At 43.0% G+C, this 60,948-nt stretch overlaps 8 protein-coding genes across 18 annotated transcripts in view; 4 read left to right on the top strand and 4 right to left on the bottom strand.

Annotated features, from left to right (window-relative positions):
• Positions 1–899: 899 nt before the first annotated feature.
• Positions 900–9,287, bottom strand: LOC311009652 (inositol 1,4,5-trisphosphate receptor-interacting protein; the record flags this gene model as incomplete). 5 transcript variants are annotated; one of them, XM_084003971.1, is made up of 2 exons in its annotated part: positions 900–2,767; positions 9,151–9,287. In XM_084003971.1, one exon carries the CDS (start codon positions 2,753–2,755, stop codon positions 947–949), a length of 1,809 nt encoding a protein of 602 aa, XP_083860097.1. In that variant the 3' UTR covers positions 900–946. The 5 variants fall into 5 exon arrangements, with proteins under 5 accessions (XP_083860097.1, XP_083860095.1, XP_083860096.1 ...); XM_084003969.1 differs by having other exon boundaries at positions 900–2,763; positions 9,151–9,238; XM_084003970.1 differs by lacking the exon at positions 9,151–9,287 and adding an exon at positions 3,104–3,163.
• On the top strand, positions 3,908–6,996 carry calhm1b (calcium homeostasis modulator 1b). Of its 2 annotated transcripts, XM_084004050.1 has the most exons (3): positions 3,908–3,995; positions 4,682–5,269; positions 6,316–6,996. In XM_084004050.1, exons 2-3 carry the CDS (start codon positions 4,724–4,726, stop codon positions 6,838–6,840), a joined length of 1,071 nt encoding a protein of 356 aa, XP_083860176.1. In that variant the 5' UTR covers positions 3,908–3,995; positions 4,682–4,723; the 3' UTR covers positions 6,841–6,996. The 2 variants fall into 2 exon arrangements, with proteins under 2 accessions (XP_083860176.1, XP_083860175.1); XM_084004049.1 differs by lacking the exon at positions 3,908–3,995 and having other exon boundaries at positions 4,678–5,269; positions 6,316–6,994.
• LOC311009772 (RING finger protein 122) lies at positions 8,850–16,696 on the top strand. 2 transcript variants are annotated; one of them, XM_084004141.1, is made up of 7 exons: positions 9,236–9,514; positions 9,698–10,075; positions 11,916–12,069; positions 13,102–13,144; positions 13,632–13,673; positions 14,292–14,374; positions 15,806–16,696. In XM_084004141.1, the coding sequence occupies exons 2-7, from the start codon at positions 10,051–10,053 to the stop codon at positions 15,924–15,926; spliced, it is 468 nt and encodes a 155-aa protein (XP_083860267.1). In that variant the 5' UTR covers positions 9,236–9,514; positions 9,698–10,050; the 3' UTR covers positions 15,927–16,696. The 2 variants fall into 2 exon arrangements, with proteins under 2 accessions (XP_083860268.1, XP_083860267.1); XM_084004142.1 differs by lacking the exons at positions 9,236–9,514; positions 9,698–10,075 and adding an exon at positions 8,850–8,969.
• A 109-nt stretch (positions 16,697–16,805) lies between these two features.
• On the bottom strand, positions 16,806–28,602 carry pdcd11 (programmed cell death 11). Of its 3 annotated transcripts, none has more exons than XM_084003826.1 (36): positions 28,582–28,602; positions 27,951–28,073; positions 27,528–27,668; positions 27,225–27,389; positions 26,830–26,991; positions 26,618–26,738; positions 26,343–26,518; positions 26,113–26,220; positions 25,757–25,969; positions 25,504–25,628; positions 25,357–25,417; positions 25,089–25,235; positions 24,742–24,993; positions 24,487–24,612; positions 24,202–24,396; positions 23,879–24,049; positions 23,556–23,769; positions 23,330–23,479; positions 22,782–22,894; positions 22,073–22,572; positions 21,890–21,952; positions 21,648–21,744; positions 21,401–21,490; positions 21,177–21,279; positions 20,903–21,080; positions 20,498–20,554; positions 20,126–20,248; positions 19,866–19,988; positions 19,480–19,645; positions 19,095–19,238; positions 18,846–18,992; positions 18,379–18,629; positions 18,011–18,179; positions 17,743–17,896; positions 17,452–17,617; positions 16,806–17,217 (listed from the first exon to the last, which is right to left on the bottom strand). In XM_084003826.1, exons 2-36 carry the CDS (start codon positions 28,050–28,052, stop codon positions 17,046–17,048), a joined length of 5,445 nt encoding a protein of 1,814 aa, XP_083859952.1. In that variant the 5' UTR covers positions 28,053–28,073; positions 28,582–28,602; the 3' UTR covers positions 16,806–17,045. The 3 variants fall into 3 exon arrangements, with proteins under 3 accessions (XP_083859952.1, XP_083859954.1, XP_083859953.1); XM_084003828.1 differs by having other exon boundaries at positions 18,846–18,989; XM_084003827.1 differs by lacking the exon at positions 28,582–28,602 and adding an exon at positions 28,420–28,438.
• Positions 28,603–28,758: 156 nt separating this feature from the next.
• On the top strand, positions 28,759–30,264 carry atp5md (ATP synthase membrane subunit k). Of its 2 annotated transcripts, none has more exons than XM_084004174.1 (4): positions 28,759–28,861; positions 29,729–29,833; positions 29,947–30,040; positions 30,135–30,264. In XM_084004174.1, exons 2-3 carry the CDS (start codon positions 29,747–29,749, stop codon positions 30,034–30,036), a joined length of 177 nt encoding a protein of 58 aa, XP_083860300.1. In that variant the 5' UTR covers positions 28,759–28,861; positions 29,729–29,746; the 3' UTR covers positions 30,037–30,040; positions 30,135–30,264. The 2 variants fall into 2 exon arrangements, with proteins under 2 accessions (XP_083860300.1, XP_083860301.1); XM_084004175.1 differs by having other exon boundaries at positions 30,114–30,264.
• A 114-nt stretch (positions 30,265–30,378) lies between these two features.
• Positions 30,379–35,849, bottom strand: taf5 (TAF5 RNA polymerase II, TATA box binding protein (TBP)-associated factor). The gene is made up of 11 exons (XM_084003954.1): positions 35,413–35,849; positions 34,750–34,978; positions 34,334–34,649; positions 34,075–34,238; positions 33,547–33,682; positions 33,342–33,462; positions 33,104–33,233; positions 32,196–32,360; positions 31,930–32,107; positions 31,089–31,266; positions 30,379–30,890 (listed from the first exon to the last, which is right to left on the bottom strand). The coding sequence occupies exons 1-11, from the start codon at positions 35,825–35,827 to the stop codon at positions 30,676–30,678; spliced, it is 2,247 nt and encodes a 748-aa protein (XP_083860080.1). The 5' UTR covers positions 35,828–35,849; the 3' UTR covers positions 30,379–30,675.
• Positions 35,850–49,849: 14,000 nt separating this feature from the next.
• inab (internexin neuronal intermediate filament protein, alpha b) lies at positions 49,850–54,170 on the bottom strand. The gene is made up of 3 exons (XM_084004013.1): positions 53,121–54,170; positions 52,551–52,675; positions 49,850–52,384 (listed from the first exon to the last, which is right to left on the bottom strand). The coding sequence occupies exons 1-3, from the start codon at positions 54,153–54,155 to the stop codon at positions 52,105–52,107; spliced, it is 1,440 nt and encodes a 479-aa protein (XP_083860139.1). The 5' UTR covers positions 54,156–54,170; the 3' UTR covers positions 49,850–52,104.
• Positions 54,171–56,795: 2,625 nt separating this feature from the next.
• nt5c2b (5'-nucleotidase, cytosolic IIb) overlaps positions 56,796–60,948 on the top strand; it is a 19,634-nt gene continuing 15,481 nt past the window's right edge. The window contains exons 1-2 of one of the 2 annotated variants that reach the window (XM_084006661.1): positions 56,796–57,022; positions 60,264–60,383. In XM_084006661.1, the coding sequence (XP_083862787.1) occupies positions 60,283–60,383 (101 nt within the window). In that variant the 5' untranslated portion in view covers positions 56,796–57,022; positions 60,264–60,282. Of the gene's footprint in view, positions 57,023–60,263; positions 60,384–60,948 lie in introns of those variants that run through there. The other variant, XM_084006662.1, reaches the window with a different exon arrangement.

Raw genomic sequence — 60,948 nt, 5'->3', positions numbered from 1 at the left:
AGAGCTCTAGTGTCAAATAAACATTACTATAAACTAATTTGAAATCTGTCTTTCAGCAAATCTACATGCACTGCGACATCTCTATAGGGAACCGTACTCCAACTCGGAGTTCCAAGGCTTGCACTTATGATTCAACTACCAGAAAGTGAGTAGAGTCCGGCTGAAGTAAAACCTCTACAGGTGGAGTTGGCTTGTGTCTGGTCTTGTAGGATGACGTCATGTCTAATGTGCGCTTGATGGCCAAAATGAAGCTTTTCAACAACTGTATTGTATATTGTCTGCCCTCAAAATTGCTAGCTGGCATAACTTGGTTTCTGGTTTAGGTGGAGGGAGCTGTATGGTAACGATGATGTGTGCGCCTGCTGCGACTCAACCTGTGCGGCCACTGCAAGGGGTAAGTTTCAACTTGCGTCTTAATGGCTTTTATGAAAAGGGAATCCCCCAGCAGGATAAACTGTATAAAACCTTTCTAACCCATTTATTTTATTCAATAAATTCATGAAGGTATTGTTGCAATATTGCTGCAAATCCAAAGTACTTATCCCTTGACAATGAGACACTCTTAAGACAAATGACTTTCTACATTAATGCTACTCTTTCAAGAATTGGAGTTTAATTCAATGTTTTCAACAGCTTCAAAGAAGATGATCGCCAGTCACTCTTGGAAGGTCGACTTGAGCAACAAGGACGGATATGACAAGATTGACAACTGGATGAAACACTTGGTGGATGAGCCGTCCAGTCTGGAGGATCCAGCCAAAACGGACGCAAATACTTCCTAGCAGGCTCTGTGCAGGATGACTTTGTCTTAATAAACTTGTGTATATTGCAATGTGGTCTTGAGGCATAATTCATATTGATGGTAAATTAAAACACTAAATGGAAGACATGAGGCAACAGCTGGCTTTAAATTTTACTTAATTGCTGGGACATTAAAATGGTGCTATTAGCAGTTTTCAACATAATCATGGATCAGCATATCTGCATTTGTAAGAATTTCCTTGAAATGTATCACAGCATTTCTGTAGATGCAGTCATGTACCACAAGGGGATAGAAGAGATTCACTCTCTCTGCATGAGTAAATTCAACAGGAAGTTCAATAACCCTCTGCCTTAAAGGGTTCCCTATAAGAACATGGTTCAGCAGCTTTTTCTTCAGGCTTCTCTCCATGAAGGCCAATAAGTCTCGTAGCCTCAAAGCCACAGATTTGGGTTCCCACTCCGATGGGTTTTTGGTCAAAAGCAGATGCATCAGTGCAATTTTGAAATGGAAATCCTTGAGAGCACTACTTCCCGACAACGCTGTCTGTCTCTTGTGAAGAAACACTGCAATTTCAAGTGTTTGGATGTGGCATGAGTTGTCAGGCAGGTGTTTAGAGATGTGATCTAGGAAAAGTTCTTCATAGTTGGTCAGGCAGAGCGTCCAGGAAGTATCAAAGTTGTCAGGGGAGCAATGAGTAATGAAGAAATGGGCATCAGTGTTGACTTTAACCACGGGATTAAAATTGAAGCAAATCTTCTTCCCTGATCTGAAACGAACTATCAGAGCACCCGGAGCGCCGATGCAGCGAATGTTCAGCTCAAACTCGTACTTGTGTGAAATCTGTTCCCACGCTCGTCTGATGGTGCCCTGAAACCATCTGGTAACCTGCGTTTTTGACAGGAAGGGCGAGTTCTTCATACACAGAAGGCCATCGCAAACGTCTTTCGTTTCCCTCTTTACTTTCTCAGTCTTGATATGCAGCAAGCACACCATATCATCTGAATCAGGAGACTGACAGTGGCAGCCATTTTGGATTTTCTGGTTCTCCACCAGTCTGATTTGACCACGGACTTGCATATCTGGCAGCAGGTCACTTGCCTGATTGTCCATGAGCTCGCAACGGAAACTATAGGGATCAGGTGGGGTGAAGGGGACGATGATATTGCACACATCCACTATCTGAAAGTGCCCAATCACCATACCGCCGTTACTGTTGCAAACATTCCTCATGGCCTCCATCAGATCATTTGCAAAGCCCTCCAAAAACTCCTTCCACCTCTTACCGGATGGGACTTTAATACATTTAGAATGAAATCGATGCAGAGTATCGCTGTCTGGTAACCGCACATCAGCAGCGGCGACGGCCTTGGTTTCTTCTCGTTTCATTTCGGATTCTTTCCCAAAGTACTTCCTAAAGAAGCGGATCACGGAAATGATGGAGAGTGTATTCCATATGAACAGGAGGCAGTCCCCCTCCCAGTCAGCTATGGCCTCTGAAGTCTCATTTTCTGATGTCATGGTGTGTTTTCCCTCTTTACTCTTCTTGTCCAGATGTAAATATGCATTTTGCTCATGGTCAGTTTGTAAAGTCTTTAGAGCAGAGTCACTTTGGGAGTTTTGTGGCCAACTTGGATCCAAATGTGCTATAAAACGTCCCCCTCCCGGTGAGTTGTCATCAGTGACGTCTTCCTCTGAATCCTGATGGATGACAGTCACATCTTCTAAAACGGACACATCTTTTTCAGGAACATGTTGATCAGACTGAATGTTTTTGACATCCTCCTGAGATCCTCTATTGTCAGCATGTGTCATTTCCTCACTGACAGGTGCCGTTTCGTGGTCCAGTCTCTCTTCCGTTAACAGCCTCTCATTGTGCTTTAGCACGGCCACTGAGGCGACCTCATCATATTCCTCAACACCGGGGTCATCCTTCCTCGGACATGTTAAGAGACCCAGAGCCACCACAAACACTCGTAGCAGAGTATCCTGCATGGTCGATGCTGTCTGTGAATGAGTCAGACAACATAAATAATTGTTAATAACTTGGAAATATGTTAATTTTTTTTTTTTAAAAGATTAGAATCCTTGTAATTACATGAAAAAAAAACTTGATCAAACTCCATAATGATGCACAGCAACAAAGAAGCTACTTCCTCGATGGCCTGGAAACATCCTCTGTGTTCATTACTGTGATTACACTGTATATCACACACCATTTGTTACTGCACTTAACATTAAAGGAGAAGAAAAACAATACGCACCAAAACAAGTGATTAATAATTATCTCAGCTTTGCTACGCTCTAGTATAATCGGTACAAAGGAGGAAGAAAGAGACTAACCCCGCACGGCAACAGCCTCAGTGATCTCTTCCTATTTTAGACGTCGTTTTTACGTTGTCTTTCGTGACTTATTTCCTGCACACCCTGCCCACGTACTCTGTGGTGACATGTTCCTGTGCAACATGCAGAAGAAAACAGACAGCACAGACTTCCTGTATATCTGCATGTTTAAAATAATCTCAAGTGAACCATTCATACTCTGAGTCATTGAACTAATCAAACTTTTACAATATGTTAGATCACGTTGTGAAGGACCAAGCATTGGGCCACATGCTGTTGTTAAAATGAAAACTGTGTGATAAATTGTTTGCATCTATGAACAGGAGAGCAAGCCCCCTGCCTTTTATCCTCCAACTGGTTTGTTGAGCTCTGCCTCATTCAGTGGGTGCAGTTGATTTGATATTTTGTCCAAGATAAACTTTCGTCTCCTGATTTATTTGACCCTGGTTAAACAAGTGGACATAGATTCACCATCATATTTGAATGGATTGTGGCCTTGTTTGCATGTCTGGATCTTTCCTACAGCTGAACAACGCTGTATCCCAGAGCTTCAGGCAACTTGAGTTAAAAACTACAATGTTCTACATACATATAAGCAAGGAAAACCTTTGTAAATTTAACTGGCTGGACGTGTGTTTCTGGGAACAGTAACAGGCTTCCTTTCAGAAAATGAGCTCTGAATAAGAATCTTTTGTTACATCACACTGAACACCTGTGGAGGGAGGGGCATGGTGACCGACGATTTGAACAACACCACAGAGAATTTGAAAAGCAACTTTCAGTCAGAGCTACGATGTCTATATTGAGTTCTGCAAGGTATTTACCATAGACTTTAGTGGTACGATATGATTTTTTCCCCTTCGGATTTGTTCATCCAATCTTAAGAAAATAGGTAAGTATGTGTGTGTGTGTGTGTGTGTGTGTTTGGGATATTTCTTTCTGATCAATATTTGTATGAGATGCCTGATGCCTTTGTATTATTATTTTATCAAACTGATGAATTCCGATTCTGCATGAAAGATGGTTTAAGAGAAAAGTCATAGTTCACTATAAGAATTTAAGATCCTTGTTCCACTCAATAGTCAACCTTTATAAGGGGTTTATAATAGCTGTATTAATAGTAAATCAATCATATACAAATGTTTTCTATGAAACCACTATTAATAAGAACAACATTTGGACTGCCTGGTAATGAGAAGTATCTATTCTGGAAAAGGATGGATCTTTACAAAAATGTATTGACAAATTATTTTTAACAAATTTGCATTATTGTAAGGATCCTTTATTAATGAGTTATTAACATGAATAATTAATGAGTTACTAACCACTGTTGTTGGATTATTAGGAAGTGGTCCTTTGTTGGTGATTTATTGTCGAACATTTATAATGGCAGACTTCCTTGTTGTTGTTACTGTTATAAAGTAAACTATTTATTAACCATTAATAAAGCCATTAGTTGCAATTTATAATCCCTGTATGAAGAGGTAAAACCGTAATTCAGAAAACCCTTTAATAGCACATGGTTCTCAAGCAAATGTATACTGATTGATTTAAACTTATACGCACTTCCTTTTACAGATTTAATTCCATCCGAGCCAAAGATCCACCAAATCTCCGAAAATGGATAAGTTTCGTATGATGTTTCAGTTCCTCCAATCCAACCAGGAATCTTTCATGAATGGGATCTGTGGTATCATGGCACTCGCTAGTGCACAGATGTACTCTGCCTTTGAGTTCAGCTGCCCCTGCATGCCCGAATACAACTACATCTATGGGATCGGACTGCTCATTATTCCATCTATATGGTTCTTTCTGTTAGGCTTTGTGTTGAACAACAATGTGTCGGTACTCACGGAGGAATGGAAAAGACCCACCGGGAAACGGAACAAGGATCCAACCATCCTCCGCTACATGTTATGCTCAATCACACAGAGGTCCCTAATAGCACCTGCAGTGTGGGTGTCTGTCACTCTCATGGACGGGAAGAGCTTCCTCTGCGCTTTCAGCATCAACTTGGATATTGACAAGTTTGGGAATTTCAGTCTGGTGACGGGGATGTCAGAGGCGGAGAGGATCAAACTGCTGGCAAGGATTCCATGCAAAGACCTCTTTGAGCATCAGGAAATAAGAGTAGCAGCATCACGATACATCAAGTGTATATCACAGGTGGCCGTCTGATTTTCTATCTCCACTTTTCTGAGAATGCTTATTAGCTGGCATGATTTTGACAGTCAAGACCTGACCAATCATCCTTTAAATGGCAGATTTGAATTAATATAACAGATAAATACACAGGTATAAATTAACTGAACTGGTATTCATTAAAATAATGGTATCTGATATCAGATCGCACCACCGTCACAGATACCCGATCCAGCTAATTGAGTCAGTAGCCTATCGGACAGAAATCCCATATCAGTTTTGGTGCATCTCTAATTTGAATAACTGGAGGAATTCTGGACTAAATCTGAAAAATAAATCTCGACTACTAACTGTTGGTTATAAGCTAGCATGGTTGTCTGGAGTTCTGGGGTCAGCGAGGCTAGCTAGCTAACCCTGACAACAGGGCACGGCTTTAAGACGATAACATGTTTTTATTTATTTTTTATTTGATAGACAGATCAATCATTCAATATTAAGTAAAAAGACAGCAATTGTGTCCAACGGTGGGTACACGTTCAGCGGGCAGTTTTCCAAAAGGTTATGGTGACTTAGCAAATTCAATTTCCATGCTTTACTCCACAAAAGTGTAGTTAACTTAAATCTCCCCACCCACTAAGTCCAGCCTTGCACTTTGAGCTCACTGAAGCTTTGCCGTTTGCCCATTAGAGGCACAGATAAGCCTCTAAATGTATTATTCATAGAAATGGTACCTATTTCATTCCATCCAAAAACACCCCCACTGTTATTTAGGTCTTTGATCAGCCGAAGGGTATTTATGCAGATTTAAATGTAGCATGTCTCTGAAAAGTCTATTGATATACAGATTCTGTTAATGAGTAATGAAACTGTCAGGAAGTTGCTCGATAAGCTTCTTCAGCCATACCTTTTACTTTAACCTCCACGATCTTTAGTATCAGTAAGAACACAAACAGGGCACTTGTCAAAATTAGCCAGATTCTCAACCAAAGTCCATCTTTCTTATATACTGTATGTTTGAGTGCTTAGAATGGTGCCTAACCAATACGTTTAATAATGTCTATATTTTACAGGCATGTGGATGGATATTTCTGCTCATGATGACGTTCATGGCCTTCCTGATCCGAGCTATTCGGCCATGCTTCTCTCAAGCCGCCTTCCTCAAGACTAAGTACTGGTCCCATTATATCGACATTGAGCGCAAGATGTTCGACGAGACCTGTAAGGAACACGCCAAGAGCTTCGCCAAGGTTTGCATCCACCAGTACTTTGAGAACATCAGTGGGGAGATGCGCAGCTTCCACCAGCATCGCTCCAGCAAGGGCGACAGTGATGATGAGGATGAGGATAAACAGAGAAGTGATGAAGACAGGCTTCTGGGTATAAGGGCCAAGGATGATATGAATAAAGTTTTATTGAACTGGCACACCTGTAAGCCACCCCTGGCTCTAAGAAAAGACCAAATGGAGGGTGAAATCAAAGGCAGGCTGAATGGAGAGGCCAACGGAGAGGCGAATGGAGCGGCGAATGGATTTGTAAAGGGACACACCCATGACGTGCAGAAAAGGGAATGGGCAGTGTATTACAGTAAGGTCTGAGTTCAAACAGACAAAGAAATGATTACATGGGCTCTTCTTTAACTGTCAGATAGTTATATTGTTTCAGGAATCTTTTAGTTTCTATTAGCTAGTAATTTATTGTACTTAGAAATATAATTTGATTTTGATTTTCAATTCAATGCATCGAACGCAAACTGTTTGCAGAAGAAATAACATGTTTTGTCTTACAAAAATTAAGTTGAATTCATAAACAATAAACACACTCTTTTGAAATACCCTATTAATACTTAATACCCTGATACATTTTGTTGCTACAACCATGGCTTGGTTTGGTATGACCAGTAGCTTACGGTGGCTAATCTGGCTAATTCTAGCTAGCTAGATATTGCTGTGTAGCTAACATAACCAGAGTCACTTTTAGGACTTTGTGACTCTATATTTATGCCACGGTTACACTACATTTCAGCATTTATAAACTGTCCCGCAACAGTTGCTTTAAAACCATATTCAAGCAGAAAAAGTTTGATAAATGTCAAGGACACAATGAAATCCAAACTGCCTGGGTCAGTTGGTGAGGGAGTCTAACAAGCAGTTGCAGAGTGAGGTACTCAAGCCCAGGGTGCTAAGTTTACTGGTCACTTTCATGGGGGAGATAGTATTGAATGCTGAGCTGAAGTCCACAGACAACATTCTGATGTTGGTGTTGTTATTTTTGTGTGAGGGCTTTACCTGTACATGGCCCATGTGACGAGAGTTCATCAGTGTCATTAGAATCATGTAAAAAATACAACTTTTCCATTCCAGGCCAACTTGTTTTATGCTAAAACAAAAAGCTTGGCACATCCAAAACTATTTACATGCCACAAAGGAAAAACAAGGCCAACATTTGCATCTCTCTTGCTCCCTGATTTTCTCGCTCAGTTTCGCCAGTCACTCCCTGGTAAAAAGAAATGATTGAGGAATTGTCTTCTACGCTTGAAAAAGCACATTACATTACAGCTTTCTCATTACATTTGAATAGGTCTAACCTTCCTATCTTCAGGAAGCTGTTTCATCATATTTCACAAGAGGGCGTGCTGTTAACAAAACCACCATCCTACACATGCCATCAATGACGACGCGCGGCCTTGTGGCTGCAACACACATCTCAAGTGATTCTGAAACCTGTGAACACCCGGCAGTGCATGCAGTGTGTTAAGTGTGTTTATGCTCATGCATCTCATGGGCAATCCAGCTGTTCCTGTATTCGGCAGTAATGTCATTGCTAGAGCAGGAGGGGGAGGAGGAGGGGAGGGTGAATGAACATGGCATGAATCCCATTGAAGCCTCTCCCTCCCCCCCCTGGGGATTTGGTGAAGCAGCACTCCCCTTGACCGTCTCGCAGCTCGCCCGGTAGCCCAGCAGCTGTTCTCTCCCTCAGCGAATTGGCAGCCAAGGCCGCTGGTGTGGGGGTGGAGGTGCAAGAAAACGTCTTTGTCCAGGCTGTGACTTTTCTCTCCGTGTCTCCCTCGATATATTATTTCTGTTCATGTCTTGCTTCCTGCCTTGTTTCCTCTGTCGACAGAGATACCTCTCCCCTGCTCTGCTTCCTTTGCAAAAGAGTGACGTGACGTTCAAACACAGATCTAAAGGAGTGAACGTAAACACGAGCTGTGAAAAGCCCTGAAAATGAAATCTGCGTATGTGCGAAGGGGAGGAAACGGTGACTGGGATTGCATCATCTCTTCTTTTGCTGACCTACGCTCCACACAAATGGCTTTGTTTTGGTTGTCTGGACATCAGCCACGCGCACGCCACCGACCGTGGCCTTCCTCAACTGCGCTGCAAATGTCTCTCTCCTCTCCCTCTCACATATACATGCACAGGGGTGTGCGCACACAGACACATGCACATTAGCATGCTCGCAGGCGTCCTATTCGTCAGTGTCGGGCTCATTCTGCCTTCCTTCTGCCTACAGATTGGAGGACCGAGATAGCGAGGGAGGGCTGAGGGAGAGGAGAGTTGCGAGGCAAAACGGCTGGTCACATGAGCAGAGATCTGTTTACAAACCCAAGGCAGAGCAGAGCGAGGGGAGGAAGGGACAGGCACATTTGCAGACTCTCTCTCCGAGTACCATTATGGATTGAACGAGGAAGAGGGGAAGCCTGCCATGACAAAGCCAGCTGGAGGTGGGACAGTCTGAATACGACACACGCTGACACACTCGTGCACACACACCGCCTTTGTCTCTGATTTTTTTTTTTTTTTCCTTCTCAACTGAAGGAGCAGATGGTTAGAGGGAGAGTAGGACCCCCCCTACCCCGACCCCACGCACACACACACTAACTGACACACAAAACACATGCTCACCAGCAAAACACCAAACCCAGCTAGAGGACTGTTGTTGACTGCATGGAGCTGTCCTCATTCTGTTTGTGCTTTGAGGGAAGCAACACATCTTTGCCTCCTATACTGAGGACGAATACCCACTGCAAGATCAGAGGACTGGAGGAGGAGACAACAGAGGAGAGGGGGATGAGACTTGTGAAAATCCTCTGTTAAAAAAAAAAAAAAAGCAGCTTTGGGAGGAAGACAAAGCACAGACTAATGCCAGATAATTACCTTCATTGGACGAGGACTGTCATTTTGAGCGGCGGATGTCATTGAATTTGGCGAGGGGGGACGACACCGCAGACGCAAAGTGAAGACACAGAGGCCCCTTTCTGCTGGAAATGTAAGTATTTCCTGTTACCAAGCAGGCTGCGTTGTTTATGACATTGTGACTGAGCGAGACTTTTCACAATAACAAATCCTGAATAACACATGGTGTGAGGCATCTGAGAAACAATCAGTTCTTGTCAACAAGATTTCTTTGTTTCTTCTCTCCTGTGATGACATCATTCTCACTGGAATCTAGGAGCAGATGAGGTCTTCAGTCCAAACCCCCAGTCCCCAAATCTCCCAATCCTTACACGGAGTGGTTAATCTAGATTTGGGAATGCTGGGCAGCGCAGACTGCTGAGCCAACAAACAAAAACAACAACAAAAAACGCACCTCCTGAGGATTTGTGGCAAATCTGAAAATCTCGATGGTTGTTTTTCCGAGGAGCTGACACAACCAAACAAAAGAGCCAACCAGCTCAGAGGGACCGACTCCAGGCTCCAAACAGATTCAGTGTCCGGGAGCTCTGGCCCACGAGCTTGGCTCCCCTCCAGCCTTCTCCTGACGGGACCTGAAGTTACTGCTTGTTGCCCTGGGAGTCAAATTTCATGCAACCATTCCAATGGTGTAACGGTGAGTGAGTTGGATTTTTCTGCCGTCTACACAAGAGGAAGTGGTGCGTGTACTTACTTGTAGCTCATAAACTCAGTTGTCAGTTGCTGGCTTATGTGATCCAGGTAATGGGGCATACTTGTGAAATGGTACGCATTCCTGAGAGTGGAGGCGTCAGTGAAAATACAAAAAAATGATTCAAGGTCATGTTTGTTTGACAGGCATGACAACTGAAACCTAAGATATTTTATATTTATTTCCTATTCTTGTTATACTATTGATTGATTCGGCAGTGCATTCATGCCTGGTTGCCGATTGTATCACTCATTATACTACCATCGAACTTAAACCCCCCCCCCCCACAGCCACATCAAATTATCCAACCCAGACCCCCCACAGTGTGCAAGCTGTACCCATTCATTCACTCTAAAGAGAGACACATGGGCATTTGAGGCAGGCAAAGAACATCCTCGCTGCAAATTAATAGGAACACATGTGGCCCGTGGAAGTGGGGCTTCCTCTGCTATTGTTTTACCAAATGGTCCTTTAGTCCCCAGAGTTTGATATACCCAACCCAGCCCCCCACCCACCCACACACACCACCAGTCACCTCTATAGAGTCTGTGGAACAGATGGTGCTGTGGCGGAAGTGGTGTCTGTCCTCCATGTTTGTCTTGTTCACAGCCAATTAAAACGTAGTCCTATGATCGTCACAGATCCCTGGAACCCCTGAATCGAAACAAACACCAACAATTATGTTAAGATTCTTTACCAAATGGTTTCTAAAACTCCAGATTGTTTGGAGATGAGCCGGAGTGCCGCATACTCATCGTCAGGCAAAGATTCTGTGACGTTTTTGTGTCTGTTGGACCCAATAAACTTAATAGCTGTGATGGCACTGTAGATTCATGTTGTAGTTAAATATCAACAGTCTGCTACTTCTCTGCCATGAATCCGCCTCTCACTGTAGAGCAGAGATCTTCAACAGGAGGTCCGGGAGCCCTAAGGGGTCTGCAGAGTTACTGCAGAGGGTCCCAGAAATGATTTGATCTCAAACATTTTTTCAAAAATGTAAATATGTCCAAAAATACACCTTAACATGAAAAATGTAATAAGCAAATATAAATCTTCCTGTTTTTTTAATATAATGACAAATTGTGATGTAGAAATACCAAAATAGAATTAAAATATGAATCTGTCAACAATTATTATTTTATGGTCTTAGCATTGTATAAATACATCATTACAAAGTACTGTTATACCCGGCACTATAGGCTGCACTACACATTATTATTGGCCCGGTTTAATAAACAACACAGTTTTATACGATATGAAATAGGGGGTCCCTCCACCGGGTCCCTATAAGCCTTGGGGGTCCTTGGCCTGAACACATTGATTGCTGTAGAGTTTTAAATAGAATTTTCACCGCTTGTAAATAACAATCATCCTTTGACCAAAGAAAATGACTTCCACATATCTCGAGAGCTTAACTGCTCACTAAACTCATAACTGTCTCATAAAAGTGTCTAAAGTCTATGCTGCCAATTCAGACTCGCGCTGTCAACGTTAACAACTGTAGATCACGGGGGAGCTTTTGTGTTTGTTATGGGAAAGAAAACAATTAAGTTGCCAGACTCTTTCTTTCCAGCAGCTATATTTTGAGAAGTAAAATGCAGGTCAAAGACGGAGGCTGTAAACAAACTTCAAATACCGAAACCTATAAATAAAAATGGTATTGTATAAATGTAACCACATATGAAATGAAAGAGGAAGAAGAAACATTGAAGTTGGACTCTTAACCCTAGTAGGTAACAGTTACATGTGTGTTAAGTAATCTGCATCTGCAAACTCTTCCTGCCAGGATGCCTGTGTGGTTTGGGTTCTCAGCGCTCTGAACACTACTGCAGCATGACGTCTGACATCTATCACCTCCCACTCAATGTGTATGTCATTGTGCTGGGCATCGGCCTCTTCGTCTTCATGCTCAGCCTCATCTTCTGCTGCTACCTTTTCAGGTAGGCGGGGGAGGTTCGGGGAAAGGTTTGGGCTATCCTGTTAGCAGCAGTTTGAAATTAATTCAAAACTAGCTTGGTAATAAGATCTTTATATGTGCTGAGAGCAACAATCGTGATATAAATATATGGAGAGGTGCACTGTAGAGGTTACTACATGTAGTCTTCAACTGTTTGAATAGAAAAATGATCAATCCATGCTAGTGTTCTTTTGCATATGTGCATATTAAAGCAAATGCAAAGCTATTAAATTAGATTAAGTATACGCTAGATCAGTCTGCAGGTTCAGTATATGCTACTACCTGCAGTACCAAACAGTAGACAAAGTCAGTGACAAAGTAGCTGATGAGCTCATCATAATTGTAATGTTGCTCCATAACTTCTGGATGTGTAAATAAACAATTGTTTGCTAACATGGCCCCCTTATCAAAATCAAGTAAAAGGGTGATACAAAATAAATCATATATTTAAGGACATTTAAAGAACATTTTTCTAAAAATGTCACAATGATACAAGTATATCATAAACAGTTTTTCCCTCATATATTTTTGATAATGGACCTCAAAGATCCAGCATCAGTCGGGTTGTGAATAGAAATGTAATCAACACAGTTCTGTATGCTGGTGCCAATTTATCCATGTAGACTGTAGTCTGGTGCTGGTTGATATGACTGAATATATGCTGAGTTTTGATGAATAACATGGATGTCTTAAGTCAGTGGTCCCGAATATACATTTTGCCTAATATGAACCAATATCGTCAATGTGACCGTTCATAACGTTGTATGTCTGCAGTTCAGTTAAAGTGAATTTTCTCAGACTTCTCCCTTCGAATAAACCCGAGACTATAAAACAATTCACAAGAAAGAAGTTGGAGAAACGCGTACAAATAAAAGAGTTGCGCATCGGCCTGCATAATATATTCCACCTGCTCACTCCTGACCCCCAGGGTGGGAACAACTCCCTGATGTTAAAGTCGTCATGACAGTCACTTCAACCATACAGATGCTATTCTCTCTCTCTCTGCCTCTCTCAGATTGAAACAACAAGGAACAAGGGAGCAGTTCAGCTACAATGAGGTATGTAGTCACTGAAGTATATGGTTACTCTGGGTGAAAATGTAACACCGGCTTGTGAGGCAGGTTGTAAATAGGCTCCTAATATAGCATTTTGCAGTCATCGTCAACAGCGAGACCTAACACCAACGTTTATAGATGACCTTGACCTAGCCTGGTGTCCTTACCCGCCCTCTGATTCCAAACTGGCCTGATGTGGTGAGCAGGTAGCAGCACAGTGTCACGATGGAGCGTGGTGACAGTTAATGAGAATGTTTACAGCTTTGGGGAAGGTTAAACTCTGACTGTATTATATGCATTCATGGTTACTTCTAAAACGACGCAACCGACAAGTAAACACCTCCCTTGCAGTATACGCCAGTCACATCAGGACATTCAAGCCTTCTGAAGCGTTTGTTTTACACATGGATTTCCTGCCAACATAACAGTGATGACGCATCAATCACATTAACACAGCATGTCTCTCCTTCTCCCTTTTTGCCGACTGTAGGTGGTGCTAAAGGGAGCCAGCAAGAAACTGAGCCTTCTAGGAGTAAGTCATTCTCTCTGCAAAAAGCTTTTAAACATGTTTGTGCAACATATACAGCCCATGTTATGACCTGGCAGCTGTGCACACATTTCACGAGGTTACCCACACTGCTTCCAGCAGAGCTGCCAGCTCGGATGAGCCATTATGCGTTGGGAGAGTTCGGTTGGATGTGATTAACATGCTGCACACACTCAGAGATGTCCTGAAAATACCTTGTATCTCAAATGCAGCCTTTCAAAAAATGTCAGTTCCTGCTCGGCTCTCTACTTGAAGCAGAATTGGGACTCCAAGAATAACTACACTCATCCAAAATGCATTAAAAAAAGATCTCCTCTCTGAGCCTTGTGTTTTTTTTTTTCTTTTAAGAAGCATTTCAAAGTTTTTTATTTTTTTTTTCATTTTCCATTCAATGTCTCAATCTCTATTTTTGCACAAGGGGAGGTTGAAATAATACATTTAAAATGACAGCACCTTTTCAAAATACAAGTTAACTTGTATTTTTAATGCTTAATGCTCAAAATCTATGTAAGATTGAATTAATGTATTGCTCGAATTTATAGAATGTACCACGTTACCACACAAACTGACCTTACTGTTATTTTTTTTTTTTTTTTCTTGCAGCAAACCTGTGCGGTGTGTCTGGAAGAATTCAGGACCAGAGATGAACTGGGAGTGTGCCCGTGCTCACACGCATTTCACAAGAAGTGAGTGCTACTAAACTAGTAACGCCTACGGCTTTAGCAACTTTTCTTTTGTTTTTTCTAGATTGGACAAAGTGGTAGTTTCTTTTCTTTTTACATTTTCTTTCAAATACACGACAACATTTTCATCAAGAATTGTCAGGTTGAAAACAAATATAGTTATTTAGTTGCAAATCGTTATTTGAACAAGTGATTATTAAGTAGGGCTGTCCATAACAAATATATTCTTAGTCGGCTAACACACTTTGTTGTCTAAACAATTAGTTTATATAATCGATAGATCTGTAAAACAGTTTTAAAACTCACCGCGTTGATAAAATCCTCCTTCTAGCTCAAATTGGAGTTTGAAATTCAGTTCTTGTAAGAAACTCTTACAGGCGTCATAACGCTCGGCTCTGTTGTGATTGACAGCTCAGAGGGGGCGGAACCAAAGTATAAAAACTGAAAGTTAGACCTCGTGTTTGCGTGAATTTCAGACTCGTACTGATAGACACAACAGCTGTACCATAAATTAATAATATCCAACCTCTCACAGTACATCTTCCTCGTATTCATACTGGGACATGTTGTTTAGTTGTTCTCTGACCAGTATCTTCTTCACTAGGTATCTCATACAAGCTCGTTGGTCCAGATCATTTTAGCCAATGGGATGCAGCCAAGGGAACACGTGTTTCTTTGTGCCGAGAGAGTGTGCTTGTTATTGAGGTCGGCGTACGCCGAAAAGAGACTCTCTTGAACTTGATATCAGCGGCTACCTGCAACCGGCAGTGGAGCCGGATATTAACAACAAGTGCACCCAGAACCTGATTCTAGCTGCGGACGCAGAGGTCAATCCGCAAATTTTAACCGATTTTATTAGAGAAATACTGTAATTTTAGAGAAAAATAATAATAGTAAAAAAAAAAAACACGATAAGTTTCACAAGGTTGAATTACCTAAACCCAACGATATCTTTAAAGGGTTAACAGTCTCGTTAAAGGGTTGAGTGTTTTTAAACCGTTTCAACACGAATGGCAGTGAACTGCGGTTAAAACTACTAAACACTGCAGACACACAATATGTGTTAAAGACAGGAGAAATGTCTGCTAATGGAGAGAAATCGGCTTTAGACTGAAGAAACCAAAGCCACCGATTTGTCGACTAATCTACTTAGAAGCCAGCCCTACTCTACTAAGTATATGTAAATTGATCTTTGTTGATAATTTGATTGCACACAAAATGTTTTCTCGTAATTGCATGCCAATCTAAAAAAACATGACAGCAAAACCCCACAAACCACCAGAGTCCATTATCTCATTTTGGACCCAGCAATCTCTTCCTTCTTGATCAGTGCTGTAAAAAACCATTGTGGTTTCAGACGTTAGTATCAAGCAGAGTTGCTCATGTAAACTAGATTCTGTGGTCATTGTTTCTAAACTGGATTTGTCCCACCAGGTGCCTGCTGAAGTGGCTGGAGATCCGCAGCGTGTGCCCCATGTGCAACAAACCCATCCTCCGGCTCCACACAGACGCTCCCCAGGGTGCCGAGGGTCCAATGGATCCAGAGGAGGTGTGAGGAAAGAGGAAACCGGACTCCCCTTACAGAAGACACACACATTAAAAAAAAAAAAACTAGGGATGATGGACAGCGGTCATCTTAAAGACATCTCACAGGAAATGTTGAAAATGATTCCAAGTGGCCGTCCTGCTGCTGACCTTTGAGCAATATGCTTCGATGGGAATTGGATATTGACGGCACCAAAAGTGATCTGGTCACACCGGTTAGGGTGTGGGTGGATGAATAGGATCTTTTCATTAAAAAAAATGCTCCTAGTTCTACTTCCATATTGCACTGTTCACCAAACTAACATTAAAGGAAAAAGGAGCCACATTAGAGAACAGGATATCATCGCCACCGTCACTGGACGACTAGTGCAGCACTGCCGGAGACCAACAACACTGCAGGCATTGGGCAGGATATCAGAGTACAGGATCAGTATGGATACCTCTAATATCTCAGGGGTGTTACAAATACAGCCAGCACAAACCATGTCAGTCACCCTATAACCCCCGTGCCACACATGCATCTTCAATACTGCCAATGTAGGTGAAATGTTCCAGCAGTCAGAGGTAGCCACAACCTCCAGCTGAAACCCAGACCAGCGGAATATCAACCATGACGAGTTAAGTAGACAATATTATTACCCATCGTGTCCCATGCCCTTTCCTTTTTAAAAAGAGACTTGATAGAATACTAGTCCTTCCGGTATGTATTGTATGTAAACATGTCCCTATATATTGTTATTTTGTATTTGTTGCTTTTAAATAAAACGTCACGTAATGTATTGTAATGGTGTTGGATTTATTAAAAGGCCGGCCCGATTAATAGAAAATGTTCCCACAAATGTGTGAAGGAATAAAAATAAGAGTAAATATTACATAAATTATATTTCTGCATAGCCTGTTCTCATGCAAAAATAGGCAAAAATGAAACATACATTTTTTTAAAAACATTTATGGATTGTTACAACCCTCTTGATAAAGGTTTGACTTTCAGGCTCAGTAGTCCTCAGTCCACAAAAATAAAAAATTACCAGCTAAGAAGTTGATATTTATGAGGCGGAGCCTGTACGAGTGTGAGGCTCAGACCAGGTTCAGTCCACACATACACAATGTGAGTATTATTGCTTGGTCATTAGTTGGCAGCCTCGGTGCCTTTGGCTTCCACAAACTCCATGGCCTTCTCTTTGACTGCCTGGATGCTCTGAGGGGTGCCGTGCTTCTTCTCATACTCCAAGTAGCGCTTGAAGAAGAACTTGATCTTTTTCACTGAAACACTCAGGTGGATCACCCGATCGAAGAGCGCCCTGCAGGAGACAGGTCGTTGAAAAACACCATAAACCACTATTTCCTTTTTTTCCATAACTAGTCTTTATACACTTAACCAGCTCACTAACATGAGATTTCCCGACACTGTTTAGTTTACACTGGATTGCATATTTTATATATATAAATATATATGAAAGGGAAAGCTACGAGGAATTAAAAAAAAGATGTCTTAAATGTGACAGTCAGAAAGCAACGAAAGGGCCTTTGCTCACCTGACTTCCTTCTGTGATCCATGCTTGACCATGAGGTCAATGAAGACGGACCAGAGGTCTGTACGTTTCGGGTAGCTCGTCAGGACTTTGTCAAACATGGTGCGACCTTTCTCCGAATCACCGTAACGGAACTCCAGCTGAGCAAACTTGGCGATCAAATCCACACCTTGGAGGAAGCATAAAAAGCACAGTCAGACACGCTGGTTTCAGTCAGAGAGGATAGATGCACAGCCAACAATATAAACTTTTTTTATGACATCACAACTTCAGTATTTGGGTGGGCCATCATACTTTCTTTGGAAGGCAGACTCTTCAGTGCCCTCTGCAGGAGAGCGCTGGCAGCGTCACTCTGCCCCTGCTGGAGCAGGAAGGTCCCGTAGCTCAGCCACACCGCCTTATTCTGACGGAAACGCTTCACCATAGTCTTATACAGGCCCTCTGCCTCCTGGACAACGAGCAGATCAAACACAGGAAGAGAGAGACACACACACAGACGTTAGTTGCTCTAAATAACAGTATCTTAGCATCAGTCTCAGCGACTGCGCTCCGTAGATCGCACCTTGGTCTTGTCGGACTTTGCGTAGATGTCAGCCAGCTGCTGGTACACAGGCGTGGGCTCGCAGAACTGCAGCGCCCGCTCAAACACTTTCTTCAGGCTCTCCTCTGTGCCGTACATGTTCTCCAGGTTCAGTAGGGCCACCCACACGTTCAGCTTCTCCTGCTCCTCCCTGGACAGACGCAGGTTTTGCACAAAAATGAGTAATCTCAACGCAGCGTTTGTAACAAAAAGGTGAACACACTTCCTCACCCCAACAAATACTATTACTGCTATTAATAATTAACCACAAAATTACATTGAGTGAGCAGTCCACCAATTTATTTATTATTTTTATCAAGGTTCAACGGCTACAAAATATGTATTGTCACCTGAAGGAGATGGTTTTTAAGGCCCGCTCGGCCACAGCACGGGCCTGCTCAATCTGGGTGGCCTGTAGATGGTGAGCCATGTACTGGAGCCAGAGCAGTGAGCTGTTGGGTGAAGCGAGGAGCAAGCGCTCGAAGGCGGCGGCATCGTGGGGCCGTAGGCTCGGATCCATCAGCTCAATCTCCCGCTGTACCAGGGCCTTCTCTGCTGCCTTTTTCTCTTGCTCAAGCTCATGGCGAGACTTCTTCTGGGGCTGGTAGAGGTGAGCGGTGCACCCCAGGGCGAAAGACAGGAAGGAAAATGAGTTTGATGGTGGAAGATGCAAAGATACAGAGGAGGAAACAGGAGGAAGTCCCAAACTGCATAGACTTCTAGAAGTAATGTTTAGGCTGCATACAAAAAAAATGACAAAGTTGTATTCTTTTAATGTTAATGATTACTCATGTATACATATTTATGGTGAGCTCACCTTGCTGCTTCCATCTTGGTCCTCTCCATCACTGAAGTCGCCCTCCTGCGCTGCAGAGGCAGGCTTCAGGGAGCTCAGTCCCACATCCCAGGAGAAACCTGATGCCACCTGCAGTCTGGATGGACCCACTGAGCTGGGCATCGCCTGCTGAGTGAGACGAGGAGGACATTTATTTAAACATTACCCTACCAAATCTATGGAGTTTTGTACGAACATAGAAAAAGACAAAACTGAGCAGCAGTGGCTTACTTTCCCAGAATCCAATTTAAGTTCTTCTTGTTCTTCCTTATCCTCGTCTTCTCTGAAGTACACCTCCACTCCGCTGTCATTGTCATCGCTCTTTGCTTTCTTTGTTTTCTTCTTCTTCTTCGGGACCTGAGACTCTGCTTGTTTCTGCCAAATTAAACCACACATGAACCTCGACTCCGAGTTTTAACTTGAGGCTAAGATCAAGTATTACGGTCAATAATAAATGAGTGATAACTGAAGATGAAGATCTATGTGGAAGCAGGACCCCAGCACACTTGAAAAGGCCGAGTAGTGAGTCATCTATGGTGTGTCTACTATTCAATGCAAAAAGCAGGGAGTAAGAAAGACAAGGTTGACATGAGAGGAGACGGAGGCCATTTGTTACCTCGCTCTCAGACGCCGTGCGTTTCTTCTTCTTCTTAGAGTCATGCTCCGCCTTCTCCTCTCCGGTCAGACGCAGCGGCAGGGCGAGAGACTCTGGAAGGACGTCTGGCTTCCCGGTGTCCACTGGGAGCAGAGAGAGGTGGACCAACTCCTCCTCTTTGTCAATACTGAGGACAAGAATAGAAAGAGCTGACTGACGAGACTGAAAATGGCACGATGACAGCATTGATTCTATGAATGTCACCTAAAGCTGCACAAGGCAAGTTATGGAAAGACACACCATCAGTATTAGGGCATGCGATTCTTCCAGTGTGACCAAATACATTTCTGATTTCTGGCATGACTTATTCCTTTCTTTCCTTTTCAAACACTCTATGACCTTCGTACCTGTGAATCTTGGTCGTGAGTAGGGTGTTGGAAGTCAAATGCTCAGCCAGGACCTTGTGGCTGCGGACAAAGTACTTGGTGGACTGCTGAAGTTGGGCTCTTCCTGTGATGCTCCTCGACAACCTGAAAAGCAAACATGAAATAAGGATGATAATGAAATACCTACCGTGGAGCAACAGAAAGAAGGAGCACTGTGCCTTTAAGATTCTGTACGTTTCTATGGACTTTAAAATGAATGTACTGGACGAATTTCCATTTACCTGATGAAGACCCCCTGCTCTCCCACACACTTGACGTAACCTCTGATGATCTGGCCCGCCTTCAGTTCGTCTATAGACATAACTTCTGAGTCCTTTGCTGGCTTGGCCGGCTGTGGGTTCATTCTGAAAGAGCGGAGTCACAGTCAACCACAAGTAATAGACAAGTGCAGTGGCGGGTAGAGTAGAATAGCCAAAACATGTGCTGTAACTTTGCAAAAACAAAAAGTACTCAAGTAGAAGGAAAATTTGTTTTTTTCTCTAATAATCTACTCAAGACTAAGAAGTATGCTGCATTAAAAAGACTCTGACAAATACAATTTAGTGGAAAAGGTTACTTGAGGACATGTAACAGAGTAAATGTGTGGCTCATACCTTGATGGACGTAGAGACAACTGCCACTTTCCCTTTTCCTCCCCGAGAAGGAAACACCTGAAGCAAAAGAAGAGGCAAAAAAAATCAACTCTACACTTCAAGAGAATCAGAACGGGGTTTAAAGTTTAAAATTGTAGCTGCTGATAGTCGATAGTGTGCCAGCAGTTGCCCAGAATGCATTCAGGACAATAAAAGCGCTAATGATGAACGGTTCATTTTGTTTGACCTGTTTAAGTAACTTTTGTTTTCTTTAAGGTTTCACAGAAAGAAAGAAAAAAGTTAACCACAGTTTTTTATTGACAAATTACCACAAAATGATCGCATAATATCATCTCGGGCAATGTGCAGCACATATTAGGCTTTTCAGCCAAAGGTCAGCCAATGGTCACTGCTGCATCTACTGACCTCAGAAGCTGATCCTTGCTGTACCCGTCCAGGGGGTTCTGCCTGTAGGCATCGGCCAGGTCAGTGACAGCAACAGTCCCCATGTTGCCAAAGGGAAGTTTGACCAGGAGGCCGACTTGTGGCTGAATATTCGTCACCATCCCCAAAGTAAGGCTGCCTTGCTCCAGCTTATGGACACCTGAAAACAGAAGAAACCAATCAAATTCACTTGATAAATAACTTTAGATCACATAAGTACAACACGCATATGAAACGTGAGTCTGAGCTCTCCTACCTGTGAGTGACAACATGAAGCGGTGAGGTTTGGAATTCACTTCTACCACTTTGGCATGAACTGCTTGGCCCAGCTTGTACAGTTTTTCTGGGTGGTTGGCACCCTGAAAATAAGCAGAATGTCAATACAGCTGTTTATAAAGGAGTTTCTCTTAAGCTATAACAGTCTGTTAAATATTATCCGACATGTGCTCTTCCAATAAACATGAAAAACGTTCTACTTACTTTTGTATCAGTGATTGCTGCCAGCAGTTCAACTGTCCCAGTAACACAGGGATCAGTGGTGACCTCCAAAGCCTTCCTTTCTGGATGAAACTGGAGACGGAAGCATGGACACACTGAAAACCTCTACAGCAGTTTTGCTCCTTTAAAGTTATTTTTCGATTTGTAAATTTATGATAAAATAAAAAGTACATTTGGTGGAAACAGTGAGGAAGAAATAAAGCAATCCACTATGATTTCCTGAACGTACCTTTGATACAAAGCATGTGATTTCTTGCCCGACCTCGTAGCTCTTTAGTTTTTCTTTTGCTACAACTGCTTTTAAACTTTTCTGCTCATCCAGTTTGCTGCAGAGAGAAAAAGAAACAGAAACGGATGAAAAACTGACAAACCACACTGAGAACAGATTAAGAAAAAACACATTCTGACAGAAATAAGAACATTTGAACTGCCACAGGTTCCTATTATAGATTAATTTAATCATACAGTTACCTGGGTATAAGTGTGAGCTCAGGAATGGGGTATGTAAATTTGGGATGGGAGAAGGGCAAGAATCTGAAATAACACAGGTGAGATTCAAAGTTCAATACAATTTAACAAATAATACATCACATCACAGGAACTTACAATAAGAAATAAGTCTTCCAACATGTAAAACCCTCCAGCAATCTTTACCTGTGACTAGAAGCTTCTCGTCCACCGATGACCCTGGCGGTGACATCACTGCCCACTTTAACCGAGGACGTGGGGAAGGATCCCTGACGCACTTCTGCGAGCTCCATCACCTCAGACACGTGCACGCTGCCCGTGCTTCCGTCCTCTAGCGTGACCTGAATGGTTGTGGGCTTCACCGCCCGCACTTTACCCCGCACGATTTCCCCGAAGCGGTGGCCCTTACTGCTCGTCTGGTTCTCCGAGACGGTGCGCAGTCCTTTTGGTGCAGTGCGCGCCCACGACACCAGGGGGAGCCCCTGCAGTTCCTGGCAGCTGGCTTCAATGACCTCGACGGCCAAACACATCCCCGCCTTGAGCTTCTCCGACTCGGACAGGAAAATCTCATTCAGGTGGCTGCTGGTTTGGATCACGGTCAGCTGTGCCGTGTCATCCAGTGAGAGGACGGCAAAGTCTTTGTCGACGTGCTGCACCATCGCTGTGTACTTTGAGCCTTCAACTAACTGTAAGAATACAGATGCAAACACATAGAAATGGTCAGTAACAACATGAAATCATACATACATATTTTAATATATACGTCTATTATCTACATGTGCCGCTGCTGCTCCAGATTAAGAAAGCACTGTTTACTCAAACTTTCCACATAATTTAAAAAGTCAACACATTGTCATTGAACCACCAATAAGGCATGAAGAGAAGTAAGACTCACAGATTTCTTCTTCGCCACCAGCTTGGAGAGGATGGACACGTGGACACATGTGGACAGTATGTCAACATGGAGGAGGACCGCAGTAGCTTTCTGTCCTGGGGTCAGGTTGACACCTGGAAACAGATGTAAAACTTACCTCATGTGATTTTGCAAAAACGTGCAACTCAATACATTTAGGGCATTTAGTAGATGCTTTTATCCAAAGCAACTTCCAAGTCAATAATATGCTAAAGGTAATGATGCAACGACTAAAGGGTTAAAGGGCCACTCCTGATTTTACACACGGAGATCCATGGGAAATGTAGGTTCCACTGTTTTTGGAGTTTGACCCATGCTAGAGAGCTGCATCAATTCTCACCGTTCTGTTCTTGCAAACCCCTCCTACTTAATGAAAGTACTGATGTGTCTCCTTTAAGACACAGACCATGAACTACAATGTCATGTAAAGACAATGGAAGGCATATCTGTGATGGCAAAGACTATTAGCAGAAAGGTGTGAAACATCTTTCTACCAGATTTCAAAAACATGTTTCCAGTGAAATACACACCCATGACATGGTGCTTGGTGGCCAGTATGGTAGCACCGGTCAAACTGTCAGACTTAAAGGTGGCACCGCCGTCCTGCGCGGTATCCACGGTCAGCTTCATCTTCTGACCCACCGAGAGAGCAGCCAGCTGCTGGCGAAGATCACTGTTGTCTGAGAGTTAAGACGGAGACGGTGAGACACTGAAGACATGCATCACATTAAGAATTAAAGACCAACGCAATCGTACCTCTGGTCGTTAACATTTCGGTCACAGCTCTTCTCTCCTGCAGCCCGTTAATGAGTCTGGTCTGAGCGTCGCCCTCTGGAGATATGGCCTCCGACATCTTCAGCGTGACCAGGAAACGCTGTTTCTCCACGTCCAGGTTGGTGACTTTAGCCAACACCGTCTGACCCAGCTGGAAGGTAGCTGCCGTATCTCTCACGAACTTGTCCGACATCGCCTTAAAAAAAGCAAAGCAGAGGGAGCGTTTTTTATATTGAAAACAGATAAATGGCTTAGGAGGTAGAGATAAGGAAGATAGGAGTTAGAAGACAAAGCCCTTTGCTCACCGACTTGGGTGCAAGACCAACGAGGCCGTATGCAAACTCTACAAAGACGCCATAAGACATGATGTTCTTGATCCAGCCAATCAGCTGCATTCCAACCGTGACCTCAGAAAAGTCCTTGGCAACCACTCCTTCTTCCAGTGACCATCTCACTGTTGGTTTCTTGGTGAGGGTCTTTAACAGAGGAGCAGCTAAGGAAAAGGGAAACAGCTTTCCTGCCTTTCATAATTACGCAATAAGCATCAACATATTTCAGAGTTGCTGTTAAATTTTCAGTTATTATAAAGAATCAAACAAAGTCTACAGACTATTAAGAAAAGGGATACAAAATGCTGTTTGTTCTTGCTGGAGCAGATGAGGTTTGAGATGTTGTCTCCCTCCTGCAGGCTCTCCCACAGCAGAGGGCCATTAGAGATGTGATCAGAAAGGTGCATTGTGGGTAGCACGGCACGGATCTCCTCGGGGAGGATGGCCACCTCCAGACCAGTAAGTGACTTTTTCAGCACCTTGGCCTCCAGTCTCTACATCACACATAAATACACGCGTTGAGGTCAAACATTTGATTAATTGAGATGAAAATAATAAAAAGAGACACAAAGTCCTGAACTCACCTTCCCCACCTCACAGTCAAACTGGGGCTTGGTAACTTCCTCGGAGTCTCCCTCCACCGCCGCCTTAAATGACAGCACCATCTTCGCCTTCTCAGGGTCACACTGAAGAACTTTAGTCTTTAATACCTGGATAATTCATGGGAAACATATCAGACACTGAATAATATACACTCAAAACATAGTTAATAATGGTTCCCAAACGGCAGACAATTAAAAAACAGACGTGAGCCTCTGTGTCGATGCTGTTGGACACACCTGCCCCACATAGAAGATCTCCTCGGGGTTGACGATGGGCTGGGAGCTGAGCTCCCTGAGCGGCACCAGGCCCTTGATGCTGTTGTAGAAACGAACGATGCAGCCGAAGTCTTTGATGCAGACGATGAAACCGTGGGACACGCGGCCGGGGCGAGCATCGGAATAGCTGAGGAACAATGGCAGAGTGCTGTCGACCAGAGCCTTCTTTCTGGTCAGGTAGAGCCTCTTATTGTCTGCATCTACCGAGAGCACCTGGAGGGACATGATCACACAAAAGCATGAAAACTGCATGTTACAGAATGTATTCTTGTGGTCTTCTCACTGGCTTTAAAACAAACTGCACTGACCCGACATTTGATCTTCATGCCCTCCGTGTACTTCTTCTCTGGGTTCTTAAGGAGGATATCAGACAGGTGTGTCCGGGGCACCAGGCCTTTAATGTGGTCCGACAGACGCACCACCATGCCGTGTTTCAGCAGGGCCGACACTGTCCCCTGGGAGGGAGACACAGAGAAGGAAGACACGGTGAGACGGGCTGATTTCAGCCGTTTCTTCTTTTGAAGTTATGCCTTTTGTTGCTTTAAGCGATTCTTAATGTTGATGTTTTATTCTTACCTCCACAACCTGACCGGCTGCAATATCATGATATCTATAAAAACGCTTGTCGATCACACTCCTGAAATCAGATAAAGGTTGGTCAGTACATCACTTTAGAATAGTGTAGTTCATTGCTGCGATACACATTATCGAAGCGCCACGTACTTTCGGAGACTGACAAAATGAATTTGGTCCATAGCGCTGAAGTCCAGGATCCTGCAGGTGTGCTCAGTCAGGGCCAGCACTCGGTTTTCATTCGCCTTCTCACTAGGCTCCTTCAGGTGGTTCCTCTGTCAAGAAAGATACATTCAGGTTACCACCAACGCCGAGTCGGTAGAATATTTAGCCTTTATTCTTCTGTTATTTATTCCGATAGTCAAAGGGAGGCTTAAATACTTCAAGTGGAATTACGACTCACATGTGCAAAGACCAACGTTTTGTCGGGCAATTCCAACACGGCTCCAGACTTGTGGTGCATACTGGTCATCTTGCAGTCCTTCACCACCTCACCAATGCGGTCACCTCCAGCAGGACAGGGGTCAACTGTGGCGCCGGGCTGAACCAGGTAGATGCGCAGGCTCAGGCCCACCAGGCGGGTGGACGGCTCCACGTACAGCACACGGGCTCGCACCTGGGAGGATTAGCGCAAAACGGGGTGAGTCTCCCAAGAAAAGCATCAACTGGAACAATTAGCTCATTTTAAATCAGTTTCATTTCAATCCAAAATATAAATGACTGAGCGGATCAGAAGGCTCGAGTGCCGTGCAGTTTTACCTCGGCTCCCTCAGTGTAACTGGATGTCTGTTCGGGCTCCATGTGGAGAAAATCCACCTGGCCAGTAAAAGAGGACAGGAAGTCCAGGATCAGACCATGTTTGGTCACCTGCAAAAACAAAACGGAGACTTTATTCAAATGAAACATAGCTACAATTAAAGTCACTGAATTTTCCTCTCATCCTTGGAGAGACAATGTACTCATTAGCGAAATGAAACACGCGTCTTTACCTTTTTGATCGTAGCTTTGACCAGAAGCCCAGGCAGCAGGTTGGCGAGGTTCCAGCCGTGCTCCGGTTTAGCACAGGCCTGGGCGACGGTCAGGGTGCTGACAGCCAGGCGGACCACACGCCCATCATTCTTTACTTCCTCCACTTGGGAACTCACATACTGACCCACTTGCAACTCTGGACACAAAATAAATGCACATGACTGTGAAGCCGATGCAGCCGATTGAGATTATTCCCTCAGTAAATAACAGACCATCCAAAAAAACGTTGCCATACCTTCTGGGTTGTTGTGTTTGTCTTTTACGGCGTTCTTGGGCAGGAAGGCTTTAGTTCCATTGATGCCAATGTCAACTATGTAGCCATGATCCTCCACACTGTCCACACATCCACTCAAGGCCTTCGTGGTCACAAAATAACATGACAATTAATTGTGGGATTTAAAGCAATATTTTAAGCAAATATTTAACTGAAGATCACAAATGACTCACCATGCCAGCTTTGAGAGAGCTTGTGGTGAGAGCCTTGTTGACGAGCTTTGGATTGATTGACAGCTGGATGCTAAGAGAGCCTCCTTTGGTTACATCCATCTTTGCAACCACACACCTGAACACCATGCCGGGGTGGAAGAGGCGCGGCAGAGAGGAGATTTCCTATGAAGTAAGAAAAACATGGGATCTGAGTAAACCAATGAATAAACCTTTGTCTAATGTAGGTTACTATCTGATTCTAGACAGATCCAACAAAACCAAAAAGACAGCTCACAAAAAAACATTTAAATTGACATAAATTAAGATTTTTCATAAGAAGAAAGAAAGAGGGGGCTTGAGCACTGTATATCACTGATGATATTGCCCACTATATTTCAATCACTCCGCAGGCCTACCTCTGTATCAGCGGAATCCAGTTGCTCGCTGAGCAGCTTGGTGTAGGAATCACAGATGTTCATAATGCTGAGGAAGCCTTGCAGGCCACAGGGCAGGCTGACCATCACCTCAAAGTCCGTGACCTCCTTCACACAGCCCAGCATCAGGATTCCCTCCTTCACATTCTGGGAAACGCAGAAAAAAAACGCACACAACATCACAGTCAGATACTGTGCTGAATACGCTGCTTTTACTGGGAAATTAACCTACTTAAGACATTTAACAAACTATGAAGACACGTTTATTCTCGACAAATGTATTACCTTGATGTGTAGGATTTCCACACACTTGGCTGCTGCATTCAGCGTCAGACCATCTTCTTTGCCCGTCTTTGGCTTCTTGAGCTTCTTGCCGTCATCTTTGGAAGCCCCTTTTCTTTTCTTGGTTTCCGCTTTTTCATTGGACTGTGAGAGAAAAAGCAATCTATCATTTTTACCACGGAGGAGATTTTGCTGAGATATCATAAAGCAAGGCTAAGCACACAGAACACAATTACAGGAAAGCGCTATGATGGCAGAACAGCTGATGTGAAAGAATGCATTGCCCTTCTGGGGTTAGTGCTTTACACTTAGACACAGTTCTATTAATTATTTGCCCCAAACTTCAGTAATATGCACAGACAGAGTCAAGGATTATTATTATTACAGTAGTATTGACAGACAAAATGGAAAAGACAGGAACTCCACCTGGAATAAGTTGTCCACTTCCGTCCGCTGCACGACTATTTTACTCTCAGTGGGCTTCTTTGCCGTCCCTCCTCGGGGGAAGTCTTCCTCTACTGATGCCATGTTTGATGCTTTTTAGGACCTCTGAAGAAATTGAAGACACACAATGAAAATATAATTTTATAACCTATAACCCGAGCTGATGATACACGACGTGATGTGATGTATTGTGCAGGAAAGCACAATAAGAACCAGCTTGTGCCTCTCATGTAAATGAGAGTCAGTTACTATGAACGATGTAAAGTGTTACTTATGCAGAATGATTGGGCCACAAATAACAGCGTGGCTCTATAACCAGACTTTGTTTGATTAGTCACGTATACATCTAACAATGTTGACCGGGAGGTTAGTAAACAAGTCCATAAGGATCACCTGCAACACTGCTGCGCATAAAGTTACAACGCAAACGGTACGCGACAACATTAGCTACCTGTATCGTATTTTAGCACTCAGGCTAAACTCAAGGAAAAGTTCGCCAGCCGACACAATACTGCCGGTAAACGAACCCGGTCAAAAAAAGCCTATATAAACCGGTTATTTTCGTATTTATCATGAAATGCTTCCCATTCGTTAAATCTCCAGCAAAACTCACATGTTGTTCAGAAACACGCCATGATCACAACCCGGAAACACAAACTATTAGGGGCGTTCCAGTCTCTCCAATCACAGACGAGGACTAGTGATGGACACCCTCCTGAACCAATCATCGGTCGCGTTAGACCCCATCTGCGAGTGACCCGATTTTTAGACCAATACGAAAACGCTTTAGGTTTTCTAACAGAAGGCGGGACTTCCGACGGGATCTACAGCATTGCGGCCTCTGCTGAAGGACACTTGTCTCATTCTGTTTGCATAGGGGTCGAGTCTTAAAGGTAAGTCCCAATGCATTTAGTGACAATTAGCAGTTTATATTTTTATTTTGACAATGGCAAGTAGTGACTTACACATGTTTTCTTTAAAACGCCTCTGAGACAGTGTATTATTTAGTTAACGGTCAGAAAAATGAACTAGCTAACGTTAGCGGGCTAACATAGCAAGCTTGGTAGCTCTTGAGCTATGCAGTAACTAACCGACAAAAGTCAGTATGAATAAAATGTGGGGTTTTGAAATGAAAAATAGATGAAATGTTGTACGGGAGTTAAAGCATGTTGTGTTTTGCGTCTTGAGATATCGACTCGGTTTAAATGTGGTCATGCTAAGGTTAGAAATTCACTCTAGCCAACGTTAGCTTACAATTGCGACAAAGTTGTTTTGGTAAAATGCTGCTTTCATTATTTTTGCTAACTTTGACATGCTTGAGTTTTTCCCCACACTCCTTTCTGTCAAGTTGTTGTCAACGCAGTGCATTACATTCAATTCTAATGCTGTGTGAAAACTATGAATTCTAAGATGTTAACTGGATTTAACTAAAACGAACACTTTTCATTGTCGTTTTAATTTGATGATTATTTCTAGGGTTATTAATATCATAGTTAAAAACATCAGCTTTCCAGGCCCCAAGGTGACGTCTTAAAATGACTTTGTGGGACCAGCAGTCCAAAAACTGACTTAAGATACTTTAAAAAATGTAATTATGATCATTTTTGACATTTCATTTTCAGTCATTTAACTCATCAGTATTACATAAAGGATTCCAATCGTATTACTTTCACCTCCAGATTTCTTTACATTATTTTTTTAAGGAACTTCGCTCATACGTTCTATTATTAATTAATTCACCTTTATTCTCCTTGTTAAAGGACCATTAACAATCCATCATGGGAGGACACGACGCCGGAACCCAGCACCAGTTCACTGGGTTTGCAAAGTACTTCAATGCATACACGATGACGGGAAGGAGGAATGTGAGTTGTGTGCAACTGAACAAAATAAAATGTCATTGTCAGTGGTAAACGTGAAGCTGTAAAGCAGTTTGAAAATGTCTCTGAAATTCTCATCATGCCGTCTCTCTTCTCAGTGCGTTTTGGCCACATATGCCAGTCTACTAGCCATTGGACTTTTCTTCAAATTGAAGCCCAAGAAGCAGGCTGCTATCACAGAAAAGTGATCATGTAAGTCTCCATCCTGTTAGTTTTCAAATCATTTGTACTCAAGGAAAGTATTATTTCATTCAATTAACTCGAGGCCCATATTGTCTTCTTACAGGTGTCCATTTTCACCATCATTTATAACACCTGGCAGTGGAGAAAGCATCTGGACATGCTTGTAATAAAATATGACTGTTTGGTTTCCTTATGTTAAAAATAAAGAACATTTATGTCCAAAATGTAGAAAACATGTTTTTTTTTATTTACAGTGTACACCAATATAAAATACTATGATACAGAAATGTAAGCCATGTGTTTAACAAAGCTATACTCATGGCAGTGATTTAAAAAAAAAAAAAATAGAAAAACAATGGCCCTCAATCAACAATGGCACTTTTCTTGGTGAAGGGAAATCTGGAATAGATCAGCTGGATTTCTAACCTGAATCTCAAAACCGAGGGGCAGAACAGGAGTCTGCTAACCTTATTTCTTTATCTTAATTCACAGCTAGATTCTCACCAGAGGTGATTTGTTGATAATACCGTTATGTTTTACTCCAACTGCACCACAAACCTCTTTAGTTGGTTGTGGAGCGTGCAGATCAGATGTTTGCTTCAGTTCAAGCCTCTTATAGATTTTTCTCGTAATTCAATAATGTCTCATGGGTTGTAAGCTCCAGCGGCCAGCAGCAGGTTCCTACGGGTGAAGTGAAGGTGAACAACGGGTGTGGATTTCGACATGTAGGTGCCCAGCAGAAGCTCCTGGGAGTTATCTTGTAGATGGATGTGTCCGGTAGCTGCCGTGAAGTCATCGGTCTCTAAATCATCAAACGCTTTCGTAGCGTTCCACAGACGAACCGTGTTGTCCATGGAGCCTAGAATAACAACATGAAACATTGTCTCTGCAAGCATAATTGAAGATACTCCACTCAAATGAAACCAACAGATTAATAAAGACTACAGGGGTATTGTGTGTAATAGCTTCATCTTACTCTTGATCCAATTTAAAACAAATACAATACTGGTGAGATATTCAACTGATGTCAAATTTAAGGATGTTGTAGGTCACCCACCGGAGGCAAGTATCTCCCCGTCTCTGCTGAACCGGAGAGAGTAGATGGCATCTGTGTGGCCTTTAAGCTCTCCAATCATCAGACCGTGACCGATGTCCCACAGAAGAACTCTGCTATCAGTGGCTCCCGAAGCCAAGAACTTCCCATTGGGAGAGAAGGCCAGCGCATGGATAGGACCCTGGAAAAGAAGAGTTCAAATACTAGCTCAGTAGTGGTCTCTGCTAGCTGTGCTGCAATACAAACCTATGACTCTTAGGGGGCACTCACACTACACCAACTGTACCATGCCCAGGCACGATTGAGCCTAAAGTCTGGATTGTTTGACCAGTGGGAGCCCAACCCAGAATCCTGCTGTGTCCTCCACAGTCATCAACAGTACTTTCAGTCATAAATCGGCTCGATAGCGGGGGAGATCCGAGTAGAACACCGAGCGATAATCAAAGGGACAGCCTATCGATTAAAGCCTACGTCATGTGCTCGTGCATGAATCGTACCATACTCAAATCCACCACTTCGTGCCGGGGCCAAGGAAGCGTACCGTTCTTAAGTACGGAACAGAGCGCTCCCACTGGCCAAACGATCCGGACTTCAGGCTCAATCGTGCCTGGGCGTGGTACAGTTGGTGTAGTGCGAGTGCGCCCTTAAGCATCTGTAACTGTGGGTGTAGAGAAAATTCTCTGAGAAATTATAGAGGCGTTGCTCCCAGTAAACAGATGGGTATAGACCGTGCATTTGATGTTCATTTCATTACTTTAGACAACAGATTTGGTCATCACGATATGGCCCTACGGCTGAATGAGATACCACAGATCAGGGGCACTGCCCGCCGTGAGACGCTGACCTTGTGACCGGTGAAGATGCGGACACAGTTTCCGTTCAGGACATCCCAAAGCCGGATGGTGCGATCAGAAGACCCCGTGGCCACATAATTGGAGTTGGGGTGGAAGCGGGTGCAAGTGATATCCGCTAGGTGACCAGAAAACATCCGCAGAGGCTGGTAGTGATCTGTTGCCCAGAGACTGTTGGAGAAAGCACAACATAGAACAATGACAAACATCTGTAGACAGGGCTGCTGTTACAGTACAATACTGGAGGACCATTTCTTACCGGGCAACTCTGTCATGTCCCCCGGAGATAAAATAGTACCCATGGGGGGAAAACTGAGTGTCCCACACTGGGTAGTTGTGGCCTTTGTAGCCGACCAGGCAAGTAAATGTTTGGAGACTCCACAGCCGGACTGTACCATCTTCAGAACTTGACAACAGGTAGTTTCTGAAAGGCAAAATAATAACCTCAGTCAGTCAAGTCACGTTAGACAGGTTTCTCCACTACAAGTCCGAAATCACAAACAATCAAATACTGCCATCTGTTGGGTGCCTTTCTGAATACATTAAGCTTGTTGCTAGAAATCTTGGTATCTTGCTTTGACTGTAACTGATCTTCAAGCAGCACATAAACACACAAAAACATTGCCAAAATTCAACCTATGTTAAGTACTTGCTTTCATCTCATGGTGCCTGGATTACTGTAGACCGCCTATAGCCAGTACAGAACTCAGCTGCCAGGCTTTTAACCAGAGTAAGCAGCTTTGAACACCTCAGTTTGAGCTTCTTCGAGAAATTGATTGAAGGCCCTTTTAATTACTTACAAGACACTAAACAGTCTGACTCTTCCGTATATCTCAGATCTTTTATCTCTGTACGACCCTGCTCGTACTTTGACCGGCTGAAGACTAAAGGGGGGTCAGAGCTTTTGAAAGCCCTGAGACTCTGGAACACCCTGAACGATGGCTGAGTCAGCGGCTTCTTTTAATTCATACTTAAAACATACTTTTATTTCAATGCCTTCTCTTAATTTCTGACTAGTTTTTATTCTGTTTATGGGATCTGCCATTTTATACGTTATTGCTGTGTTATTATGTGTTGCTTTGTTATGTTTTCTGTTTTCTGTAGGCACTTTGTAAGTGTATTTTCATAAGGGCTATATAAATACAGATATTATTGTTATTATTATACCTGTCTGGGCTGAAGCTGATGCCATACACCGGGCCACTGTGTCCGTAGAGAATCTTTGACTCACTGGCCGTCTTCTCATCCATGATCCTCTCCAGCACATCGTCTGACTCTTTGTCGATCAGATTCAAGTCTTGGGAGAGAACGAGAGGAGAGAGAAGGAGAAAAAAAAATGACTTGTGTTATAGAAAGTCAAACCGACATCAAGCCGGGTTGCGCTGGTCACAGTCACGCGCCGTACCTGCTGCAGACTTGACCTTGCGAAGCTTTTTCGGCGTGACGCTCCACACTCGTACTGTGGAATCGGCGAAGCCTCCTGCGATCAGGCTGGAGTCGTCTGTGAAGTCCACTGCAGTCAGACCCTGTGAGAATAATTGGAGATTATTCACCTGCAGTTTGCAATGAACTGACCCGTCCCTACCGCTCGCTTGGTTCTGACTTTTTACCTGGTAAGCATTGAGAAAAGAGTAGAAGCAGATGGAGGGCAGGTTATCTGGTCCCAGGCGGATCCTCTTGGTGGCCTCCTTCATGTACATGATCTTGTCCAGCTTGTCTGAATCCTTTAGTTCTGGAAGAGGTATCCTGAACAACAAAAATTAATGTCACAAACTGGTGGGTCCACAACAATTACAGCATTTTTAATTCATAAAAATAAATGTATAAAAATAAAATGTAGAGGCTTGGCCATTTGGCAAATTAAATGTCTTATACTGTATGTGCATAAGTCATTACCTTCAAATTAAAAGGTTGAATTAAATGCAATAATGTTCAACTGAAATGTTCTTATTAATCATACTGTTCTGGTCGTACAACATTAGATGATGGAGACCATGAATGGACCAGCTATAAATGTCTTTCTAAGGGAACCGCATTACTAGGCAACAGCGTGGGTCCATTTTTACTTCCTGTCAGCTTATGGCATTCACATACACTGCAACAGGAAATAAACTGGAATGTTCTGTAAAAATCTCTACCTAGTCTGTGAAGGTGCATTGGGATCCTGCTTCTTGCTCTTGTTGCCCATGCTGTCCTTTTTGGGTTTCTTCTTCTTTGGTTTCCCCTCCTCATTCTCTGCCTCCTCATCCTCATCATCAAGAGGCAGCTCGATTTCTGGTTCCTTCAGCAGTCCGTAGTAAACCTGATTGAATGATAATAAAACAAGTGTTAAGAAGAAAAAAAAGAGAGAAGACAATGAAAACACATCGTATGTGCGTGTCGGTGTATAAGTCCAACCTTAGCTTTATTGGCCTCCCGCTTGCCCTCTCCTGCCAAGCTGCCAGACATGGCGTCAATCTGGCTCTTGCTGCGCGGCATGCCATCAAAGATGTCAATGTAGAGGTGCTCCTGTATGATGTTCCAGATCTGGTTGTTCTGACGCTCTTGCAGGTGCCTCTTCAGCAGCTGATAAGAGTCGCGGGAGATGCGCAGGACAAACTTGCTGGTGCGGAAATCCATGAGGGTCTCGTTGCCCCTCATGTGCTCCCTCTTGGACAGGCTGGACAAGACCCGCAAGTCGTCTTCGTAGTAACATTCTTGATCACCGGTGAACCTGAGATGGCGAGAAACAAAAAGGTGCGGGATTTAACACCGCTAAAAACAATATCAGGTTCATAGTTGAAAGGGGCGTACAACGTGGGAAGGAAACTCACTTGTCGAAGAACGCCTTGGCCTCAATCTCGTGATTGTTGTACACCAGCTCCAGATACATGTGCACAAACAGCGGATAGAAGACCTGGGACAGCTCCGCTCGGTGACAGTCCAGAACCGATTCTATGAACCTCTTCAGGCCGCTGTAGTAAACCGGGTACAGCTTCGGGTCTCCCTGCTGGCTGTAAGCTGACAGCACCACGTTGACGTCTGGCTGATCCTCCCCAGCAGCTACAGGAGAAGAAATCCCAGTGAGATGTGCTTATGAAAACAATATTGTATTCAATTGATTTCCTGTTATTATGGTAAAGATAGCATGGCTTTATGAAACAACTTGAAGCTGCAAAGTGGAGTATTTTCTTGAATCACTGTTATGATGAGTGTGTCTGAAGACCACTTGCTTTTGTATACATAATAAATAGTATGTTGTAAATAATCAGAAACATTTAAAGAAACAGTATAATATAGTATAGCATCCCTGCTATACATAACTTTAGCCTACTACCGATGTGAAACGGAAAGTTTAAACTAAAACTCTAAGTTGGTATGAATGGATGGAATACACCTGACTCGTTTGTGATGTTGTATTAAAGTGAAACGTTTGAGTTCACTACGCAACGACGTCTCACACAATAAAACAACAGGAGCCAAGTTCTACACCGGACCTTTAGTTGGCGCCGGCGTCACGGCGGAGGATGAGGTGGTCACCCGGCTGAGTAGAGAGCTCGCGTCGCTGCCTCCCCCGTCCACACCGCCCGCAGCAACCGAACCTGCCGCGGAGGGATCTCCCCCCTTCTGATCCAACGAATCTTCCGGTAATCCCGCTTCGCGGCGCAATATTTCCACGGACTCGGTCAGTTTGTTCTTTCGGAGGAACTGCAGGACTGCCAGCAGCGTCTGCTGGTCCTCCGGGGCTCCCGCCGCGGGTTTGTTACTTCCCACCGGAGCACTGGAGCCGGGGGGCGTAGAGAGCAGTCTTCCGTCGGTTGCATTATTATTTCCACAGCCATCGTTCGATGGTTCCGTTTTTATGTCTTTCTCTTCGACCGCGTCGCCCAGACCACCTTGTACGGCCGCCATTTTAATAATGAAATGCGCATGTGCGAGGTTTAAAACGGAAAACGCTGTTGGTGTCGGATCAGATCACCTGATTGGTGCTTATTCGTGCAGCGTCATGCCGTGTAATCAGAAGTCCCGCCTCCTTAGACGCCAGCGTCTGTAATTCGGTGGAAAGTGGTCTGCTGGAAAATTGGGCTAAATTTAAAATTATAAACCATAATTTTATCGTCAACAGGTTAATTTTTAGCTCCAATAGTGAGCTATTCTCAGATTTACCACGCTTAACTATTATACCTATTGTAATTTTCATTATATTTAAGATCATGTTAATTGTATGAATATGAGCAGTAATTATGATTTTCATTTAAAAAGTGAAAGAATTCCATTTCTGCTTAACACGACGTGTGTAACTAACTAAACAGACCGACTGACTGACTGTACCATTTTGTACCAGGTGGTGGCACTTTGGTCCCACACAACATCTGCACAGCCTGGAATGTCCAAACCAGGTGACCCGTTGGACAAATGTGAAAGAAAAACTATAATAAAATGTATTTTCATTATTGCTTTATCATGTGTTTTGCCTATAAAAGGTCAGGAAATGAAAAAATTATACTCAGAGCCCACAGTGACACAGAACATATCCACATGGAAGCTGAAACCAGTAAAAAAAAAAAAGCTTGTGTTGTATAAACTGTCCATATTAAAATCTCTTGTTTCTGTGCTCCGCAGTCTAATATGTTTTTAAAACAATGTCCCATCAACCCTTTCATTTAATATACAAAACCTCCATGTCAGACAATGAGTGCTGCAATAATGTGGGGGGAACACACAGCTTTTAAACATACTGTTTTATCCTGACATGCACTCAGTCAATCCAACTTTGTTTTGCAGAACTGTATTTCTGCCTATGCAGAATAAAACACCTTTCTTCTATATTCATAGAGGTTACCACTGACTGCAGCATCTGTTTTTATTTCTGGGAGACTGTAAAAATCAGACCTGAATAACATTTTATTCGTTTTTCATAGCCATGTTTACTCACTGGCAGCATTTCTCATTCATTTCAAATCTATTCTATACCTTATTTTTTTTCTCAACATCTGTCTTAATTAAAACACCTCATAAATTGTAATATATGTCCGCATAAAGTGACCAAGTTATTCCTCACCAAGCTCAGATACATTTGTGGATGGTCATCTCTCCTGCCCTGGCTCGCCCACACTGGATATCACAATAGTGATAACTCAGCAGCAGACTCAGGTCCATAGTGAGGGGTGGGACAAGAGAAGGGTTCACAGAAGCAGCAGGGCGTTGTATAACATTGCGGCGGCGTAGCCCGTGTGGAGGAGAGAAGGGGGTGGAGGGGTGGGTGGGGTTGTTTAGTGGGAACAGGAGGGCAAACATGTTAACATCAGCAGCTCAGGGCGTGGTCATCTGTGAAGCTTCTTTCTGACGCCGACAATTAGGAGTGAGATGTGCCTCCTTTCGGTGTCACTGAATGACAATGTATGTGGCTTAATAAGATCAGCAGTTTTTCTTGGCTGACATGGCTTTTATATTCACCCTCTCTCTTACCTAGCAGGTATGCAGATGAGCAGAGCTGAAGCACGCTTGGGATGCCAATGGTTATTGATTTAAGATCTATAGGCGTTCCCTTCATTCGGTGATTTACATAGAGCCCGTTGTGCTGCACCAGATGATTCCAATCTCAAGCACCTGCACTGCCATACATAAAGCACTATCATTTTACACGTTTAAAGGTACCATTCTTCATAGTAAACACTGTTATTACACCTTCCACCTTTGATTCTTTCAAAATAAGTTTTCATTTCAATTATGTACATTTCTTTCAGCTGTCAATCTAGATGTCGGTATATCTTTTCAATTCAGTGGTGAAATTAGATTGCAGACAGAAATCTGATGTCTTCGATAACATCTTTCACCTCCGTTTGCCCTCGACTGCTACAGTACCAGGCAGTAACCTTGTGCAACCTTTAATTCTTCTGGGGGGAGGAGACTATTCCTCTTAGGGTTACCCTAACCCTGCTTTCTGGATTTTGACTGACCTTCACCGTCATACAACCCCCCAGTTTGGTGTGACGTTGTGTGGTCTTATATTGCATTTATGTAAGGCTGCTCACATGCTCTTCATAATAGTAATGAAACGTTAGGCGGGGAGAGACACGTGTTCAGCTGGATCCTCCTTTCACACTTCAGTGGTGACTTCTCTCAGTTCCTCTCGGTGTCTGCAGGATCCGGAGGACTCTCCCAACAGACCCCAAGCTCTCTCTCTCTCTCTCTCTCTCTCTCTCTCTCTCTCTCTCTCTCTCTCTCTCTCTCTCTCTCTCTCTCTCTCTCTCTCCTTCTGTGTGTGTGTGTGTGTGTGTCAGAAAGCAGCAGGGTGTGGCATCACCCAGCAGAGACCGCTCTAAAGCTGCACACAAAGAAAACTACTGTTTCATGTGTACTTAAACCCCTGAAATTCATATTGCTGTAGAGCCACAACATGCTTTTTGAGAGAAATCAATTATGCAATCCACAACAATCCAACATTCAAAAGTCCCTTTTATGCATGATATCATTTTCATGCTTATGTTGTTGCTGTTATAAGAGCTTACATTCACATGTTTCTAACCAGTGGTGCCTTTTTCTTTGCTTTCACGTGGTTAATGTTCTTCAGGAGAAGATGCATTGTTATGGATGTGGTGTTTATGTGCCAGTAAACATGTCCTCTGGTGAGATTGGAGGGCAGGTTTATAGCAGATGTGCTAATTGGTGTTGTTGGCATCATCCGAAGTGTGAAAAAAATAAGCAGCAATTTAAAATTTCAGACGTTGGATTTATATTAGGGTATTTTTTTTATTATTATAAGAAAAAATAAATAAATAAGGGAAATGGCGAAAGCTATTAATGAAAGACGCTTTTACTTTGCTGGAAAGTGCGTGTATGCATTTTTGTATGTGAGGCGACAGAGGGTGATGTAGTCCCGGGAGCGCAGAGTGGGGCGTGGCATTTTTCCAGTCGCTGTTTTATTATACTGCATGCACATGTACGAGCCTTTTCCCAGCTGTGAGATATGGTGTGGCGTTTTTGTCCTGCCTCACCTCCTTATGATGGTGTTACTGCTTTCCAGTCAGGGGCACCCAGTCGTTGGCCAGAAAGGCAGCGTGTGACGCAGATGATCCGCGATGCTTACCTGCACATTTAAAGGAGTTCCAGAAATGACTGCCTGTCTATCTACGAGCAGTAAACGGCCAGGAAATGCAGCAAAAAATCCCCCACTGAGATGCACGAGTAAATAATTCATGAGGTGCGACTCTCGCATGAGGTGGAAGATGCCCTTAGAGAAGCAAAAGGGGGAGGGAGAGATTGGGGAGAAAGATGATGGGGGAAGAAAGAAGTTGAAGGTGGGTGGAGTGGGAAGGCAGCATGGTGAGTGGGATGGGGAACGGGAGGGGTGTGGCGGCACACGGGGAGCGGTAAAAAGACAGAAGGGATGGCGCCTTAAACTCAAAGGATGGTTGATAGAGAGGCAAGAAGCAGTGCTGAAGTAAGACTGTGAACGTGAGAGGTGAGAGGCAGGTGTAAAGGGAGGCGCGTGAATGATAAAGTGTGATTTAAGGATTGAGCAGAAAGGGAAGACGAGGGATGATGTTTCTCTTCTCGTCGCCACGAGCAACAAAGACTAAATTACATCTTCATCCAGTTTATTGTCGTTCGTAACTTGGTTTTTCAAACTAAATTTGATGGACTTGGTGCACGAACACACACGTTACAGATTTGACTTTATTTTCACTGCTTCCTCAAGCAACTGGGGTTTGAACCAAATCTCTTTTTGCATCCTTATATCAGGTCGACACCAAATTCTCTGAAAGCCATCTTTATGTTACCTTCACTCACCCAAAGTCTCTCCTGTCACGCCTTGTCTTGCAGAGGCTGCTCTTATTTTCATTGGCCTGCGTGAGGTAGTGCAAGTGTGTGTGTGTGTGTGTGTGTGTGCATGAATGCACTCTTAGAGCCTTTTGCCCATCCAAGCAGAATAATGTGAAGGCAGAGCTGTGGCACTAGAGATCTCCATTTGGGGGAGATGAAATGTGGGGGGCTTGCATTATTCAGTACTGACCTAACTGGGAGGCCGGATCTCGCACGCAGTTGTCGACCGGCGTTATGGATGGCTGGTAGTCGCACGGAGGCAACCGTGTCCAGCTGGGAAAAAGTCTGGCTTCAGTAGATGAACAACAGTCTTTACTTTGTCAAAGTGCCCTTAAGCAAGACATTTAATACCTAATATTTGAGAATAGCTTGACATTTTGTGGACATTTGCTTTATTAAGAGTTGGATGAGAAGATCTCCACCACTTCCATGTTTGTACAGTTAATAGGAAGCTGCAGCTGTCCTCCTGTCTCCAGTCTTTGTGATGTGCCGACAGGCTTACTTTAGCGTTAGCTTAATATTTAGCCAATCATTCTTTTCATCCAATTCTTGGCAAGAAATATCAATCTTTAAGTGTACATTGCTGATGTGACGTCACATTGTCACAGCAGGGTGATCTCCACCTTATCTGGAAGGGACTATCTCTACACATCGATTCAGCTTCATGATTTTGATGATCTTATCTTAAAATCGTAATTTTCGATTCGTTAATTGGGTTTTTCACTTCCTGCACAGCCTCTCTGTTCCCTCCCACACATTTCTGTCGGTAGATCAAACCAGGCACTTTAGCGGACCCCTGCAGGTCCTTCCAAAAACAATGTTGTGCATCACAGTTTCTTTATCATTATAAATAATGCAGGCCCCATCTAAAACTAATAAGGCAGAATGGCGCAGTAAGGTGACGTAACAAATTCAAGAAACCTGCCGAGTCCTATTGAAGCATTTTGATTCAACTCATTGCTTCTTGCAGACAAAACCGCATGTCATCATTTCAACTATTACATCATGATTATTGCTTTTATTATAATTCGTCGTGGTTTGTTGTTGAACCCCGTGATGGCGTTATTACAGAATCAAGCTTCATGAAAGAGACAAGTCGCTGCATGAATGTCCTTTGTTCCCCGCCGTCCAAATCCCTTCAGATAACTCCCCTACCAAATTAGGGTTCTGTGCGGTCCAATGAGCATGTCTTAAACACACACACACACACACACACACACACACACACACACACACACACACACGACTGACAGCTGCTGTGAGAGAAAGATAAAGAGGTGGTCTCCAATTTGCTAAAGGTCAGAGCCCCGGTACTTAAAGCCTGAATCAATAATTACAATTTGTAGCCAATGGCCACATTCTTAATATTTGAGAGACAAATAACTCATATATTTTTGAGATAGATAAGATTGATATGGTATTGTCCGTTATTTTAGCTGTGATATTAAGTAAGTCGGTGTGTGGGTACACATAGGGAATAATTCCAAAAAGATGTGAAGAAAAAGAAAAAGGCTATATTATAAGCCCGTTCCATCCATCCCTTCATAAATTAGAATAATTTATCGAGGGATAGCGCACCTCTCCCTCCTAGTGTGTCACATTGGTAGGGTTCTTCTCTTATAGGACATCCAGGACAATAGACCGGCTGATGTGTCGATGTGGACCTGAACTAAATCCAGATTTGCCTTGTAAGCCAAGGTGTTCTGGAGCACCTTTTTCAACAGAGGTTATCAGTTCATTTGTGGGAAAGGACACATCGATTTTCATTCAGATGCCCATCGTGGTGGTGGTGAGGGACCGGGGCTACTGCAAGGCTAAATGTAAGCATGAAACATGCAAACATGTAGATGCAAACATCCAAATGCACAAACAAACCGGTTCATGGTATAAAAAATATATATGCTCTTTGTTCTCCTTGAGTTGTGTGTCCCAGAGACAAAATAGAGAGGGGGTTTGGAAGCAGGTTTTCCTTTGTTAGCACCATCAGATGTCACCAGAACATGGAGGGCAGCGTGATGAGAATGTCCTTGGGGAATGACCGACCGACCGACCGACCTAGGCTGGTGTATCCACATGAAAAGACAGAAACACACAACTCATAACCGTCTCCAAAAAGGCTTCAAACAAGCTGCGTTAGAAATACAGTCATCTCTACTGCCTGAAGAATATTAATAGATTGGTTGTGGTGATCATTTTGCTTCATTTTCACGAGGTGCATAGGATGACTCCATAATTGTTTGGAGATGAAATGCATTATGCACAAAATTGGATTCACATTTTGCAATTTGTTTTAACAGGAATACAATTCACAAGGGAATTAAAAGAAATATTAATCATAGGGATGAATAAAATAGAATAGGGATATCTACAATTGCCCTTATAAACCAGACTGGTTCACTGCTTATTTTATATCTGTCTCTAATGACCTACTCAGATTAATGTCCATTTATATTGTACAGTAAAATTACAGCAAATTATTCAGTGCGATTTCCATTTCCCTGAGCAATAAGGAGATGTCTTCACACTCAGAGAGCCTGTAATTATGCTGTTCCATGAGAGGAGGCATGCACAGCGTACACCAGCTTCAGAGTCAGTACGACGCGGTGAACACTTTACCGGAAAACACCACCACGTCAACTGTGAACAGGTCTGGAGATGCATTTATACAGACGAGTGATATATGACCTCTCAGTCTGCTCAGAAGCTGACCGTACAAGCCTCTAAACCGCTTCTTAATGAATAGCTGATCCTGCTCCATCGACCTGCTCTCTAATTATGGGGCATTGGCTTATGGATGAGTTGTAATACACACAACGACAAAACCCATCTGCACACACACACACACACAGGCTCATCATGCATAGCTCCATACCACTCAGCTGGACATTTTACTGTAAATATTTTAACAGTTTACCAGCCGGGGAACGTTGACTGAATGAGTCCTCGGCCCACGGGCTCACAGCCAGTTGCCATTTTTAATTACGGCCACGCCAAGATAATGGAATGCTCTCGGTGTTTTCTGCCCGATCAATAGCCGTTAATGTGTGTACAGTGACACAGTATATCAGCCTCTGGGCCGACTGCCAGCAGGTGGAGAAAGACTCCAGTCAGCACTTTAGGTGATGGGAAAGAGGCAGGGGCGGCAAACGCACACACGCACACACACATGCATGTTGTAGGCCTGGAGACCTGATGACATTGCGTGTATTTGCTGTGTTTGTGTAATGCAGCAAAGAGGGGTGGAGCCAAGGGTGCAGAGGTTCCTGGCGTCGTGGATTTGAAAGATTTGAAAGTCAGCGTGAACGTGAGCGAAACAGGAACAGAAAACGTAGAAGGGAAGACGTAGAAACATGAATGATTAAAATAGTATTCATGCGTGTACGAGGTTGAATGAATTCTCGCCCTTTTTGTGTGGGTTCTTGCGAAGTATAGGTCTACACTCACTGGTAGGTCTTCTAATGAGCTTTGTGTGCGGCTGTGGATACATTCGGTTTACAGTGATGGATGTTCAGACCTGCCGTCACACATAATGCAGATAGTGTAGCTGGTAACGCTGCACACGAGGTGTTTTGATAGAGACAGTTTGTCGTGGCTGCAGTGGCGACTTCACTCAGTGAGTTAAAAACATCTGTTTGGCGGTTTCTCTCGCTCAATAAATCATCACCTTTGATCAATGGTGGCGTTTGATTAATGAAGGCGGCCATTAGCGTGATAAGCGCCCATAGCCGCCTCATTGAGAGGACAATCGCTCTGTGAACTTAAGCCATTCCCCCCCCCCCCCCCGTGGAATCCGTAAGATAATCATTACGCCATAAAGTCGTTCTTGGCTGATCTTGAACGATGCCTTATACTCACCCTGCACTCATCCGTGACCAGCGGGTTAGACTGAATGACTCACTACTGCAGGAGACACTCGGCCCGTCGCTAATCTCGGTGTCATTTCTTCATGCATCAAAGGTGAAATGGTGCCGTTCAATACTTCAGCACCGCCCACACACAGCACACATCACACACAAAGACATTATCACCTCCAGTGGGTGAAGGCTGAAGGAGGCGTGCAGCAGTAGAGGGGCAATGACTTCACTAAATCACACAAAGAAATAATTCAGCACAAGAAATATGTCACACAGTGGGACTGCACTTAATCAAGGAGTCGTAACCTGCAACAAATGGCTTTATTAATGGGACTAAATCATTTATTTATGCGTTTAGAGATCAGACACAATGAAAGAGGCTTAGTCATTAATAAAGGCTCGCACGTTTCTCACTATAATAGCTTAAAGTCAGTAAGTTGTAACTTCCTCTCTAAGGCTCCTTTGATCATATAAGGGGATTCGTTTTCTTGAACCTATACTCAATAATGATCGACACTGCACACACATCGTGTATCAAATTATCTTTATGAAGAGGACATGTTCAAACATGAACGACCTTCATGCCTTTAACAGCAGCGAGCGTGCTCTGCATTTTGATGGGCTGCCCCGTGCACTGAGAGATGTGGTCGTTTTTTTTAGTCAGACCTCATCGACGGTTTCCCTCGGCCGTTACTGCGTTTCAGCAAGTGAGGAAGCAGTAAGAGAGGACTGGCGGGTATTTGGATGATGAACAAAAGTAAGCATTGAAAGGAGAAGGTTCAAGTTATTTCTTGCCATATGCACAATTGATGGAAAGTGATCGATCAGCGATGAAGGCTGATTTGCAACAGCAGAGAATACGACATCCCTCATTTATCTCATAAGGGCATGTGTCACTATCGTTTCTGCACCTCAGAGGGGGCAGGAGAGAATGGACAGCAACCTCCCCCTGCATCAGTCCTAACCCCTCCCAGTGGCCCTGTGCACGTCTGGATGTTTGAAGACTATACCCTGTGGAGCAGCATGGGAGCTTTGTCAATAAGTCGGCCTCTGGAGCCAGGTAATCTTTATCCCTGCAGCCTGCAGCCCTTTGTGTGGGGAAGGGAGTGTCCCTCTTGTGTCCCTACATCCTCTGCTGCACATTGCTAGCTACTGAGGCAGTTTAATGCACAGCATATAATCACACAGTAGTCTTACTGAGGGAACTTCAAAAAGTGATATTGTTGTTCGATGTCAAGGAGAAATTCCTGCTGATTGTTTGCCTGAGAAGCAAAACCTCATCAATCCAGTCAAGGCCACATTAAGTTTTTCATTTTTGCAGACAAGAAATTGTGATCCTGCTTAAACATACAATTTTGCAATGATATACTCAATATGAAAACACAAAAAACACAAGAAATTGACCAAAATTGAAAATCAGAGGCTGATTAAATCTGATTTAACCGTAATGACTGTGTTTTGTTGTGTGTTCCTGGGTTAATCTATGCGGCGTTTCCAGGAGAACATCTCTTACAGGCTGCTAACTTGTTGGGAAATCGATACTTTATTATGAATGGCATCGATAAAATACATTTTTGCTTATGCTACTTGTGCATGTGGATTGCCTACATTTACATCCTAAGGGCCTGAAGATTAATGACGGCCTAATTAGTCTTTCTGACCTCTGACAGTTTCACACCTGTTCGGCAGGAGAGGAAATTAACCTTCACACTGGTGTGGCATAATAATGTTCGATGCTAATAATTAAATGCTACTTTTAATACATGTTATACTTGCTAATATCACTTGCTAATAAGTGAATACATTTTGTTGGAACATGATGCAGATCCTGCACGACAACTCTGCAAAACTCTGCACCAACTTAACAGCAGCAGCAGCAAGTATTAAGCATCAAGTCATTTTAATATTTTACTACTCATGGACAAGAACAAGGACGGAAGGAAATTAAATATGCACTTATCTTTCATGCAATCTTTCAACTGGTTTTATGTGTCATGAGAAATCTAATATAAGTGAAAAGGGGAATACTTTATGCGGATCGTTAAAACAGAAAGATCTATAGCTGATCAGAACGTTACATTTTTTACAATCTGAGTATTAATTATTCCATTTGTTCTCGCTACTTAAGTTCTGGGCTTTAATACCTTGTAGTACCTTGAAGAGCATCCTTCTCAACATCAGGTTCTCTGCTTTATGTCACATTTGAATTCTTTCAATTCCTCTTTGTTCTCTCTCTCAAAATGTTGTGTCGTCGTCTGCAGGCTGGATGTCGAATAGAAAGCCCTGGATGGGCTCAGCTGCTCCATTATGGATTAGCTGGCGGTCGCACAGACCTCTCATCCCCCAAAAGAGCCGAAGGAACATTTTAGAGCAAGACGGTTCACTGTGATCTTTAGATACACCTGCATTTTAAAAAGAAATATCAGATTGTGATAAAGATGGAATTCTCAATAGATGCACTTTTCTTATTTAAGAATATCGATGTAACAAAACAACAACCTTGACCTGACATTACTAATACATTTTTTGAAATTGGTTTTGAGTTTTATCAGTGCATTGTCTTGTTATAGATCTATAATCCAGCATGTCATCAGTCAAGTGGATATCTTAATGTGAGTTTCATTGCAAATGACATCTGTTGATAATGTCAGCGGATGCACACTGCAGCACCAGGTTGCTCCAAGGACGCATCCCAGTAGGTTGAACTTGTTTTGCTGCACCCTCTCCAGCCTACGTCAATATAATGAGTCCCGTATGAATAGGAACCAAGCAGCACTTCTTCTTCAAGTCACTGACTGTAGCCTGTCTCTGCAAAAGTTTGACAGTTGCAGAAAAGTAGCATGGATAAGAGCATTAGCATTTATATTATTTAATAACTGAGGGTCGACACCTATTGGTGGAAAAAACATATATTCTTTATTATATCAAAAAACATTGCTGACTGAATTCTGACAGAATGCCCAAAGCAGTAAGTGGATAAAATCTAAACGTCTTCCAAAAATATTCCCAAAGGGTTTACATTTCTGAAAGGCATGGGCTTTTTTTTTTTCTTCAATCAGATTTATCTCCACAGTGCTTCCAGTGCAGCATCAACAGCAGTCTTTTCTGCTGCTTATGCTGCACATATCAACGTATCTTCCTCCTCCGGGTTTATAGAGAAGAATAGCTGAAACCTAAAAATACCTTTTAACATCATCAGATGTTTTCTGTAGCAATGGGGTTCCATTATATCTGTTTTAGCACCTTTCCACACCTGAAGAAATAAAAAAAATAATAAACGAATGTTGATCATGTGTCATATCTGGTAAACAACAACAAAAAGAAAAACACAGAGCACACCAAAAGTAGATTGAGTCAGTTAACCTTCACTTTACAAATCAAATATTTACACTTAAATGCAATTCTCTACAATAATGCAAATGTTTAGAAGAAGAAAAGAGACGATGCTTTCTTCAACTCCTGACAAGTGAGATGTGATTTCCAGTTAATGTAATTGTATTTCTCAGGTTGAACACCTCTAATATCACATAGACGGAGGTCATAAATAGAGCTGCGACCTTCGCCTTTGTTCAGCGTTTTTCCTTCAGTCTGTCTGTCTGCATGTCTGGCCCTGCTGGCTCTGTCTCTGCTATTATTAGCACCGAGGGGGAAAAAAAACCTAGCGGAGGCTTGGTTGACAGGGAGCGCTACGTCACACAGGGCCTACCTCAAAATGACTCAGTACTTTGTGAGACAAGGAAAACAGACTGAATAGGCAACTTAACACCAAATAAAAGTGCATTTCCTTAATGTTTGCTATCTGGCTTCTGTGTCCGTTTACAAGCCTCTCCTCTGACCTCTTTGTACACGTCTCCGGACCGGGGGGAGCTGTAACTCCCCCAAGGCTGCCGAAGCACAGCAGGAGGCTAGCAACAGATTCCAAGGCAACGGCAGCAGCAAATCATAAAATAACACTTTTTTTAACGGGTAGAACGAGAAGGTAACACATGCATCACCATCTGTTGCTGAGTCAAACGGTAAAAGAATTCATTCACCAACAATGCATTGACAGTTCTGGTGTTATTGGAAGATGTTTTTTTCTTTTAGTTTCTTCTCGATAAAGATGTTTGTGCCGAGCTCAGCACAAACCAAAAAAGCCTGCACTACAATATACGAAAGGATGGGCTGATTATAACTTGATCGATTGCAATCCGTCCACAAAACAATTCGTGTTTGGTCTGTAAAAGACCTTTAGACTCTTAGAAAGAAGCTTCGGCGAAGATTAAAAAGAATGTGACCATCTCCCTCTCTGCCTTCATTTGGTCTCCGTTGGCTGATTGTGGGTGACAAACATCCCCATTTTAATATGTCGCCTCAGTCCAGGGAAGATAAGGAGACACTGACAAACAGGTGGAATTTATGAGCATGGCCTCCCTCACTCCACATCCTGATTCTCATTTCCACCGCCATCACAGCAACACACCGACACTGATTACCAGACAGAACATAAAATATAGTTCTCCCTCAACGCGGGCTCCTTCATCGCTCAAGATGGCAAAGGCGAACACAGGAAAAGGAACTGTTGCCGCAGTCTGTGAGGAGTGTGTGTGCAGATCTTGTTTATTTACCCCCCAAACTCCATTGGCATTCATTTTAAATTCTAGGGGACTCCCAAAATATAAATATGTCCAGATATGTCAGGTAACATTTTGGGAAAAATGTGTGTAAAACAACTAGAATATGTCTTTCACTCAGAGGAGACGTTATAGCTTGATACGATTTAATACGTAATACATAGATATTGCCAGACAGTGGGTAATTGGATGATTTTTCCTTAACAGCAAATGAAAATAAATTAGGTAAAACTGGATGTTAATGCAATGAGATGTGATGAATGAAGTGAGACACATGTTTATCTGTGAAGTGGTAGGCTCAGTTTATTCTTAGCTCTGTCTGTTACAGCATAAAAACACACTTCTAGTATTAATAATTATGACACACTTGAGAAATCAGCCAACTGCAGTCTGATTGCATTGGGACTGAAGCACTAAACAACCTCTGATAACGTTCAGCAGCTTTCCATTTAAAATGAGTTTCCTATAGGTAGCAATATGTTCTACATGGTATTTGTGTTTTTTTTTTATAGCCCTGTAATACTCCTGTGTTTTTTTTTTTTGTAATTATGATGAAGGGCCAGGCTGGCTGAGGCAAGACTTAAAATAGAAAGTTTAAGCACTCTTCAAATTTGATGCGTAAGGGAGGGCTGTTTCATAACAGGGCTTTTACAGTAGCATCTCACTGAATGGCTCCCACCACGCCTTCTTCTCAGCAGCATTGCAGGGGTATAAATCTTTGAAGAACTGCAAACTGCATCACACATGCACAACCAGCGCTGAAGCTGTCCCAGCCAGTCCGGTGGCCGAGGAAAGATGGACTAGTCGGAGACAATCCAGGAGGTCTAAGGTCTCAAGGTCTAGTACTGTGTGTGTGTGGAGCGGCTGCAGGGGTACAAAGATCAATGTACAGTACAGCAGCAGGTAATCCTTCATATGTCTTTAATACACATCTGCCCTGTGGCCCTGAATAGAAGAAGAGAAAAAATATGACCGGGAGAGAGGTCAAGGTGACGTTGCTTTCTGTCCTGTATTGGACCAAATTAATACTTTTACAGATACATCAAAGCAACTTCAAAATATTGTAAAAGTATATTTATGTTGCAACATTGGCAATCAACATTGAACCAACATTTTTTATGCATTTGTTGCATCAAGTTTGCAACGGAAAGAAAACTCCCCACTTAGATTGGGTTAACCTGTTGACCACACAGTAGAATAGTTCTAGTAATAGTAATAATCATGTGCTCATACTAGAATAATGTGAATATTGTCTCCTATATGTCTCCTGTCCTATTCCTATTATTATTAAGTCACATTGAATGCATTAATGTGTACATCTCCTGTGTTGAGGCTGGAAATCAGTCACTTCTCTCTTATATTAACCTATAATATTGCACTATAACATTGCCTTGTTTATTTATTGAATTAGATTTTGTACTATTAACTTGAATCTGCAAAATAAATAGACACCAAATGAATGTATATTCAGCATTTCCCACTCTGGAAAGTAATGGAGTAGCATAAAATAGAAATAGTACCGTAAAGTACAAGTACCTCAGGACAGGATAGTCCTTAAGTACAGTACTCGAGTTGTTTCTAGACCACTAAACGTGGATGCATATAAAATAAACACAATTAAATCATTTTCAGCCTCAATGATGTCAAGTCTTTATTGATATATATACGGTGTCATACAGCAATACATAGTAATAACAGTAAAGAGAATAGCATGTCAACTACATTCGATCCCTATGCGTTTGTTGTCATGGTAGCTCTAATAGAGAGACAACAATGATTAAACACCCCACTGAACAGAAGCATACACATCACACACATGGCCAGAAAAAAGCTGCTGGTGTTTTAAGGCATTTTGCATCCTACAGTTATTTCTTCTATGGCTAAGTCTTGATTGTTGATTTTTGTATCGGTGCTGTATTTTCAGTTTTTTTTTTCTTTCTATGAAGCGGTTTTGCATGTGCGCTTAGAAAAGTTTGGCAGTGCAGTGGTAGGTTTGACATTTGCAACCATGAACCAATCATCCATTTGTTATAGCTGTACACTATAAAATGGCGCTTATGTTTGTAAGTTCTCGGACATTTCTTCTGCTTTACACCGGAATGCAGTCATCTATAAAACAAAATGCCTAACTTTCGGATTAACTCATGATAACAGGCCACTGTGTGGCGACACATAGTAACTCACTACAGTACTAAGATAGGTATCACACGCCTCAAGTAAAACAACAGGAAAGCCACTTCGGAGCAGTCTGCTGTACAATCAGTAGGTTTTTTTTTTGTGTGTTTTCGTTGTAAGTGCAGTTTGTCAGGGTGTGGGCCGCCGTCGGCCAGCAGCAGGAGAATGAGCTGTGTGAAAGTTGGCAGTGCACGAGCAGAAAAAGCAAGCTACACGCCGCTCATACTGAGAGATTTCTAGCAGTGAGGTTTGTACTACAACAGACGTTTTATCCAGTCATGGCCACAGCTGTACAGAGAAAGGTCGAGTTATTTCGAAACACAGTGTGATGTGACAGTTTGCGACTGAAGTTGTGATGCATTTTGACAGTTGATGGCATTGTTTTTCTTCTGGCGGAGTGGTATGGTATGAATTCTGGGGCTCTAGTATGTTTCCAGCATCATGGATGGCACATGGGAAATGGTGTTGAATATGATTCATCGCAACCAGATCATAGAGAAGCTTGCACATATGTGCTAAAGCGTCAATCAGTATTTGATCGACTGAATTGATTGACTGTTTTCGAGGGAACGATCATTTCCTCTTTCTTATCATATTAGCTGATAACGGTGTTTTTGTTTAACTTTTCCATTTGTCCTCTATAGCACATTTTGGCATCCCTATATAAGTGCCTCAAAGCGGATTTTCACTTCTTATCTTCATAGCATCGACGCCTGCCTAAGTTACATTCTGCGGTAAAAGTTATACAACATAGCCTACAGGCTAACAAGCGCATGTCTATTACAGTTATTAATGAGTGTTGTGATGACGCTCGGCATTGATGGTGAAAAGGCCTGAGCCGGCCTTTAACGATGAAATTGTGTTGAATGATTCCATGCAAGCATGACATCTACATACACCATGCAAATTCTGCCTGATTACTACATTTGTTCTCTTGCTCGCTTCAAATCTCATTCAAATAGCTACGAGAGGATCCACTCTTGAGAATGAAACTTCACCAGGAAGTTCAAAAGGAGCTGGAAGAGGAGAATCTTCCACGCCGTTGATCATGCAGAGCTGATAAACCGGGGTCAAAAAAGTTGTGCGAGGACACGTTTTGCTTATGAACTCCATTTTGAGGAAACTCTAAATAATGGCTCAGCAGTACAATATCATACATTATTGTTTATCTTGGCTGGTTTCCTTCAGCTGTAGACTATGTGCTTTTTTTTGTATTGTATAAGTGGATGCAAACACATGCTTCCATTGGAATGTGTCGACGGTATCTCACGGCTTGTGGTAGTAGTGAATGACCCGAGTTATTATCTACCGTGTTTCAGGTTCTCATATTGATAAACCATCAGCCCAAAGTGCAACGGACCAGTTGAATAGTATATTTTGAAGGACCATACTTCTGTATGTGATGCTACCTACAGTGCTTGTTATTGTTTGATGTTGAGTGTGTGAAAGAGAAGGGAGGGGGGATGGGGGGCACATATGCGCTGTGGTTTTGTATAGAGTGACGGTAACAGTAGAGTTATAATAGATTTCCTTCGGGGGGGTCACATGTGGGGACAAGGAAAGATAAACCCACGTAAAACAAACTCTAGAGCCCACACATCCAACAATTCACTGTAATCTAATGTAATGTAAAGGCTCTGGGTTTGTTTTAGCGTGGGAACTGTAAAGAGGTATGGGTTTGCAGGGTCAAAGGGTCAAAGAACAAGCTTACAGCGGGCTCTTAGTTTTTCTGAGTGGTGGGAACGTCGCCGGCTTCTGGCTGCCTCTCCATCTTCTTGGTGGTGGTGACCACGGTCTCCTCATAGACTTCACGCTGGGACACCTTGCCTGCAGACTTGCTCTGCTGGTCCTCCTCCTTGCCCTCCCTCTTGGAGCCCTTGCTGGAGCTGGTGTACATACGGCTCTGGTAGTTGTAGCCTTGGCCCAAGCTTGTGCTCATGGAGGAGCCGGGATAGCTGATGCCTGTCCCGATGCGAGTCTCCTCCCCTTCCAGGAGTTTCCTGCAGCCAAGACGATGGAGGTAAGACAGGATAGCAACGAGTAGCAGCATTGTCAAAAGGGTGAAAAGTTCCCTCCTACGTTATGCTTGTATCGTAGTGTTTTTAGATTCCTTTTTATAGAGGTTATCATATTAATGTGTGAGTGATCTTTGAGAGAGAAACCAACCTGTAAGCTGCAATTTCAATATCCAGCGCCATCTTGACATTCAGCAGATCCTGGTACTCCCTCAGGTGACGAGCCATTTCGCTCTTCGTGGCCCTCAGATCATTCTCCAGCTCTACCATGTTATCCTGAGGATAATCAGACAAATAAAAACATTAGGCTTCAAGATTTTTTAAAAAGTACAATAGTCTGTGAGTGCATTTCTTGCAGAGGAATAAATGCAGTGTCCAGACAAAGACCTCTGTCTGTCCGATTTTTAGCCTGCTTGTTTTCTATCGAATTTGATTAATTTATGAGCCAAATGCGGTGAAATGTTTGTCTTGAAAACGCACATCTCAGCTGGGAGCCGTGAAGAACTGAGCACATACATCAGTGGGCGTTGTCAGATGCAGCTGCTGAGCGGGCGCTCCCAGGGGAAGGAGTTTCAGCACCAAGGACAGAGCTCAGCTGCTACACATATTGTTATTGCTCATACACTGGATTCATTACCATTTAAATGAACTTTCAGGACTGAAAGAGAGGTTGATTATATGATTTAGATACGCGGTTAACAAGCCATTAAAATGTGATTACCTGGTAGTTTCCGATCTCCACGTTGTTCCTCTCCTCCATCTCCCGGAGCTGCTTTTCCAGAGACTCGTTGGTTCCCCTAAGACTCTCTATCTCGATGGTCTTGGACTGCAGCTGCCTCCTGAACTCCTGGAGTTCCTCCCTGCCGGCGCGGATGGCGTCATTGCTGCGGGTTGCCTGCTCGGACAAGTCGGCGAACTTGGTCTTGTACCACTCCTCGGCGGACTGCAGGTTCTTGGACGCCATGGACTCGTACTGGCCTCGGATCTCCTTGAGGGCGGAGGTGAGGTCCGGCTTGGCCACCTCCATCTCCACGGACACCTGCGCGGCGTTCATCATCTCCGTCAGCTCGACCACCTCCTCTTCGTGCACCTTCCTGAGGAAGTTGATCTCGTCCAGCAGGGACTCCACCTTCTTCTCCAGGTCCAGGCGCACCATGGTGGCGTCGTCCACATCCTTCTTAAACCCCTTGAGGGTGGCCTCCGCGTCCTCGCGGGCGCGGTACTCCTCTTCGTATTTGCCCCGCAGCTTCTGCAGGTCGTCTTCGATGCAGTCCCTCTCGATGACGAGCTGGGACTTCTCGCCGTTGATCTCCTCGAGCTGTGAGCGCAGCTCGCGGATCTCCTGCTGGTAGAGCTCGGCCAGGCGGGACGGCTCGGTCTGCCGCTGACGCAGGGCGCTCAACTCCGTCTCCAGCACTTTGTTGTGCTGCTCCAAGTTGCGCACTTTGTCGATGAACACCGCGAAGCGGTCGTTGAGCCCTTGCATCTGCTCCTTCTCATTGGTGCGGACGATCTTGAACTCATTGTTGAGGACGTTGCTCTGCGTCAGGTCGAAGTTCTCCAGGGGCAAGCGGCCGGACTTTCTGCTGTACGAGCCCAGGGAGGAAACGTTGCTCCGGGATACGGATGAGGACCGGTAGCCTCCCCGGGAGAACGCGCTGCTCGTTGTGCGCGACGGAGACGCATAACGGGGAGACTCCCCGAAAATCTTCCGGTAGGAGGAGGAGGAGGAGAAGGCATCAGATCCGTAGCTCATCTTGGCTTGAATGGAGAGAGAGCAGAGCAGTGGGCGCTTCTTCTTTATATAGGGGGACCAACCCAGTCACTCACGAATGCCCCACGGTAACGTCCCGACTCGTTCGTTCCACGTGACCCAGGTAGCCCAATGTGTATATAACCACTGCTGAATATTGGGCGATGTGAATTTCCTCAACAATAATAGCCTATAAATATAAATAATTTATTAAATATATAAATGCATCTGCAATAAGTGGTCCATATGTTCTTTGTGTGGAGAAGATGGAACTGTCCATTTTTTTATTTTTTGGCGCAGTGGTGCGTCAGTGTTTGGTCGCTTGTTGCACATTTACTTTAAACAGAAATAAATAATAGTTATTCTCCTAGAAACAATTATTTAGCTTTTGGTGTTGGGGTAGCCTGTCCAGAAAAAAATACAAATAAAAAAAACAAGTATCTTTCAAAGAACCCCAACCCGCCCTATATCCAAGTTTACATAAAACTCACACGTGATTTTTAGGCAGAACAATGATGTTACACTTGAAAAGTTGTATTTGTCGGCTGTAGTTGCAACTAGCAGCTGACAAGATCACAACATTGCAGCGACACTGTCTACAGTGTCCGACAACATTCTCCACAAATCAACATAGTTGGTTTAAAGTGAAAGGCCAGGTGTGTTTGGTGCCTCGTCGTCTCACACGTCTGAAGTGATAACGAGGCGAGAAAATGTACTTTGTGGAAGGACAGAGGAGAGAGAGCTTTTAAATCAATATGAGTTTGTTCATGCTGCGACAACCTTCATCCTATGTCATATTGTTGGCCTTGAGGTTGCTCTTTGGAGTTAAGAGTCAAGATCTTGATTGATAGTGAGTATTTATTCTGCATGTAGCGTTAAGATCGTTTCAGCTTTCTTTGGTGCTGAGTTTGAGCGACATAGCATCCCACTGACAGGCCTTTGCTGCCCTCTGTCGTCAAATTGCAGCACTGTATTTTAGGTCCACTTGGACTTGGTTGTTATAATAGTGCTATAATAGTGAATACAGCCTGGTCGCTGCTGGATGTTCAGGTGAATTGATCATGGATCAACTGGTGAACTGATAGATGGGGGATAGTGATTCTCCCAAAAAGGAAGCATGGTGCCAAATCAAGATATTAATGCAGCATGTACTAACATGAGACCCAGAGAGGCCCCTTAATTGCCCTGGAGATATTTTCTGCCCTTTTCTTGAAATTGGTGCTGATATCAAACAATGATTCAGAGTCTGAAACAAGAGAATGTTGCCCTGCAAGCCAAAGTAAATACGCTTGTGGAAAAAGAGGCATGCAGATATAATCACAATGTCAATAAAAAAAACGTGTATTCCCTAGATTATCAATAGAAATTCCTTTTTGACTTTGTGCTGTGGAAATCTTGGAAGCCATAAATGAAATACTGTCGCAGCCAAGTGGAGATTTGCCTCAGGACTCAGGCTGACCTAAAATCTAAAGGGTGAACATACTTTCAGCTCTTTGTATACTTAATTTAAGAAAAGTGAGGCAGGACAATGTACTGTTTGATTCATTTACAAAGTTTTGATGTGTGGGAACTTAATTTATAAGGAAACCAGGCTGGAAGAGACTCACGTGCCTCACTGTAATTGTTCAATATCCAGAGGTGGAACTGACTAACAACATTTAGTATAATTCTGAGGTAATTTACTCAAATATTTCCATTTTATTGACTTTTATTGATTCATACTTCCCCTCCACTGCATTTCAGAGTACTGTACTTTTGTTTGCATAAAATACTATACAGTGTTTTATTTTTAAACTATATTTTATTGAATGTTGCATACATTTCACAGATACAAATAGACAATCATAATTAAACAATAAACATATTTAGACATGGTTTGCAAATAATGAAAGTAAAAGAAATACATATCTATCAAAAGATAATAAAAAAAAAAAGTATCAGATAAGATAATATGCACACCCAATAAACTCCAATAAAGGTTTCCACGTTTGTTATGTAAGGGCCTGACTCCTAGGTTGGTAATCACTGATTATGTAGTTTATTACTGATTACTAATCAGTAATAAACTACATCCACCTCGACCAGAAACTAGAGTAAAATGCTATGTATGCAATGATTGCAACAGTATGTCATAAATAATAAAACATCAGTCACAGGGGCATATTTCCTGCAGAACAAGTACTTTTATGTATTTATATTTTGATGATAATAAATGCAGGGTTTTGCAGAGTGTGTTTACACTGCTGTATTTTCCGCACTTTTACTTAAGTGAAGGATCTGAGTATTTCTTCCACCGCTGATGATATCCATCACAGGGCACAATGCTATCAGATGCATATCAGCGCCTGAACAGTTGTGAATGCAGCGAGCAAACATCAGACAACGTATCTTGACAATGTGCTTGCTGTTGTTAAGTTGTATAACATTACGCCAGTTTCGAATTGAGTAGATTACCGAAGTTTGCCACCATAAAAAAACGGATGCAACCCGTCAAGGCGTCTCTACCTCGTTGCATATACTGATGACAGTTGCAAGACCGCAAGAGGTGTCACGTTTCAGTGCCACGACGACACATAGTCCCGCCTCCTCTTTATAGACAGATAAACAGCGCCCCCTGAACGTCTCACAACAACAGCTGTTAGCACAGGCAGAGAGAGAGAGTGAGGGGGAGAGCGAGTGATAGAGAGACAACAGCAAAGAGCAGGCTTAGCAGCACCGCTCATCTGCTGCCTGGCTTTTTTACAGTGAAGACAGAAAGAAGAAAAAAAAAAAAACACACTAGCGACCGTTCTCCAGACTTTTACACGGGAGACGCAGGGCGCATGCTCAGACTCACTGACGGTGCAGTTGTTTTATCCGGGAACTCAGAGGTGAGTACAGTAACGTTAACGCGGCTAAGCGCAGGGAAATCTGGAGACGACGCTGTGTGGCTTTTCGCTTTTGCGTCAAAAGCCTGCTAACGCGTTAGCTTTGCCCCCCCGAATCACTTTTTGGCTGTCCTTTCTTCGGCAATGTCAGGTGAAAGAAGAGCCCGACAGAGGCTCGCCGGAGCGGGCTGTTAGCTAGCTTTGACGCTTCAGCGAATAACCGGACGCTGTTGGGTACGTTATCCCCCGCGAACAAGGGGGTTTTCCTCGCTGCTAGCTTATAAAGACACTTTTACACTAAGTGAGCTGAAGATAATCTCCCGGCGTTCGCAGTTTGTTTCCCCATAAAGCCGAAGGTAATGCTCAAGCATTGTAATGTCATCCTAAAATGAGTGACAGTTAGCGTTAGGTGCAGTGTTGTCCGAGACGATCGTCGACCCGGGGCAACAAAGCCCGTTACAAGTTGTGTTATTACCTTGTTGTTTTCAGTTGATGTTTGCAGTCGTGCGGGGTTTCTTACTGCTTGGCTGTGAATCTTTCCCAAGCCACAGCTCCCTTCAGACCCCAGTGGACCCGGTTCACACAACGAGCCACGGTGTCATAAAGGCGTTATGTGGAAATAACAAACATGCATTCGGATTAGAAACTGAAAAAATAGGTTTACGCTTTTGCTAACTGTGTTATTCCTTACGAACATGTTCCAATTATCTTATAATATCAGAATCCAGGAACAAAACAATATTGGAAGGTTGTGTTTACTCTCCTGCAAAGCTTTCCCCTTCTCTATAGCTGTGGTTGTTGACAATTCACTACTGCCTCAATATGCCTCACTTGCTTTTGTGCTGCCACCAATAACAAGAAAGCAAGCCTACCCCCTCTGCCTTTTCTATCCTGCAGCACAGATAGACAGTGATAGAATAGTGTCAAAAAACACAACCTCACAAGACTCACCTTCCACTAAGGCAGAAATTCATTAGGGTGTCCATAGATTGTTGTTTTTCTTCTTGGGGCTCGCCTATTTGGTCTGTTAGTGTGATATATGACCACCCCCCCGAACCTCAAAACACACCGGCGCCTGTGAAAAATGCACCATTGATCATAGCCAGAAGTGGTAAAAACAGAGATTCTCTTTAGATACTCAACTTCCCGATGTTCCTCGAACGCATCATGTCTGACGAACGGTTCCGTCTCAAAAAGCAACCAAATGATTTGCTTAAAATTGGGATAGTTGATCAAAAATACATTATTTTACACGTCTCGTTTGAAATTTCGAAGACAATCTAACATTTGCACGAACTAGATCCTTAAAAAAAAACATTAAACGTTGAGCTCCTCAGCGCAAATAGGAAGCCAAGATTGAGTCGGCTGAGGCAAATAGTCACGTGACAAAAAACTACAAGCCAAACTTCCAGTGAACTTCTGAACACAGCACCGACCAGAAATTGTGAAATGCAAATTGTTCTGTACAATACTAGTAACACTTGTGATGAAAATGTAGCTTATGGATTCCATTAATTTAATTAAAGAAATTCAGCTTTTTTTCTCAATCTTTTTTTTCTTTCTTTTTTCCTTTTAGCAAAAATTTCAGAGATTGTTTCATCAACTTTTGAGCCAGTCTCAATCATAGCTTAGTTTTTTTTTTACTCTGCCTTGTTAGTGAGACGGGATGTTTATGTGCCAGGCTCCACCATCATAATATGGTGCATTAGACAGACCAAGATGGATTCCAATAATTTGCCCTGTCTCCTAAATGAACTCAGTGGCCCCACCCGCTGACCTCTCATATAGAGTGTGTCCCCCCTGACCCATCCTCCGCTCCCCCACCATGACCTCTATTTGCAGTTCCAGCACACCACAGGAAACCCCCAAACTGATTAATGATGATTAAACTGGATCTTTTGTGTGATTTATATCTTCTTACGTTGAGCACAGCACATATATTAAAAAAATAAATAGATACGTGTAATATTTCTACAGGAAAGTCTGTCACAGGTGGACAGAGGTACTAATATTGGTACAAATACTCCTTAGATATTGTTCTTTTAATACATTCCATTAGCCACACAAATATCAAGATGGCTGCTACTTTTCTGAGATGGCTGCCAGTTCCAACCCAGAAATTTGGGGCAACTAATTGTACATTATGAAGGATCTTGCTTTCTAACCGTCATCTCAAGATTTCTATACCTGTACCCACTTTCTGCTATAAAAAGTGGTCATAAAGATGGACATGCATTTCCAGTGCCATCTCCAATGTAAACTCACTGGAGTAAATGTTGTCTTTTGTCAAAAGGAGACAAAGGAAGCTTTCAAATCACCATCAATATATCATCCAAGAAAACATAATGACTACACCGTGATTGCTACAATGTGCCTCTCTTTCAAGCCATCAATGGACTCTTGATTGTTTTTGACTCAACAAGCCAAGCTCAGCCAGTATCTACCAAAATAGAGATGAAGCCAACGTGAAGCTTTTGGAAAAACTTGATCCCTTTTACTTTTTTAATTGCAAAAAGTTGCCAGCAACTAACCAAGTGTGAATGCAAATTTGAATACTGTGGAAATGCTACCACTTTTGTCTTCTTGCTTGCATATCACTGTGTAGCTGCAGATGTAAAGGTCAGGCTCCGTTCTAACCCGGAGCATAGGTTACATGATTATGCGTATGTATTTTCTCTAACAGAACAGTTGATACTGGATTCCAATGGAATTAAATGTTATGTTATTTAATGTTTAATGACTGCATTTTACATGTTGTATGCTACGCAGTATAAATAGTATGTACAGTAGTAACCAAAAGATAATAATAAGATTAAAAAATAAGATAATAAACTGTTATCTATATGCATATTTTTCACGTTACTGTTTTATTTTGAGTAAATGGCAGACGGAGATATAAAATTATCATTCAACACCAGAATCATCAAAATTAACATTGAAATTGAAAAAAAAACGAACAAAATGCAGACAGCCGTTTTTGAAAATGGCAGCATTCCATTTTTAAATTTACATGGCTAATGGGATTTTTCCAAAGTATGACCCAAGAGGTACAAACTGTCCAGATTTGACCGATTGTTTAGCTTATCTGCTGTACCATTTGTGTTGCAAAGAAAAGAACGATAAAGCTCAGTTGCTCATATTAAGTAAACGCCTTCTGAAATAATAGCATTGGGTCCTGTTTGTCTTTGACCTCATATTTTTCAAATTGAGCCCCTCCAAATGTGCTGCTTTTCCTTCTCCCCAGACACTGAAACCTTTTAAAGATGACAACTTCATGGAGCGACAGACTGCAGAACTATGCGGACTTGCCTGCCAACATGGACGGACTGACAATGAAAAAATACAGAAGAGATCCGTACCACAGGTGAGGAACACGCTGCGGAGATGCGATGCACATTTCTGATGACCTGAAACTACATCCATGTTTTATGAGCAGCCTCCTCTTGAGCTGTGAATATAAGTTACAGTGAAACGCAAATAACAGTCACAGAGACTTTTACTTTGAAGACATTTGTGATTAATAGTCAGCTCACACAAGTTTGCAATCTTAAAAAAAAGATGAATTTGTCAAAATCTCAAAATCAATACAACAAATCCCAAATGTGGATAAACTGCTTCTGCAACAGGACTCTTCTTTGGAAGTTAAATGTTTCTTACATGGTTAATCAGACTCGGTACAAAATAGCTCATATTCCAGCTTCAAAGATTGACATGTCAGCCATGTAATTTCCATGCAGAAATGTAGGCAATAAAGTCATAGTATCTGTAATCTCATGGAGGAAGATAAAAATGGACATTATACATTATTAAAATCACGACTGGGACCATTAATGCCTTGATGGAGTCGGGTCCGCTGCGCTCCGTTCTTCCCCTATCACCAATCTAACCATCAAGGACATTTAGAGTAATAGGAAGAGCCTCATCAGGTC

The sequence above is a fragment of the Eutrigla gurnardus genome, assembly GCF_963514095.1.
Source record: "Eutrigla gurnardus genome assembly, chromosome: 3".
In the NCBI taxonomy this organism is placed as follows: Eukaryota; Metazoa; Chordata; class Actinopteri; order Perciformes; family Triglidae; genus Eutrigla; species Eutrigla gurnardus.
The sequence above is the reverse complement of the archived record's forward strand: the minus strand, read 5'-3'. Positions and strand labels throughout refer to the sequence as shown.

Coding starts and splice junctions, on each gene's coding strand:
- calhm1b (XM_084004050.1), top strand. CDS start 4,724: ATGGATAAGTTTCGTATGATGTTTCAGTTCCTCCAATCCAACCAGGAA. Junction 5,270..6,315: donor ACATCAAGTGTATATCACAG/GTGGCCGTCTGA, acceptor TATATTTTACAG/GCATGTGGATGGATATTTCT.
- LOC311009772 (XM_084004141.1), top strand. CDS start 10,051: ATGCAACCATTCCAATGGTGTAACG. Junction 10,076..11,915: donor ACCATTCCAATGGTGTAACG/GTGAGTGAGTTG, acceptor TCTTCCTGCCAG/GATGCCTGTGTGGTTTGGGT. Junction 13,145..13,631: donor AGCAGTTCAGCTACAATGAG/GTATGTAGTCAC, acceptor TGCCGACTGTAG/GTGGTGCTAAAGGGAGCCAG.
- pdcd11 (XM_084003826.1), bottom strand. CDS start 28,052: ATGGCATCAGTAGAGGAAGACTTCCCCCGAGGAGGGACGGCAAAGAAG. Junction 26,739..26,829: donor GCTCTCTCAAAGCTGGCATG/GTGAGTCATTTG, acceptor GTGACCACGAAG/GCCTTGAGTGGATGTGTGGA. Junction 22,573..22,781: donor TGGTGGCGAAGAAGAAATCT/GTGAGTCTTACT, acceptor GTATTCTTACAG/TTAGTTGAAGGCTCAAAGTA.
- atp5md (XM_084004174.1), top strand. CDS start 29,747: ATGGGAGGACACGACGCCGGAACCCAGCACCAGTTCACTGGGTTTGCA. Junction 29,834..29,946: donor CGATGACGGGAAGGAGGAAT/GTGAGTTGTGTG, acceptor CTCTCTTCTCAG/TGCGTTTTGGCCACATATGC.
- taf5 (XM_084003954.1), bottom strand. CDS start 35,827: ATGGCGGCCGTACAAGGTGGTCTGGGCGACGCGGTCGAAGAGAAAGAC. Junction 33,683..34,074: donor AATGCACCTTCACAGACTAG/GTAGAGATTTTT, acceptor TTTGTTGTTCAG/GATACCTCTTCCAGAACTAA. Junction 31,267..31,929: donor GCATCTTCACCGGTCACAAG/GTCAGCGTCTCA, acceptor CTTCTTTTCCAG/GGTCCTATCCATGCGCTGGC.
- inab (XM_084004013.1), bottom strand. CDS start 54,155: ATGAGCTACGGATCTGATGCCTTCTCCTCCTCCTCCTCCTACCGGAAG. Junction 52,676..53,120: donor TGGAGATCGGAAACTACCAG/GTAATCACATTT, acceptor GATTATCCTCAG/GATAACATGGTAGAGCTGGA. Junction 52,385..52,550: donor ATTGAAATTGCAGCTTACAG/GTTGGTTTCTCT, acceptor TCTTGGCTGCAG/GAAACTCCTGGAAGGGGAGG.